The sequence below is a fragment of the Mya arenaria genome, chromosome 12 (genome assembly GCF_026914265.1).
Source record: "Mya arenaria isolate MELC-2E11 chromosome 12, ASM2691426v1".
NCBI lineage: Eukaryota > Metazoa > Mollusca > Bivalvia > Myida > Myidae > Mya > Mya arenaria.
The window spans coordinates 9958425-10020885 of NC_069133.1; the positions used below are offsets into that span (position 1 = coordinate 9958425).

The following is a 62461-nucleotide window of genomic DNA, read 5'->3' on the forward strand; positions in this document are numbered from 1 at the left end:
AATGAAACTTAGCGCAGTATACGCCGCTTACGGAGACCCGCCTTCGGTATTTTACCAGAGTTCGATTGAGAGTTTTGTTTCTCAAAACACTTCTACAAACCTTTTCACAATACGGCCGTCTGACGAAGCTGTCAAAACATTATTTTGGAAACAGGTTTGTCAAAGTGTTTGATGAAACTCATCACCTAATCAAATTTCAGTAATAAAACGAAGGCGGGGTTCTATAAGCGGCATAGACTGCCCTTTGTGTTATTTAAAATGGTGTGGTAAAAGAAAAGTTATCTTTTATTTAAGTCTTCATTTTAAGCAAAATGTTGCCTTCCGACGTAGCATTTATGGCGTCATTTATCACGTGGTATACACACACTGGAAATGTAACCTTGAAAAGATGATCGTATGGGTTTATCGCTGATTAGATAGTACATATGTGTGTTTTAGACAGCATCACTAGTACGATATAACCACCACGCAATAACATTTAACTTGGGTTAAAAGGAGAGAAAAAATGTTGTTTATTCAAGGAATCATATTTTAGAATGAATTTTATTGCAGAAAAAATATATACTACCTTGCACTGTGTTCGATAGATCCAATGAAGCAGCACTTATTAAAAGGAGCGTTTTCCATACGCTGACGTTCATTTTCGTAGTGTTACAACTCACAAGTAAGCAGTTCCATGCTAAATACGTTAATAAAATCTAGATATTCGTCTGTTCATGTACTCAGTTAATTATGTCGGGAGAAGAAATAGTATAAACACAGATATGAAACATGATGTCATCGTATCGGTTGTCTTTATTTTACATTGTGATTTGAATATGAACTTGTTTTATCATTAAGATGACCTGATTATGTATAAGAACAATTGAAGGAATACCATGTTGTTGATAAAGTAAATGAATACGACATTTACATCATACTGTTCTCTCATAGCATACAATATATAAGGTTATTTTAAATGCTTATATCATAGAAAATACAGGTTTAGGCCAAGCTGCTAATAATCTGTGATCCTGCATGTTAACATTGGTTGCCTGGTTAGCGCAGTGGTTAGCGCACTCGCTTCTAACCTAGGCGGCCCGGGTTCGATTCCCGGTCTGGGCGTATTTGAGTTTGGTTGGTGGTAACCAAGCCGCACACGTGGGTTGCCTCCAGGTACTCAGAGAAGGTAAAAAGTTGACGTTTTGGTAAACGATTTACGAAATTAGACTGCACGGTGCTTTATTATAATGTTATTAATTAGGTGATTTCATATTGGCCTAGTTATTTGTCCGAGGTTAGCTGTATTTGCCTGAACCCGAAAGGACGAAGGCAAATACAGCTGGCCGAGGACAAATAATCACCTAATTGATAAGTATTTTATTAATTAACTATTACATATGGTTCGACATTTTGGTCAAAGAACATTCTAATAACTTACCTCAAGTGTATATTTGAAGCCTGTTTATCGCCGATTCTTTCATTGTGTCTGCTATTCTAGACATGACTTTGCTGATTTTGACATGCATCCTTTAGTGACATTGCACATACTTATGAATAAAGCGCTGTACAGTCTAAGGAAGCATGTATTTTCGTCTTTATTTCGTAAATCATATGCCAATACGTCAACATCCTCAAATGTTTCACCTTCGTCGTCCATTTTTTCGGTTTACACAAACATTATAGTCGTAAAAACAACCAACAGGTTAAATACGACTGTTATATCAAACCGTACAAAGTGGTTGAAGAATTTAATAGGCTAGTATTTCCAAAAAGGTTTAAACAAAGCACTTTTTTTCAAAACAGTCGGAAAACGAAAACAAAATGGCTTCCTTTATAAATAATTTCCAGCATATTTCTCATATTAGGCGAGTTTCGACAGCCAATGAAAATGGTCATTTTCTCAAATCCTATATTTGGCGAGTTTTGTAGCAAATCAAAACGGAGGAACTGAAATTGGCCGAGTTTTGTAGATATTGGCCGAGTTTGGTCGATATTGGCCGAGTTTTAGAATATATTGTCTGCAATTGTCCGGTATTGGTACCGCAATTGTCTCTGTATCTGCTCAAATATGTAATAGTTGTTTAAAAATCATAAGTATATGCTAAGTTATATCTAAATTAAAATAAAATTTAATAAAGTAACATCTGAGAAATTGTTGTAAAGGACGGACATTGTGCCTACTTTATTCCTCCACGGTTCAGGATCATAAAATGTTTATTTCAGTGTAAGATTGTGTTTCGTTTCACTCATTTTCTATGACCGCGCGTGTAATGGAATTTTACATTGAAATCAACAAATATTCTTTGGTTCTTTACATATTCACCGATAACATTCTATTACGGAGAATAGAAAACAAAACCTGCCAATCATAAACTATCACGTGTCTACCTAAAGCTATTTATCATTTCAGAAACTTAGTGTACTACCGCCAGTCTTTAAATCTGCTTGTACTGTTAAATATTGTTTTCTCCATTTTTACATGATTGATGAAACTTCTAACACAGTGTGTAAATACCACGTGGTAAATAGCGTCATAAATGCTACGTCAGAAGGCAACATTTTGCTTAAAATGAAGACTTTAATCAAAGATAACTTTTCTGTTACCACAACATTTTAAATGAAACAAAGGGCAGTTTATGCCACTTAAAGAGCGACGACTTCGTTTTATTTCCGGAGTTTGATAAGATGATTAGATTCATCAAACACTCCGACAAACCTGTTTCCAAAATTAAGTTTTGACATTGCTCCGTCAGACCACAGGCAGCAGTTACGTTGACAATTCCCAATATTTGCTATTTTTATAATATTATAGTAAAGGTTGACATGTGAAGGCCCTCGTACGTAGGGTGGTGTTTTTGAAAAGCACGTAACTAACTTACAACCAATTGTCTCCAAATAACTTAAGTGTTTAAAGAAACTTAACTTTCAATCAAACTCTGGTAAAAGACCGAAGGCGGGGCTCCGTAGGCGACGTAGACTGCGGTATGTTTCATTTAAAATGATGAAGAAAAAGGAAAATTATCTTTGTTTAAAGTCATCATTCGAAGCAAAATATTGCCTTCCGACGTAGCATTTATGATGCAATTTATCACGTGGTATACACACACTGCAACAGTAGAAGCCAATAAAGATAAATAAAGCGCGATGTCATTTTAAAGGGGTTCGCTCATGTTTAGCATCAAAATTGTTTATCCCGGTTATGTATCTGAAAAAACCTTACCGTATTATATTAACATCGTTTAACTCGTTTATACCAAAAATGCAGAAAAAAATACAAATAAGGTATAAAATACTCCACCTGGTTGTAGTTGGAAGCAAACTCACGCCGGTACACTCAAAATAGAATTAGAATATTTATAGGAAAAACTACAGAAACAAGCTCATGAGCCAAAATTTTAAACATAAACCTCGTTTAATGGCACAGGGTAAAACGCCAAAGACATAGAACACAAAAAAACAAAAACAAAACACAAACAAGAAACATGGAACAACAACACAAAACTCTACAAACAACACAGTGCATATTATAAAAACTAGGTGTGTTTTTCAAAGATTGTTAGGTACCGCCTTAGAACGGTCAGTAAAATGTAAATTTACTGGTTGTTTTAACCAGTGTGCGTGCACAACCTCACTCTTATCCCAACACTCCTGAATAAATTGAAAACTTCAAAAGTAAATATTATCAAAGTATGCATTGACTTTTAACAGATAACAGATAAGTTATCCACAGGCCCACAGGGGTTCATACCAAGACAAATTACTCGCAGTAGTAGTTTGTATACTATACCAAACGTTTTTCATCAAAATGAACACTAGGCTATTAAAAGTAAGTGAACAAAGCCATTTTAGATATGCGCTATTTTTGCGTTTCGAGATAAAAGTCTACACAATTAAAGATACTATTGCAATTTAGAAAACAGATAACTTATCCACTCGCACACAGGGGATCATGTTAAGGCAAATTACTCGTAGTAGTGGTTTGTAAACCATGCAAAACGTGTTTATCAAAATAACACTCGGCTATGAAAAGTAAGTGAACTGAGCCATTTTAGATATGACTATGGGTGTGCAGTGTGGATTATCTATAAAAAAAAATGCGTTTCGAGACAAAAGACTATAAATTTAAGATACTAATACTATTGTGATTTGTACGAACATTGTATGTGTAACATTTAAATGAAACGTATCCATATAATGATAATGTGAACCAAAAATATACGTTACACCTGACAGTTTAGCAAATATGTGTGTGTGTACCGTAGCCATTCAAAAAAATATATATGTGTCGAAATGTTTGCAAGATTGCTAAGAATATGTTGAAAATGCATACACTGGAGAAACAGAATGTATACTTAATGGTACACTGAAAGTAAAAAAGGGTTAAGAACATACTGATTATATTCAGCTACATAAAGGATAGTTGTTTATTTATGTGTACGATTGTAATATTATGTAATACGTGATCACCAAATGAGGTAAAATGTGTTACGATCTTACACTGAAATTAACAATTCATCTTTTACATTTTGCATACAAAAGTTGTTTGTTTGTTTTTTTTTCAGAAAAGCGCGGCGAGGAAATGACGACATTGATATTGTTCCCCAGCCATTCGTGCGTTGACCTTTGATCTTGAACTGAAACTTGGCTAAAAGTTCAAATTGATGTGTTTTAAATGGTGATACATACATTTCTTTTTCACTGACACATCTGTTTAAACCGCCGGAAAGTATATAATAATAGTGGGTCTTACTTAAATTACACAAAAACAATCCGTATAGACATCAAATTTTGTTGGCATGTGAATAAAAATAGTCCCTAAATAGGCTCTTGGCAGAGAGATGGTTAAGTGATTTCATCTATTAAGTAGTTCGTGCAAAAAGTAAGTTTTTTGCCATTCCATTTCAGCGTGAACTTTAGGCTTAAACATTTTGTTAAAAGTACAGTCTATAACATCGTCGGTAACCACGGTACTTTTTCCGTTGCACTTCATACATCGTCGGCAACCACGGTACTTTCTTCCGTTACACTTCATATATCGTCGGCAACCAAGGTTCTCTCTTCCGTTACACTTCATACAACGTCGGCAACCATGGTACTTTCTTCCGTTACACTTCATACAACGTCGGCAACCATGGTACTTTCTTCCGTTACACTTCATACATCGTCGGCAACCACGGTACCATCTTCCGTTACACTTCATACAACGTCGGCAACCACAGTACCAGCTTCCGTTACACTTCATACAACGTCGGCAACCACAGTACCATCTTCCGTTACTCTTCATACAACGTCGGCAACCATGGTACCAGCTTCCGTTACACTTCATACATCGTCGGCAACCACAGTACCAGCTTCCGTTACACTTCATACAACGTCGGCAACCATGGTACTTTCTTCCGTTACACTTCATACATCGTCGGCAACCACGGTACCAGCTTCCGTTACACTTCATACAATGTCGGCAACCACGGTACCATCTTCTGTTACTCTTCATACAACGTCGGCAATTATGGTACCATCTTCCGTTACTCTTCATACAAAGTCGGCAACCATGGTACCATCTTCCGTTACTCTTCATTCAACGTCGGCAACCACGGTACCATCTTCTGTTACACTTCAAACATCGTCGGCAACCATGGTACCATCTTCCGTTACACTTCATACATCGTCGGCAACCATGGTACCATCTTCCGTTAAACTTCATACATCGTCGGCAACCACGGTACCATCTTCCGTTACACTTCATACATCGTCGGCAACCAAGGTTCTTTCTTCCGTTACACTTCATACATCGTCGGCAACCATGGTACTTTCTTCCGTTACACTTCATACATCGTCGGCAACCACGGTACCATCTTCCGTTACTCTTCATACAACGTCGGCAACCACGGTACCATCTTCCGTTACTCTTCATACAACGTCGGCAACCACAGTTCCAGCTTCCGTTACACTTCATACATCGTCGGCAACCACAGTACCAGCTTACGTTACACTTCATACAACGTCGGCAACCATGGTACTTTCTTCCGTTACACTTCATACATCGTCGGCAACCAAGGTTCTTTCTTCCGTTACACTTCATACATCGTCGGCAACCATGGTACTTTCTTCCGTTACACTTCATACATCGTCGGCAACCACGGTACCATCTTCCGTTACTCTTCATACAACGTCGGCAACCACAGTTCCAGCTTACGTTACACTTCATACAACGTCGGCAACCATGGTACTTTCTTCAGTTACACTTCATACATCGTCGGCAGCCACGGTACCAGCTTCCGTTACACTTCATACAACGTCGGCAACCACGGTACCATCTTCCGTTACTCTTCATACAACGTCGGCAACCATGGTACCAGCTTCCGTTACACTTCATACATCGTCGGCAACCACAGTACCAGCTTCCGTTACACTTCATACAACGTCGGCAACCATGGTACTTTCTTCCGTTACACTTCATACATCGTCGGCAACCACGGTACCAGCTTCCGTTACACTTCATACAATGTCGGCAACCACGGTACCATCTTCTGTTACTCTTCATACAACGTCGGCAATTATGGTACCATCTTCCGTTACTCTTCATACAAAGTCGGCAACCATGGTACCATCTTCCGTTACTCTTCATTCAACGTCGGCAACCACGGTACCATCTTCTGTTACACTTCAAACATCGTCGGCAACCATGGTACCATCTTCCGTTACACTTCATACATCGTCGGCAACCATGGTACCATCTTCCGTTAAACTTCATACATCGTCGGCAACCACGGTACCATCTTCCGTTACACTTCATACATCGTCGGCAACCAAGGTTCTTTCTTCCGTTACACTTCATACATCGTCGGCAACCATGGTACTTTCTTCCGTTACACTTCATACATCGTCGGCAACCACGGTACCATCTTCCGTTACTCTTCATACAACGTCGGCAACCACAGTTCCAGCTTCCGTTACACTTCATACATCGTCGGCAACCACAGTACCAGCTTACGTTACACTTCATACAACGTCGGCAACCATGGTACTTTCTTCAGTTACACTTCATACATCGTCGGCAGCCACGGTACCAGCTTCCGTTACACTTCATACAACGTCGGCAACCACGGTACCATCTTCCGTTACTCTTCATACAACGTCGGCAACCATGGTACCATCTTCCGTTACTCTTCATACAACGTCGGCAACCACGGTACCATCTTCTGTTACACTTTATTCAACGTCGAATATTGTTCAATAACTTGACAATGTCAGTTGCCTCCGTGACCATGTAGTCTTGACTACTGCCAAATAATATTATACTGAGAAGGCGGACCCGGTTCAACTCCGGCAATCGCCAGAATATTTTTCAACCGTAAAACATCTGGTACTTTGCGGAACCAATGAAACTGCTTCATTAGTTATTCATGATTGCGGAATTTTCCTAGCTAAATTGGCCACGGTACACAACTAAGCATAGCGTAGTGTGTATCGGCGGTATCAGACTATGAGTCTATAACAGAGGTAGAAGGGCCTTTAGATTTGATTAAATCTACATAATAAGAAATAATGTGAACTTCCTGGGGGAGGGGGTGGGGGCGCTAAAATACACAAAACGCTATTGTTTTGTACCGACTCAAAGCAGGGAACACTACAGTGATTATGTGCTTGATATTACGTGAAATGATACACGAGAAAAGTAATATAAGTAGAAGGGTTTTAATATTTATTTGAGCAACATCCATTTAACAGGGGTGGCATATGTTTTCGTGTCAAAAACAGAAGTTTTCTTCATGTTTTAAGCAATTGTCTCTACAATTCCACTATCAACACAGAAACGACATTTTAAATGTGAAACAACATGGAAATAACATTAACATTATCCCTCGAAGATATAAACATTATAGTGATTTGTTAAAATCAAACCCGCTGCCTAAATGTCTTTGCAATTGCGTTTTAAACATAGAAAATTCCTCATAAATGTGAAACAACATGGAAATAACATGAACCTTATCACTCGAACATATTATTATTATAATCATTTGTTAAAATCAAACTCGCTGCCTAAAAGTCTTACTAGCTCCTTGTTATATGGTGCATAGAAATCTTGTAACAGTTCTCGTGTTTTGTTCCACATATTTCCAATACGTCTGCTGCTAGAAAGCTCGTTCCTTTTTGTAGTGGTGGCCACTGTCTCCCACATAGCCTCTGGTAGCTTTCCTGAGAACACGAAATTATGATATCGTTAAAAATGTTCTGGTATAATTTTGTATAACTTCTCAATTGAGTCGAATTAAGTCAAATTATAGAGAATGAAGTCAGTATAAGTAAACTATATTGAGTTTTACATAACTTTCAGTAAAGGCACTTAAAAGAAACATTCTTTATTCTAAATACTTGTTAAAGTTGACTGTTGCTCCCAAAGGCCCAACAGAAGTGTTATAATCATACATCCGTAAAATTATTACTGCAAACACTAGCTATAAAAGTGACAATTGACACTTTTTGACGATGGAAAATACGTTCAAACTTAGACATTGGCTATATAGATATGGTGAAAGACTGCCAGTATGTACTTACAAAAAGGTTCGATGCGGCACAGTCATATAGCCATTTATTTATGTACGTGAAGTTAGCGGCCTAGCGGCCTAGCGGCGTGAAGTTAGCGGCCTAGCGGCCTAGCGGCGTGAAGTTAGCGGCCTAGCGGCCTAGCGGCGTGAAGTTAGCGGCCTAGCGGCCTAGCGGCCTAGCGGCGTGAAGTTAGCGGCCTGGCGGCCTAGCGGCCTAGCGGCTTGAAGTTGGCGGCCTAGCGGCCTAGCGGCCTGGCGGCCTAATTATTTTTTTCTATTTCCAAGCAATTGTTAATGCGTTTTTTTTTAAAACAATGATAAATCAAGGTTTTTTATTCATATAGTTACATAGCGGCCTTAAATTGTTATATATTCAGAATATTTTTCTTTACCCTTTATTCTAAAACAATTTTAAATTAACTGTTTTATGCACAAATTATCACTCTGAAGCGTTTTTCAAACTTTATTCAAAAAAGTCGATCAAGCACTTCAGCGACTTAGCGGCATAGAATCCTGAAATTAGCGGCCTAGCGGCCTAGCGGCCTAGCGGCCTAAATTGAATCCTATTTCAAAGCATGTATACATGCATTTTCTTCTAAAACAATAACATTTTAACTGTTTTTATGCACAAATTAGCACATTGAAGCGATTATCAACAGTTTTTTTCCAAAAACGTCGATAAAGCAGTCAGCTATTTCAAAGCATTAAACATGCCTGATCTTCTTAATCAATGATATATTTACTGTTTATATGCACAAATTATCACTCTGAAGCGTTTTTCAACTTTTTTTCAAAAAAGTCGATCGAGCACTTCAGCGGCCTAGCGGCCTAGCGGCCTAGCGGCCTAGTGGCGTGAAGTTAGCGGCCTGGCGGCCTAGCGGCCTAGCGGCCTAAAATGGTATCCTATTTCAAAGCATGTATACATGCATTTTCTTCTAAAACAATGACATATTAACTGTTTTTATGCACAAATTAACACTTTGAAGCAATTAGCGATTATCAACATTTTTTTTAAAAGCGTCGATAAAGCAGTCAGTTATTTCAAAGCATTAAACATGCCTGATCTTCTAAAACAATGATATATTTACTGTTTATATGCACAAATTATAACTCTGAAGCGTTTTTCAACTTTTTTTCAAAAAAGTCGATCGAGCACTTCAGCGGCCTAGCGGCCTAGCGGCCTAGCGGCGTGAAGTTAGCGGCCTGGCGGCCTAGCGGCCTAAAATGGTATCCTATTTCAAAGCATGTATACATGCATTTTCTTCTAAAACAATGACATATTAACTGTTTTTATGCACAAATTAACACTTTGAAGCAATTAGCGATTATCAACATCTTTTTTTTAAAAAGCGTCGATAAAGCAGTCAGCTATTTCAAAGCATTAAACATGCCTGATCTTTTAAAACAATGATATATTTACTGTTTATATGCACAAATTATCACTCTGAAGCGTTTTTCAACTTTTTTTAAAAAAAGTCGATCGAGCACTTCAGCGGCCTAGCGGCCTAACGGCGTGAAGTTAGCGGCCTGGCGGCCTAGCGGCCTAGCGGCCTAAAATGGTATCCTATTTCAAAGCATGTATACATGCATTTTCTTCTAAAACAATGACATATTAACTGTTTTTATGCACAAATTAACACTTTGAAGCAATTAGCGATTATCAACATTTTTTTAAAAGCGTCGATAAAGCAGTCAGCTATTTCAAAGCATTAAACATGCCTGATCTTCTAAAACAATGATATATTTACTGTTTTATGCACAAATTATCAATCGTAAGTGTTTTTTTTTTATTTATTTTTCAATAAAGTTGATCGAGCACTTCAGCGGCCTAGCGGCCTAGCGGCGTGAAGTTGGCGGCCTGGCGGCCTAGCGGCCTAAAATGGTTGCCTATTTCAAAGCATGTATACATGCATTTTCTTCTTAAACAATGACATATTAACTGTTTGAATGCACAAATTAACACTTTGAAGCTATTAGCGATTATCAACAGGTTTGTTTTTTTCAAAAGCGTCGATAAAGCAGTCATCTATTTCAAAGCATTAAACATGCATGTTCTTCTAAAACAATGATATATTTATTGTTTTTATGCACAACTTATCACTCTGAAGCGTTTTTCAACTTTTTAAAAAAAAAGTCGATCAAGCACTTCAGCGGCCTAGCGGCCTAGCGGCGTGAAGTTAGCGGCCTAGCGGCCTAGCGGCCTGGCGGCCTAAAATGCTATCTTATTTCAAAGCATGACTACATGCAATTTCTTCTAAAAAAATGATATGTTAACTGTTTTTATGCACAGACTATCACTCTGAGGCGATTATCAACATATTTTTGAGAAGGATAGGCATGTATGCTGACTGCTTAATCGACTTTTTTGAGAAAAAAAAATATGTTGATTATCGCTAATAGCTTCAAAGTGTTAATTTGTGCATTCAAACAGTTAATATGTCATTGTTTTAGAAGAAAATGCATGTATACATGCTTTGAAATAGGAAACCATTTTAGGCCGCTAGGCCGCCAGGCCGCTAACTTCACGCCGCTAGGCCGCTGAAGTGCTCGATCAACTTGTTTGAAAAAAAATAAAAAAAAGCTTTAGAGTGATAATTTGTGCATAAAACAGTAAATATATCATTGTTTTAGAAGATCAGGCATGTTTAATGCTTTGAAATAGCTGACTGCTTTATCGACGCTTTTAAAAAAAATATTGATAATCGCTAATAGCTTCAAAGTGTTAATTTGTGCATAAAAACAGTTAATATGTCATTGTTTTAGAAGAAAATGCATGTATACATGCTTTGAAATAGGATACCATTTTAGGCCGCCAGGCCGCTAGGCCGCTAGGCCGCTAGGCCGCCAGGCCGCTAACTTCACGCCGCTAGGCCGCTAGGCCGCTGAAGTGCTCGATCGACTTTTTTGAAAAAAAGTTGAAAAACGCTTCAGAGTGATAATTTGTGCATATAAACAGTTAATATATCATTGATTAAGAAGAACAGGCATGTTTAATGCTTTGAAATAGCTGACTGCTTTATCGACGTTTTTGGAGAAAAACTGTTGATAATCGCTTCAATGTGTTAATTTGTGCATAAAAACAGTTAAAATGTTATTGTTTTAGAAGAAAATGCATGTATACATGCTTTGAAATAGGATTCAATTTAGGCCGCTAGGCCGCTAATTTCAGGCTTCTAGGTCGCTGAAGTGCTTGATCGACTTTTTTGAAAAAAGTTTGAAAAACGCTTCAGAGTGATAATTTGTGCATAAAACAGTTAATTTAAAATTGTTTTAGAATAAAAGGTAAAGAAAAATATTCTGAATATATAACAATTTAAGGCCGCTATGTAACTATATGAATAAAAAACCTTGATTTATCATTGTTTTAAAATAAACGCATTAACAATTGCTTGGAAATAGAAAAAATAATTAGGCCGCCAGGCCGCTAGGCCGCTAGGCCACCAACTTCACGCCGCTAGGCCGCTAGGCCGCCAGGCCGCTAACTTCACGCCGCTAGGCCGCTAGGCCGCTAACTTCACGCTGCTAGGCCGCTAGGCCGCTAGGCCGCTAACTTCACGTACATCATTTATTTTGCCTTGTACATACTGACAATCTTAAACAAAATGTTGGTCTACATTATATTTTGTGAACAACTCACCAACTGGGCCGGCCACTGATAATATCTACCGATTCACCTGTTTTAAATCAATAACAACTGACTACTGATCTACTGATATACACCTCTTGGGAAACTTGAGAAATTCTGCCTTTTAATTGGACAAAATATAATGTCGACCACTAATTTTCATTTCCGGTTTGGAGATGCATCAGTATTTAGTATACGTACCGAGTTCTAAGAAAGCATACACCTTTTCCATGGCTGCTCTGATATCTTTCGAATAACTTTCTATATTAAGAACGAGTATCTGCTTTCTTGGAAATACCCGGAAATATTCTTGCAAGTGTACGTGATATATGTTAGGCCATACATTCTGAAACGATATTAACAAATGAAAACTAAATCAGTGCAGTCGAACCCCATTGGCTCGAACTCGATTGGCTCGAACTGATGTAAAGGACAGTTTTTTATTATACTGTAGGAAAGCATTACCGCTTGGCTCGAATTATCCGAGGATCAATGTATTTTCACCGGTCTTTTGGAGTTTGAGCCAATGGGGTTTGACTTTATGTGACTATCCTTCCAGAGGTGAAAGGATAAATAAATTGGCAACAACAGAATAATGGGAAATTAAGCGTTAAGCCAGAAGGCGAACACTGAAAGTTCTGTGCTCGAGTTTAACGGCACAATCGCATAAGACCAAGGTAGAACACTCGATAAAACAAAATACATAACGTCGAGTCAACAAATACATCAAATGATACGAACATATATGTATCATTAACCAAGGGTTCAACTGATATTGTGCAATTATAAAAGAATACTGAGTTGAGTTGAGTTGTGTTAAGTTTAGTGCAAGATCGTACTTGTAGGGCATGGGCGGGTAGGCAGTTTTTACCGACCTTAAATTCCCGCGGGTACCCGGTTATCGGAACTCAATTTTCCGTGAGTACCCGGTCACCTGATTTTTAATCTCCCGCGGGTACCCGGTTACCCAATCTTAAATTCCCGCGGTTACCCGGTTACCCGATCTTAAATTCCCGCGGGTACCCAGTTACCCAAGTTTCAATTTCCTGCTGGTACCCGGTTACCCGATCTTAAATTCCCACGGTTACCATGTTACCCGATCTTAAATTCCCGCAGGTACCCTGTTACCCGAAGTTCAATTTCTGGTTTCTAATTTAACAATAGAGAAGGGTCGTTTTTATGGTGTTGTAAGAGAAAATATATTATTAATTGATAGATCTATTAACTGAAACCCGTTTGTATCTAAATGAGTTGTTACAAGTACTTCATTCAATGCAAATACACTAAAGAGTGAGTTCAAGATACTGCGAAGACACTGAAAAGTGAGTTCTAGATATTGCAAAGACACTGGAAAGTGAGTTCAAGATACTACAAAAACACTGAAAATGACTTCAAGATACTGCAAAGACACTGGAAAGTGAGTTCAAGATGATACAAAGACACTGAAAATGATCTCACGATACTGCAAAGACACTGGAAAGTGAGTTCTAGATACTGCAAAGACACTGAAAAGATAATTATAGTTACTGCAAAGACACTGAAAAGTGATTTCAAGATACTGTTAAGACACTGGAAAGTGAGTTCTAGATACTGCAAAGACACAGAAAAGTGAATTATACTAGTAGTTACTGCAAAGACACTGAAAAGTGAATAATAGTTACTGCAAAAACACTGAAAAGTGAATTATAGTTACTACAAAGACAGTGGAAACAGAGTTTTAGATACTGGTAAGACACTGTGACGTTAGTTATAGATACTGCAAATACACTGAAAAGAGAGTTCTAGATACGGCAAAGACACTGGAAAGAGAGTTCTAGATATGTACTGCACAGACACTGGAAAGTGAGTTCTAGATACTGCTTTTGTGCTAAAATATCTAGAACAATACGACCTTTTCCGTTAGCGGATATTTTAACGCATTCCGATACCATTTGAGATCTAGTCGTATACGTGTACGTGTTTTTATTTTTGAATATATCAAAGTTGTAAAAACCAAAACTAGAATTTAATACATTTGCCTAAAAATAACTATATACGTGTGTTGAACCGTAATCTTCAAACTGACGAATATGTCACGTACCTCTTGTTTAATCACCTCCTAGTACCAACGAAATTTTCACATTCTGTTTATCGCTCGTTTTATAAATTTAAGCTACCAGCCGCCGTATTTAGAGTGAATATTTGTTCGCAAGTATATCCTACATTAAAAACAACAAAACATCTATATCTAATTTAGAGGTGCCCCTTTATATTTATATGTGCAGTTCACAGATTTGCACCTGAATTTTCAGCTATAAAATAGGGGTGTGCCTCTGCATTTAGATGTACGTCTATACTTTGAACATGTTTTTTGATTACCTCAAATAAGGAGATGCACCTGAATATTTGAACCGGCACCTTTAAATATAGAGGTGCACCTATACTTTGGGGAGTGGGGTTAGGGGTACATTTCGCTATATAAATGCTCTCTAGCAATATCATATATTAGATGACATGCATCTGTTTTGTTTATTAATTAACAAAACTAATTGATAGGTACAACTTCATAGCTCCTTTTTAAAAGCGAATAAAACGCAGCAGTTTGTATTTTAAACAGTTTAATATATTATATAAGTACTAACATCTAGCTCAATCATCGTAATGTATATGTTGTTCAACACAGACTAATGCAAATGTATTCAAATTGTCCATTTTGGGCCTATGCTATGATTGTAAACGAGATATAAATACACTCGCTCAAGTTCAAGAGCTCACGGTTTCTTGAATGTAACTCCACGAAATCATTTTTTTTCAACATCAAAATTTCATGATTTCGTGAAGTTGAAATAGTATCGAACTTGAAATGACACGACCGGTCTTTCGTAGAATTAGCATGCAATACCCCTTCCGGCGAATATGGTCATATGAAAAAATACTATCTGTGTTCAGATGTCAATGTCGGGTACAATGGTTTTATATTTTAACCATAGAACATGGGTTTTGAATGTTGTCGCAAAGAGGTTAAACTTTGATCCGAGTTTCATGAAAATTCTTCTAGTGGTGGGACACATGGAATGCTGAAACCAAGTTAAATAACATTGACTTTGGCTGTACGTTGTGACAACGTAAAATAACGTTGCATTGACGTTGCATTTGAAAGTGTTTACGGTCAAATCTCAATGTCGGGGTACTCCCATAATATAATAGATATTTTATTTCCAAAGCGAGTCTAGTCCAACTAGAGTTCAAACAAAAAAAAATTATAATATTTCTCCATATGTTATCGTTTGATCAAATTGCACAGTAAAATAACATTTACGTTAATAGTGATAATTGAAAAATCAATTTGTTTGACTTTGGCAATACTAAACAATTAATCAGTCTTAATTACAATTGGCTGTTATCCTGAATGGTAACCTTGACCTTGAACTAATGCACCAGGAACATAAGTTCTGTGTTTCGTCTTGATTCGTTTAGTATTTGACCAAGTTTTGAGGAAAATTCTTCCAAGGATTAAAGACTTCCCGTTTGGGGCAGACACACAGTCGTGTTACCCTGAACGGTGAGCATGACCTTCAGTCGGCGAGGCTGAAAAATGATCTGCGTGTTGCCCGGATGTGGTAAACATTTACCCAGTAGGGAACTTAAATCCAGTAATCATCTTCGAAGTTATGAGTCAACACAAACTGAACCATCACTACACGTTACATAAAGGGAAATGCCCATAAGTACATTCGTAACCCAGCCATTGAGCCATGGTCCTGGGTCTTGCACGCAACATATTGTCTTGACGTGGTTAACTCTTGTGGAAATTTATTGTGTTTTTTTTAATCGCTCCATACGTATGACGTATTGACCTGATATGAACTGCGACTGACTGACGAACGGAATCGAGCAATCCAATTGTCACAAAAGCAAAAATGATTGTATATTCACTGAGAACAATCATGATTTGCGTCAGATATCAATATGTTTAATGTTAACGGATTTCATGTTTATGACCCCATGTGACCTTGAACTCGGACAAAATGACCTCTCAAAGCAACATTGAACTTTTACTGTACCGTCTCCGTGGCCTTGTGGTTAAGGCGTCCGCCTACGGAGTGGGAGGTCGTGGGTTCGATCCCGGGCTGCGTCATACCGAAAGACGTTAAAAGTTAGTACAAGTAGCTTCCCTGCCTGGCGCTGGGCATTTAAAGGGTAGTGCTTGGAAACGTGGTGTACTCAGTACTGGTCAACCCTGGAAAATTGTATCCCGTGTATCGGTTTTTTACACCGAGCACGTTAAAGAACCAAGAGGTCTCTTCGCAAAGAGCTAGGGTATCGCACCCTGATCTCTTGTATCTCACTCTGTTTCTTCAAGTCTTCCAGTGTCTGGATTTGACTGCACCTTGCTGTCACTTCTATCTCATGTCACTTATGGCATTTAAACACAATTTAAGTCGTGATGGCGTCACGGCGGGGTCAAGCCATAATGCAGCCAATGGGCGCGGGCAGACCTTGATAAACTCAAATAAACAAACCAACGAACTTCTACAATACATATGAAGTATCAGTGTCGAAAGGTTATTAAAATATAAAGTGCTAAAGAATCTGACATTTGACCCCCTCCCCGTGACATTGACCTTTGGTCCAATGACCTAATATTTTACCTGGGTCATTTACTCGATATGTTCTAGCATCTGGTAAAATAAGTGCTATATCGGACATATCAAAAACGATATGACCCCTGATGTGATCCCTGATATAATTAAATGGCATATACTGTTTTTTGGAATGTGTGACGTACTCGTATAAACAATCTTTTTACAGATGTTGTTTTTTCTCCTTTTTTGATATGTGACGTATACGTTTTCGCTTTGATGTGTGAAGAAATAAAAAAAAAATTTACAAATGTGTGACATTTTTGTACGTATTTGTCAAACACGTGTCAGGAATTTTGTACGAATATGTAACACGTGTGACATATTTATACTTGTGAAAATTACGGTTCAACATACCGGTATACCCTTGTATCTGTCCCTTACGTTATGGCTATGGTAGACACAATGGCGGAGCTCGTTTTGAGAGAGACATTGCTGGAAATCGGATATCGATCTCACTGTTAGTCTGTGAAAGTCTTCCTGGCTTTTCTGACTAGTTAGACCAAAATACTGATACGCAGACCATGACCTGAAAAATCAATCAGAGTAAGTGTTGGATTTACTTAAATTGTCACAGGTGCATGATGACCATTCACCAGAGGCTTGCCGGATCATGATAATCTATGCGGTACGCTTATATAGCATCATCACTCTGGTGAACGAGAATGATAATTCACATATTCACATGGACACTGCACTGGTTACATTTACCCATCTTCGAACCATCCTCGGTTACTCCCGATACACACTACGCTATGCTTCGCTGTGTATGAAGTGTACCGGAAGAAAGTACCGTGGTTGCCGACGATGCCGTATGCTAATCGAGATGAAATATATCGATGGTAGAATAAGATTTTCGTTTTATCATTTCGTTTGGCTGTAATGTTAAATGTTAATGCCTGATGACCCCATTTAATTATTGCCCCATTTTCTCGAAGATTCTTAATTCCTTTGTAATAGGGCTAAACTATGCTCAATATTTTTGTTTTTCAATAATTTACTTCTTTAAGAGTTTATATACTTTAGATAGACTATTTTTTATGTTAATAAAAATTCACCTTTTCCATTCATCAAAATTCATTATAAGTATGTATTTTGGCTAATTGAAATAAGCTACCAAAAACACGCTTAAGAAGTTTTGAGAAATTTGGGCAAGGTATCAAAATGGGGTACGTAAAAATATGAAAAAAGTAGTGTTTGTTGGATTGAAACTGTCCATTGACAGCCATGTTAATCAGCTGCTTCAGCGGTATTCTTCTTTCAATAATCAACATGACTAGCAATGTTTTCATCAATTGTTCAACTCATAAGTTGAACAAGTACAAAAGTTGCTGCATAGTGCAGCTAATAGATGTTGCACGGCAGAAACAGGACTGTTATTTACAGATCAAAATGCATACTACTGATCGACTTCTTATACAAAATGTTACATGTTATATTTTTATTATTATTTCGCTCGCTCGCCCCATCATTTTTGGATAAAATCCATTTGGTGAGGCCTAAGTCATATGTAATACATGTACTTTGTCGGTCGTTGAAAATCTGATGGCGCTTTTACACAATAGTTATGATACCAGCACAAACATCTATCCCTTTGCAACGTGTTTTCAAGACAAGATATCATATTGCATAGTTTCAATGTCTGTGGGAAAGGGCTTTCATAAGTTGTTTATATATTACAAAGGCTTGTCTTCAATATTGCTTTTTATATGATCGAAGAATGATGTAGCTAATCGGATTAATTGTTATTAATAACTGACCAATAGACTGTATGAAGTGAATGATGTAAGACTATAAGATTGTTTTAGTCGCATATTGAATACCACCACTAGCCTACTTTGTATGTTTCTTTCTATTAATAAAACATATGTTTAAACCAATGTCTGAAGTTTGAATTATTTACTCCTTCCGTGGCGGTCGTATTTTTGTTCACTATTAATTATTTCAAAAAACTTATACATACGTAGGTGCTTGTTTTATAACTGTGTTTGTGTGATCCATTAATGTGTATTAAATAAATTTGACACAAAAAAAACTCATTCTTTTTTTCAATAATAAGTTTGCTGTTTTCACGACGGTAATATATAACAAGATCGTTCAATCCCGGATGTAAACAATGGACATAAATCGGACTCAAATGTGTTGGGTTGGTGATAGTTTTTTTGTAATTCGGATCCATCGAATGTTCGATGTATCGACTTTTTTGCCTAGGTCCCGACGAACTCGACATAATATGACTCGTTAAACGAGTTTCGACTGTATAGCACAAAGCCAACAAGCAAACATTAAACATACTCCAAAAACATAAGAATAACAATCTTATTTTCCAATTTATCGAATCTGTCACTTTACTGTTTTCATACAATTTATGTTCCATTATTCAATAGAATGAAATATGAAATTTCGGCATAGTGTTTTAAACTGTGAAATGTAACAAAGTTAATGGTATCAATGTTGTTTGTTTGTTTAAGTACACTTGGCAGTTTGGTTTAAAACGATAAAGTTTTTTCCCATAAATTTGGAATATTGGTTGAAATTTTAATTCATCTGATATAAGACCTTTTCTCTAAAATCTTGGACAACCGAATAGATAAATGTTATCCACATGTAAATTGAACACAACCAATGGTGTTTGTGGTTGTAGTGAATTTGGAAAGCAAGCGATATCATAAACAACAAATGCACATCTAAAACGACAAAATAGGAGCACAATTTCATATACAGCTCTATCACACCAGTGCACAGCTCAAACCTAACAAAATACTTGTATGTCCGGCGTTGATACGCCGTGCAATAATAACATAGGTCAAAAATCAGCACACCTCATCCATAATATAATGAAAACTAAAGGAAAAGGGATGGAATTTTATAATATTCAACTTATGTAAACCTTATGGTCATAAACCATTAACCTCATTCACTCTATTGGTCAGTTATAAATAACAAGTAATCCGATTAGCTATATCGTTCTGAGATCCATTTAAGATATATTGAATACCAGCGATGTAGGCCCAGTTGTCAGAATTTTAAATTTTAAATTCTGTTAAGAGGCACAAGGCACCAAAACAACATATAAATGTACTAATACTTCATACATTAAAGTTATAAATGCTGGTAGGCACAACTGTTTTATATTTAAAAATCTGATATTTTAATGTAATATTAGAAACACTGAGTAAATTGTTAAGCAAACTGTTTTCCATTGTAATAAACCTAAGAAAGAAAAACACTTTACAAACCTGTCGATGGGATTTCTTAGCATGAGTATAATCTTTGTTCCAGGATTAAGATGGTGGATTAAATCAGCGTTGGCGAAGACAGGTTCGCTCCGATTTAAAGCCTTCGCTTCCTCTGGGTGCTTTATTACTTCCCATTGTACGTTATTGACGAGTGTCCCCGGCGAACCATCTCCTGTAGAATGAATAATGACGTCAGTATATCCCATACGTATATGGCCGCTTTTTCAACTTTCCTAAGTCAAATAGTATACGCCTTGATTGGACCATACGGAACCCCTCGGTCATTATCAAACGGAAATAATACGTGTACAAATAGTCCATCATAGCGGGCGCATATTGAACACGTGCTGTAAGTGTGTTTTAAACGTCAAATAATGTTTTCAATGTTTTAGGGGCAAGATTTTGAAGCTGTGTTTTTTTTCTATATTAATTTTATTTCATTTTTCTCCAAAGCGTTATTCGGACACGAATTAAACCAGTCCACTTTTGCTCCAATATCTGTACCTCAGTGGTCACCACTAGTCCACTTTTAATCCAATATCTGTACCTTAGTGGACAACGCTAGTCCACTTTTACTCCAATATCTATACCTCAGTGGTCACCATTAGTCCACTTTTGCTCCAGTATCTGAACCTCAGTGGTCATCACTAGTCCACTTTTGCTCCAATATCTGTACCTCAGTGGTCACCACTAGCCCACTTTTGCTCCAATATCTGTACCTCAGTGGTCACCACTAGTCCACTTTTGCTCCAATATCTGTACCTCAGTGGTAACCACTAGACTACTTTTGCTCCAATATCTGTACCACAGTGGACACTGCTAGTCCACTTTTGCTCCAATATCTGTACCTCAGTGGTCACCACTAGTCCACTTTTGCTCCAATATCTGTACCTCAGTGGTCACCACTAGCCCACTTTTGCTCCAATATCTGTACCTCAGTGGTCACCACTAGTCCACTTTTGCTCCAATATCTGTACCTCAGTGGTAACCACTAGACTACTTTTGCTCCAATATCTGTACCACAGTGGACACTGCTAGTCCACTTTTGCTCCAATATCTGTTCCTCAGTAGTCACCACTAGTCCACTTTTGCTCCAATATCTGTACCTCAGTGGTCACCACTAGTCCACTTTTGCTCCAATATCTGTTCCTAAGTGGTCTCCAATAGTCCACTTTTGCTCCAATATCTGTTCCTCAGTGGTCATCACTAGTCCTCTTTTGCTCCAATATCTGTACCACAGTGGACACTGCTAGTCCACTTTTGCTCCAAAATCTGTACCTGAGTGGTCACCACTAGTCCACTTTTGCTCCAATATCTGTTCCTAAGTGGTCTCCAATAGTCCACTTTTGCTCCAATATCTGTTCCTCAGTGGTCACCACTAGTCCACTTTTGCTCCAATATCTGTAACTCAGTGGTCATCACTAGTCCTCTTTTGCTCCAATATCTGTACCTCAGTGGACAACACTAGTCCACTTTTGCTCCAATATCTGTACCTCAGTGGTCACCACTAGTCCACTTTTGCTCCAATATCTGTACCTCAGTGGTCATCACTTGTTCACTTTTGCTCCAATATCTGTACCTCAGTGGTCATCACTAGCCCACTTTTGCTCCAATATCTGTACCTCAGTGGTCACCACTAGTCCTCTTTTGCTCCAATATCTGTACCTAAGTGGTCTTCAATAGTCCTCTTTTGCTCCAATATCTTACCTCAGTGGTCACCACTAGCCCACTTTTGCTCCAATATCTGTTCCTCAGTGGTCTCCACTAGTCCACTTTTGCTCCAATATCTGTACCTCAGTGGTCATCACTTGTTCACTTTTGCTCCAATATCTGTACCTAAGTGGTCTCCAATAGTCCTCTTTTGCTCCAATATCTTTACCTCAGTGGTCACCACTAACCCACTTTTGCTCCAATATCTGTACCTCAGTGGTCAACACTAGTCCACTTTTGCTCCAATATCTGTACCTCAGTGGTCATCACTTGTTCACTTTTGCTCCAATATCTGTACCTCAGTGGTCATCACTAGCCCACTTTTGCTCCAATATCTGTACCTCAGTGGTCACCACTAGTCCTCTTTTGCTCCAATATCTGTACCTAAGTGGTCTCCAATAGTCCTCTTTTGCTCCAATATCTTTACCTCAGTGGTCACCACTAGCCCACTTTTGCTCCAATATCTTTACCTCGGTGGTCACCACTAGTCCTCTTTTGCTCCAATATCTTTTCCTCAGTGGTCACCACTAGTCCGCTTTTGCTCCAATATCTGTTCCTCAGTGGTAACCACTAGTCCACTTTTGCTCTAACATCTGTACCTCAGTGGTCACCACTAGTCCACTTTTGCTCCAATATCTGTACCTAAGTGGTCACCACTAGTCCACTTTTGCTCTAACATCTGTGCCTCAGTGGTCACCACTAGTCCACTTTTGCTCCAATATCTGTACCTAAGTGGTCTCCAATAGTCCTCTTTTGCTCCAATATCTTTACCTCAGTTGTCACCACTAGCCCACTTTTGCTCCAATATCTTTACCTCGGTGGTCACCACTAGTCCTCTTTTGCTCCAATATCTTTTCCTCAGTGGTCACCACTAGTCTGCTTTTGCTCCAATATCTGTTCCTCAGTGGTAACCACTAGTCCACTTTTGCTCTAACATCTGTACCTCAGTGGTCACCACTAGTCCACTTTTGCTCCAATATCTGTACCTCAGTGGTCACCACTAGTCCACTTTTGCTCTAACATCTGTGCCTCAGTGGTCACCACTAGTCCACTTTTGCTCCAATATCTGTACCTCAGTGGTCACCACTAGCCCACTTTTGCTCCAATATCTGTACCTCAGTGGTCACCACTAGTCCACTTTTGCTCCAATATCTGTACCTCAGTGGTCACCACTAGCCCACTTTTGCTCCAATATCTATACCTCAGTGGTCACCACTAGCCCACTTTTGCTCCAATATCTGTACCTCAGTGGTCACCACTAGTCCTCTTTTGCTCCAATATCTTTACCTCAGTGGTCACCATTAGTCCACTTTTGCTCCAATATCTGTACCTCAGTGGTCACCACTAGTCCACTTTTGCTCCAATATCTGTACCTCAGTGGTCACCACTAGTCCACTTTTGCTCCAATATCTGTACCTCAGTGGTCACCACTAGTCCACTTTTGCTCTAATATCTATACCTCAGTGGTCTCCACTAGTCCACTTTTGCTCCAATATCTATACCTCAGTGGTCACCACTAGTCCACTTTTGCTCCAACATCTGTACCTCAGTAGTCACCACTAGTCCACTTTTGCTCCAACATCTGTACCTCAGTGGTCACCACTAGTCCACTTTTACTCCAATATCTGTACCTCAGTGGTCACCACTAGTCCACTTTTGCTCCAATATCTGTACCTCAGTGGTCACCACTAGTCCACTTTTGATCCAATATCTGTACCTCAGTGGTCACCACTAGTCCACTTTTGCTCTAATATCTGTACCTCAGTGGTCACCACTAGATCACTTTTGCTCCAATATCTGTACCTCAGTGGTCACCACTAGTCCACTTTTGCTCCAATATCTGTACCTGAGTGGTCTCAAATAGTCTGCTTTTGCTCCAATATCTGTACCTAAGTCACCGAGGTCTCCAATAGTCCACTTTTGGTCCAATATCTGTACCTAAGTGGTCTCTATTTTTCACTTTTGTTCCACTACACTTCAATAACTTTTTAAAACTTTATTACTGTCACAAGACATAAAAACCTAGCACAGAACAACAGCTGAGACTTATCATCAAGCTATTCAGTGCTATAATTTGGGAATCAATATTTGATTGTTTTTAAAGATAATGTTTCAAAATTTGTTATTGTTAATTTCTCCATGAAACACTAAATTGGTTGATATAGTAACACATTTTTCAGCAATATCAGTCATAAATGGTGCATCTACAGCGCAATATCATAATAACTGGTTTAGAATGTGACTCGTTACACATAGCAAAGGGAACCATATTGGGTGAGAGCAAAGTTTAAACCAAAATATTATGGTTTCCTGCGCGCTGTATATCCCATATCGCCTCAACTACTAACCTTTGAACATATATATCACATGGACAACCTGTTGACCTTGATCGACTTATGGGAAAATGTTGTATTTAATCATGGGAATCGAGAAATAGATGCCATTTTGGTACAATTTACTGACAAAATATGGTGACCAGTTCTGGAAGAATGGCTTTTCGTCATTCTGTTTGCTTTCTGTAGTTTTCACAAAGATTCAAGCTCAGTCTTAAACAAATTCTGATGACCCTCATAGTTTATCTAGCCGGTTGAACCTACCTGGGAGGTATGTAATGTCGCCAGTCCTGGTCGAGCTGATTCAGCCTGTATGCCAAACTCAACATCAGTCTGTTAATTTCCAGGCCGCCGGTCTACAAATATATTCACTTATAAACAAGGTTCCAAAAGAACTGTTTTTAAATACAGAAATATTCATCTCAAAACGGAACTTATTTAGAAATGTTGTCATGTATTTGTTCATGGACATATCCTCAGTGACTAGAGTCAATGTATTTTCATCCTCTCATTAAGAACAATCTAGGGGCGTTTTTGTTGGTAATACTAGTTTTGGTTTTATATTGGTTTCTAAAAAACTGTGTAGTTGTTGAAAGAGTCCCAAATAAAAAGAACAACAGTTTTATCGTTTTTTTCCAGAGAAAGTATAGTGAAAAAGGATTATTTTACATTGACTAGAAACCAAAACATAGTATTTCATTTTGGACATTTAACATTTAAATGGAGAGACAGACAGTTTATTTTGAACTTGTACTTCATATGTCATCATTTACACAAACAATATAACAATCTATCAAGGTGTATGTGTATATCATCATACAAAAAAAAGCGCAAAACACGAAACAAACCAAAAAGCACTCACATAAAACATTACAGGATATTACAGTAAGAATTATTATCAATGGAATACAGAACTAGCTCTGTCGAACTACGTCCCAATATTAATCAAATTAGCACTTTCATTAAGACATTCCTTAAACAATCATAACCAACCTGAGTCTTGGTTGTGTGTTTCACCAACTCGACAACGTCCGCTATCAGCAGATGGTAAAATTCCTGGGCAGCCTCAACTGTGATATCAAAATACCTGGTGGGAGATATTATAGAACTTTAAAATCATGTACCTGTGCTGGTATTTTGTCTTTGATACCATAATTTTTATCTAGATCTATTTTTCATAGGTAATAGTTATGGCACCCTCAACACAAATTATTAAAATCATACATAACCTTTTAATCATACAAGTTGTGGGTGACTTAACTGTTTATGTACCATGTTGTCAAGTGAAAAGTTCAGTAACTATTTAGGGTTATGAGTGAATTGTGTTGCAATTTATTCACTTGCTTGTATTGAATTTTTAAGCCCTGCCTACTTGTTACTCGCTGCTTATTGCACAGTTAAGCTCCACCTAGTATGCTCTGTTCTCATATAGGACTCAAAGTACAGATAAAAAATAAATGAAACTAGACGGTTGTTTTGCAATAAAAACTGATGTCTTCCCCTCTCTGCACATTGTCTCGATATTGTGAAAATTTGTGGCAGGTAATTTCAAATCCTTCATGAGATTCAAGAGATTAAAAGCAGACAGGAAATGTAGTCAATTGACCTTTAACCTCTAAGTTTAACCTTGACCTTGAGCTGAGCTAGTTGAAACATTCTCTCTTCAAATTGTCTGATAGCGTAAAATTGGTGTACAATGGACAAAAGATATAGTCATATTATTGTCATATGGCCTTTCACCTCTGTGTATGACCTTGACCTTGAACCAGGCTGGTTGTAACAAGAGCTCAGTACATCGTCTCAATATGGTGAACATTTGTGGCAAGTTATTTAAAAATCATTCATGTGATTCTAGAGATATATAGTGGATTAAAAATGTATTCATATGACCTTTGTCTGCTAAGAATGACCTTAACCTGGACCCAAGGATGTTGTAATATAAGCTCTAAACATCATCTTAATATGATTAACATTTGTGAATAGTTATTTCAAAATCTATGATGCGGTTCAAGAGATATGGAGCAGACACCAAATATTGTCATATTATAGTCGTATGACATTTGACCTCAAAGTTTGACCTTGACCTTAAACCAAGTTTGTTGTAATATGCTCTCTGCACAGAGTCACAATATGGTGAACATATTTTGCAAGTTATTTCAACATCCTTCAAGCTGTTCAAGAGACATGGAGCTGACATGATTTGAGACAGACAGACAGATGGACAGACAGAAAGATTGAAGGAGGTACAGACAACTCAAGCAAAAACAATATGTCTGCCCATTTATGGAGGAAACATAACACACTCTTGTATGATATGATAAGAACACAAAAATTGGATCCAAAATTTATCATTGAACACCCATCAGTTTTTTGCAAATTTATCAACTGGATTTTGTTTTTATGAAAAACAAGGTAATGAAAAGCAACAAGTAACAATGCTATACTTTTCAAAAGCCTGCTGGTAGTTGTTTTTGTAATCCTGGACCTCATCTCTTATATGGCCAATCAGCATGTTCAGCTGAAATATAAGACATAAACATACTGCAAGGTTATATGAAAAGATTTAAATAAAATGAACATTGCAGAGCGAACTCCTCCACCCGCCTGTTGTTCTAAAGGTGAATAAGAAGATTTATTAAAGCAGGAGTCATGGGCTTTACGACACAAGTGCATATTGTCACTAGTGATATGTTAAGTGTTTACAAGTTTCATTCAATTATCTTGAGCACTTATTAAGAAATGGCCAAGTTAAAAATTGTTGCTTGACTTTTTCCAAGTATAAATGGGCATAATTTGACAATTTTTACAAGAGTAATGGGCCTTGCTACACATGTAGAAATTGTCACAGAAATATAAGTACAAAGATAAATGTAAATATCCTGAAAAGATATCAAATTGTGGCTCAGGTTTAAATATTTGTACTATGACAAATACGAAGACGCCAATCCCAATGACATCAAGGCTTGGACAGTAACTTTTTCTTAGAAAAGTAGATCATCTCATAAGCTAATCTGACAGCCAATACTGAACTGACAACTTTGATGATTCACAATCTTTCATTGAAGTAACCGGAAATGATCGATAAGGATTCATGGTTAAACATAAGGGATGGCATTACTTGGGCAAGTCTCTCCCATCAATCCAAGTTCTAAACATTATGGACTTGGCTTGAGGAAAATATTTTTTAAAAATAAACATGTTAGTCTGGTATTGATGACCATGCGTTACCTATACACCACCTACCAATTTTGGACTTAGGTCAGTGTTCCACTTGTTGTGACGCAGCTCATCCTGCGACACCATCTTGTGCCTCTCATAGGTCGTCGGAAATATCGACTGAAATAAACAGTGGGTTGTTGCTGTTGTTTTTAGAACAGGACTAAACAGAACAGAGCAGTGATTTAGATACAAACACATTAAGCTTATGATCATTAAAAAAGCATGTACAAATGCATAAATAAATACATGATCATAAATAAATTATAACGTATTGTTTCATGAAAGCAAACTTTTTAACTTCTTTATAGAGTATATATGGGTTTGCCTGCACTGATTGACTGCATTATGACTTGACTCTGCTGTAGCACACAAGTTAAAGTGCATTTAAATGCCATAAAGGACATGAAATAAGAGTCAATTTTGAGTCATATCTTGATAAAAGTAAAGTTGAAAGAACAGCATGAGATACAAAAAGATCCAAGTGTGATACCCTTCCTTTTTATCCAAAAGAAACCCTGGTTCTTTAAAAGTGGCTGTTGTGAGGCAACGATACATGGGAGTCAACATTCCTGGGTTATAACCAGTACTCATAACTCGAAATTTCCTAGTTCTATCCCCCAATGCAATGTGCTGGACAAGGAAGCAAGTGGTATTGTCATATATAGTAGTGTTTGAAAATCGGACTCCTTTGCTATCGATAATCGAATCGAATCGGACCAAGCATTTCGATTTACTATCGGACAATAATCGAAAGTTCATAATATCAGTAAGCAATACATTTCTTTATACATATTTTCATCATGATCATTTAAATGGTTAAACCTGAGATCAGTACGTGTGATGCTATAGTCATGCTATTTGCAACAGTAAGTAAATTTCCATAACCTTTTTCTGTCTTTTATAACTCAACGAAAAAACATAACAACAAAACAAATACTAATAATTGCACATTAATTGCAAAATGATGCACGCTGCATCAAGTAAGTTATCTTAGCGTATTATCCATGTAAAAGCATATTCAATATTTGTGAACCAGCTTAACATTCAATAAACTGTTAAATTGAACATTTCATTAGAAAATCTTATTTTCATAAAACTTTCACAAAAAAAGTAAATCAATGAATTACAAACGATATTAAAAACGTTTTAAAACAGAATGTATCGAGCCGGGATCACCGGTAAGACCGGACCCACTACACCATAGGGACAGGTTATTGAAGAAGTTTTTATGAAATATATAAACAATTTGTAATTTTGGGAGAGTTTGTATGCAAAAATGTTTACATGCACCGCATTTGTGTATGAGAGTTACCTCCCATGTTAAAATGATTTCAACGAGAATTTACCGGAAACAAAGATTGACATTTACTCGACATTAACCACAACAAAAAATACGTAGTTACCGGAAGTATCATTAGCGACATCGATTTTGGACAACCACTATCCATTGTTGCCGACATATCATTGTCAGCGACGATAAATCGATTGTACTCGATTATCGTTTCATCACTAATATATAGATTGTTAGTATTACATGGTCAGGGACTGAACTGGGCTCCTTATGCACACGACTCTACCACCTAGGCTATTGGGGCAGTTCAAGCAGATGAGTGTTAAACATACAACAGTATGAGCCAGATTAAAAAACAGCCCAATGAAATAAATTTTGAGTTTCAAGCTATGATTCTCCATCAAAGTAATATATAATTATGCAAAACTCTCTTAACATGGGTCAGATGTAAAATAAAAATTTGGTAAGGTACTTGGACACTGTCTGAATGAAATAGGTTGGATCTGTTTGGGGAAATAATTTAAAATGTGAAACTTATTTGAAAAAATAAAAACACCAATGATACAGTGTTGAAAACAGCTATGTTGTTCCAATATAGCTGACATTTAGTATTGTATTGTTAATTTATAGCCAATTTAAAAAATAGCTAGAAATGCAGCAATGAGACAAAACCAGGTTTTCAATATGGGCAATAAAAAATTATAGCCAATTAATTTCTTGTATGATTTAGAAAAAAGTAGCAACCATAAAGTAACTGGGCTAAAACCATTTTTCTATCTTTAGTAACAGTGACCTTGATCTTGACCCCTCCCCCCCCCCCCAAGTAATCTCAAGCTAGCTCTTCACATAAGCTACCGGTACCTTCAGACTAACTTTCATCGCTATCCATCAATTCTAACTAAAACTGTTGGGGAGAAACCATATTTCTATTTTTAGTTACGGTGATCTTGAACTTGACCCAAACCCCCTCAAAAGCATTCCCAAGCTAGCTCTTCACATAAGCTACCTACACACCAACTTTCATCGTTATCTATAAATTCTAACTTCAATTAATGGTGAGGAAACCATTTTTCTATTTTTAGTTACAGTGATTTGGCAGAAACTGATAAGTTAATTTTTTTTTTTTTATAAATTTAAAGATGAAAAGATCAATTTAAAAGTGTCTTTTTTAAATAAGCTTTTGAAGACAATGTAAAAAAATGGGGCTGATCAACAATACATATTGTGCAATATCTCAAGAGATGTTGTTGATGCCATGACCTACATTGTATAACGTAATTGTATATACCCAAACTAATCTACAATTGCAACTCACATAGGCAATCTTGAAGAGTACAGGGCCCAGATTGGCAGCTGGGCTCGACAGCAGATATGACTTGGCCTGTAGAGTCAGGGACAGAAGCTCCACCAGGGGCTCTGAAACCATAGAATATAACAAGAGTGATGCAGAGCAAACCCTGACAGTCATCTGTTATACATGTTTAAAAAAGTTTTTTTCATAACAAAGTATATTACTGGCTGGGTCTATGTCTATGTGTATTGAAAATTATTTTTAAAAGTTTCCCTGAACATGATTTACTTAGGCTACTTTATTCTATGGCCAAGACACATCTCCACCAGGCTTTGGAAAACAAAAAAATATGGCTAAATTCAAAATAATAATATGTCGTATATTTGGCCAACCACATGGCATATTATAGTATAGAAGATATTTTGAACCCGCCACAAGGCTTATTTACCCCCTGACACAGTGTATTTTCAGAATTTCACCATTGACCATAGGATACAAATAAGAAAAGTGCATCTTTATTTTCTTAATGCCGGTACATATGCTGCAGCATATCATTAGCAACAAATATACTAACATATTTAACAGCTATGTTAATAGCCTTACATAGCAAGGAAGTGCTAATAGCATGGATAACTAATAAGGTTTTGTTTATAATACCTTTCTGTTGATAAAAGTACATTTACCAAACATAATAGCAACATAGGCATATTAATACCGTAAATGACTGGATATAAGACAATAGGGGGTATTAGACGCAGGGAAAAAAATCTGTGAGAAGTTCAAGAAAAAACTTTTAATCTATGTTTTTGGTTAAAAGACCGTAGAAAAGATGTCAAATCGTCTGGCATTTTCGGCCACCATGTTTGTTGACAGTGACAAAAAAAAATTTTTTTGTGAAAATGGCGACGGTTATCTTTAAAACCATACAATGATAAACTGTTGAGAATGAAAAGTTAAGTTATGCAAAAACCTTATATTGTACAGGTTTGTTCTCAAAATGTCAACACCTACAGAAAAAATAAAGTACCGTAATTCACCTAATAGTTCGGACACTCTAAATATTTGGACACCCATAATTATTTTCCAAAATAATTTATTTTGCGTACCTAATTTTCGGACACCCAAAGGACATTAATCACAACTTTTACAGTTACCAAGTTTCACAGACGAAGATTATTGATTTTTTGACATTGCACAAGTTTGATAGCCTGCCTGATTGCGACGTTCACTTTGGTGTTATTGGAGCATTGAATTTTAAAATTTGACAACCTCTAAATAAACTACATTTTATGTTTGAACTGACTTCCTCAAGTTCAATAGTGAAACATATCGCTCTACATGTAGGTACATCAGTTTTACTCATACTTTGTAATTGTTTAATCATTTCCCTCCCAAGAAGTGGGCTCATAACAAATGTAGATAGCCCCAAATTTGACTTTGCCAGGGCCCTAATAACCAACTCTTTTGTGAGTATTGAAGATCACATAGATTACTGTCTTTCCTTTCGTTGAATCCTATTGAACAGCCATTTGTTACCTTGATGACAGTAACCAACTATGCAAAAACAATCTCTTTATGGCTGTCTTATCAACGAGCGAACGGCCAAGTATCATAAGACGAAGATTTTTGGTTAAGGATAGCATTAAGTTCACTTATTGAATTAAAAGTGTCATTTGCCAAATAAAACCAGCTGTTTCTTATGTAACCAACAAAACGATTTGTTGAGAAATAAGTAATATTACTTCTTCAATTGACCAATTCGGAAATGTAATCGTAAATTATTTGTAACGATCATTTATAAGAGCAAGTATTAATCTCCATTAATACCTCTGGAAATGAATATAATTTTCTGTATGAAAGTGAATCACATAATTTCACTGACTGACCCACTGAGATGTTGAAGACAGCTGTTGGAAAACAGAGTTTTCATCTTCATGAGTGGTCAACATTATATTTTGTTCAATGAGAAGGCAGTATTTTTAAAGATTTCAATTACATTTATTTCAGTAAATCAGCAGCCAACTGTTATTGATTTTAATTAGGTGAAGCGGTAGATATTAAAAGTGGCTGGCCAAGTTAGTTGGTAGTTTACACAATAAAATGTAGATCTCTAAAAAACTTAAAGATTGTTAGTATGTAGTTAAAAAAAAAAATTGGTATGCAACTGTGTCGCTTCAAACTATTTATTGTTGTAAGTAAATACATACAATCTTTTACTATTACCGGGTACTTTAACTGATTTCCCGTATTTCCCCTACTCACCCACACCATCGAGAGGACGGGAACCAATATTGGAGAACAGGGTCTTCATCTTGGCAATGGCCGTTGAGGACTTCACTTCCAACAGGTTGAGGCTCTCCTTGAGCATTGTAAACTGAAATATATGTGACCAACAAATTGTAATATACAGTTTTGACTTATGATTAAACATAATTTTTTTGGCCTTAAAAGATTGAAAAAATAGGTCCTTATACATCCTATTTCAGTTAAAATAAAAAGCAAATATAACAACTGTAATAACTGAATTATAATGCACTTTCGGTCATTTATTTTACATATTAATAATCAGCAAGCTAATACCTTTCAAATGATACCAAATTTATAAGGGCCTTAGGGGTCAAAAGACATAAAAAAATTACAATAAGGTTAAGGCAATTATCAGAGAACTAGCTTATCAGTAAGTCAGATTCCTTGAATTATCTTTCAAAAGGCACCTGTTTTGTACATCTTGGAAACTTATAAAAATTATAAAAGTAAAACCTACTGAATGTTTGGTAAACCAAATTTTAAAATCTTAAATCAACTCACTTCTATTGTGTGAAACACTTTCCAGTATTTTTTTATAAAGAAATATACTATACACACATGGAATCCATGATATAATAATAGTACACACCTCTTCCTGTATGATGACCAGACACGACCTATCCCTGGGCATGGTTTCCATGACAACAGTGAGGGACTGGGATATGTGATGGATGAACCACACCGTTGGGTCAAAGTTCAAGGCCAGGTAGTGTAGATACACGATTTTACAGTACTGGTCACCCTGGGGGAGATACAAGCAAAAATAGAAAGGAAAGTGTTTATGAATACATTTCACTGCCTGCTGGGCTGTGTATACATGTAACACTGTCACTGTCACTGACCTCAAATGGTAACCTTGACAGCATAACTTTGACCTTCACTCTAGATTTTAGACACATTTTCCAAGGTTTTCACTTAAATTAATAGGTGTGATTATAAAGGCCAATTTCATGAAAGTATGAGTTCAGGGCCATGATTACGAACGATCTAAAGTCTGAGTTCAGACTCAAGTGGCAAAATTGCAAAGCTTTCAGTCTAGTTGAAAATTGATAATGAATTTTACTGAAATATACTATTTGAAATTGTAAATTTATAAACATATAATTCTGAAAAACAAATGAAATAAAGATGATTTTTTGTAGTTTAATAAATCTGCTTTCCTGAGACTTAGTCTGAACTCGAACTTGAGACTATTTGTACTCATGGACCCTGGTTTCCTTGTTAATGCTCGGTATATTGCAATAGTCGAAGAATAATTACATTTCCTTTTTTTTTTCCAATGTACCATGTATCATAAAATGGTAAAGCATAACTGATAATAAACCAAGTGAAACAGGCTTATTTTCTAAATTTAATAAGTATCTGTACTCAGTAGGGTTATTTGTGCTTTAATCAATGCCTGGAACTCTCTCTTTTTTCTCAGGATCCATGCTTATGAAATTTGCCAATTAACGCAATTTAAATGCACAATATTTCAAAATAAATCAGTAAAAAAGCCCAGAAATACATTTAAAAAAATGCATTAAACAATAAATTCTAACATTGCATTTAAGATTTCCGAGTATACACATTGAGTACAGTGTTGAAACATATAAAGGGAAACAACTAACCAATATATCCCAAAATGAAAGCATTCTGTTATATTTCTTGTGTAGCAATCAATCCAAGCTTATAAGTAAAACAGTTCTACCTTAGTAGACATAGCCCATAGTGGTAAACTAAAAATATGAACAAAAAGCACCACCGCTAGCGTTCATTTGTTTATATCAGTCAAATAAAGGGGCATTACTCAACACTTATTAAAGCTAGAGTCATGGGCCTTGCTTTAAATGTGCAAATCTGACAACAAGTAGTGTCCAGGTTTATATAGCTTTATTTTTTCTTTAGTTATAGTCAATTGATGTTAAAGTGTTTGCACAATGATGACGACAACCTCGATAACACCAAGGCTTAATATAATCACAATATATCAACTTGTTTGCTTCAAAAATCAGGTGAGGTAAAAATATCATAACATAATCGTCAGTAACTTACCACCCCATATCTCAGTCCAAATTCCTTGAGAAGACGTACGGACGCGATTGACAGCGGAGAGGTAGGAGGCGGGGCAATGAGCTCGCTAACCTGGCGATACGGCGATTCGTAACTGATCAACTTCTCCATCAGCTTACAGTACTGGCCATGAAGAGACTGCATCTGGGTTATGTTATACTGATATATTTAATCAGCACAATGAGAAAAGCAATTCAAAATATGAAATCATTTCAGACTTATTTATCATTATATTAATATATGTGTTATGTACTGTTCCAAAAACTTGTAATGTAAATATCTTAATCAAATACTGGAGTAATGTATACATAAATCCAATCATATTCATAATTTATATTACAACAGTGCCACAGAGCAAACCCCATGCTCACCTGAAGGTTTTATCATTCAAACAAGGAATATAACTTTACAATTATTAAATTAAATTTAAAATCTAGAATTATGAGCCATGTGTATTGCTTCCTAGTTTCAGTTGAATATCTTGAATTGTTTTTGAGTTAAGGCCAACGGAAACGTTTTTGCAAAATGACCTCCGTGATGACAATGCACCAAGGCTATCATAATTATATTTGATTAAATCATTTTCATTTATTTTACCATGAAGGTAGCTTTAAACATAGTTTTTAATGCCTAACTGAATGTTATTCCAATGTTTAACCTTGGCTGTTTTATCAGCGGGAGTTGGAAGCCCAAAGTGCCAGAACTTGCTGAGCAGGTCGGAGATGTGTTGTCTTTCTTTCTTCTGCCATTGATCATACCCAATACGGTTCTGGAAGTTAAGAAGGCTATGTGTTAGTATAAAATTTCAAATGAGTACTGCAGGGGGAAAAAAATAAAAAAGTCAAAGCACATCTGTTGTTATTTCAGTCAAAAAGGTGCATACCTAAAAAATTATTAGAGCCAGAGTTATGGGCCTTGCCTGATAATCAGTATAATAGTATAAAACACTAACCTAAAGCTGCTAAAGAAGCACAGAAATTGTACACCATCCACTCCATTCAGTCCTTTTGCCAGTTATTTTTACAGTCCAATCAAAACACATGGATTCTAATCTTAAAATTAATACAACCCCAGGAAAGTTTCAGGGCTGTAAAATAATTTTTTGTTCTATATTCTTACTTAATCTGTGACACTCATTTATGACCTTACTAAATGCCTCTCATCCCCACATACAAAGTGCATCACATACCAGGAAGGTTTTCGGGCTGTAGAAGGGGTTTTGGTTGTTCTCCAGTGCTATCAGTTGCTGCACCAGCTCCTCCGCTAGAACCTGATATACAATAAAGCACTTATCAATGTTTTGTCAACAGGGTTGGAGCAAATGGGCTCTGGAACTTCATAATCTTTTTCTTTGTTTTAGTATGCCATATTAACAACCTTACATACAATGTAGTACAACGCAATTTATATCCTGCAGTACATACAAAATGGAAATATATATCATTTTAACCATTGTTATGTATCATAAAATACTTATGTATATATAAAAAAGTTTTGAGTGATATCCCATGTTAAAAATGTATAGCAAACATGTTTTTATAGCACTTCATAATCTGTTTGATTCCAGACAGGCAGGCTGTGACAGAATCAGTAAGGTCATCAACAACAGTACAGACATGGTCTAATTTAAAAAAAAAAGTAAATGTCTTTAACAAACCTGGCCCCTTTTTTATCAAATACAAGGAATTTTGACCAATGATCCTTGAGTGTGACCTTAACCTTTCACCTATAATACCGGGGTCTTGCACTCAGCACGCATATTCTTGTGTTGAACACTTGTAAGTTATTTTAAAAACCCCTAATGCATGGCCAAGTTACAGCCAGAAAAAGTGAACACTGGATTACCAAACACACTCATGCACACATGCACTGACGCACATACACAGAATTTGTCAGACAAATAGCTTATTCATGGGTCAAGCACCTTATTTATACATACCTTCTGAGGAGACTTTTTGTCAATGTGGGCTATCACAATTTTCTCATAGTGGTTGAATTTCTCCTGAGTAAGTCTGAAGGCCCGCCGCAGAAGTTCACAGAGCGTTTCTGTGGGAACAAGGGCGGAGTCTTCCTGTTCCTGATCCTCCACCCCGCTGTCATGCATGGATAACGGTGACAGACTGGTTACATGTTGCAGCGATAGACTGGTTTCCTTCCTGAGAAAGATAGAGAATCCCAGCTTTTGAGTATAAAAGTTGAAGCAAAATATTTAATAAGAAATAATAAAAATAAAAAATGTTCATTATTTGATAATAAACATAGTATGAAAGAACATGTATATTATAAACACATGTATTAAAAGATAAAGGACCAAAAAATGTTGTTTTTGAAGCACCACTTTCGATAACTAATGTCCCCCCTTACACAAGAGCTTAGGTGATGAAAGGTAATATTGAAGGTGTTAATATAATTAACATAATTAAGTGTTTTAAGGTAGTGTCTGGACAAATGCATAATAAAATAATGAACAAGGGGAATAAAATGCCCCAGAGTTATAAGTCTTGTAGGGTGCACAACTTCACATTGCCATTTATCTATGTAATTTTTTAAGGAGGTGAATGGGGCCAAAATTCAGCACAAAATCAATAGAAGGACAGCCCTGGCTTGGAACTGTGATGCAATCATTTATGTCTGATTGCTAAACTCCAATTGAATAAATGCTACATCATTTGACCAATAGTAAACAAAGTTCAGAGTATAGGCTGTTCCTTTTCCTAATGTGAATCAGGGTTTTGCAAATTTATGCCCGAGTCTTCATACTGCATCAACAAATGGAAAAATAAACTAACATGTCAACTAACTAACATGTCAAAACCTTTCATTGACAAATGATATTGACCAATATAAGCTGAAGCAAAGACATTTTATTTCAAATGGTTTTCAAGTTATGATCAATACAAAATTACTTTTTCAAACATTCAAACAACTTCAAAAAGGGTTTCAGAGATAAGGAAAAAAAATCATTTTAAACACAACACCAACAAGTACAAATAATAACAACACCAAAGCTGGTACAATACCTCAATTTCTTCTTTTAAAACAAATACAAGCTTGTTAGGTAAATAAATAGATGTACCTTTTTGCCATGATGCCTTTAAGCCCACCTATGTGGGTGTGGCTGGGGGCAGGGATGGGTGTGACCCCTGATGGGGGTTCAGGTGCCCCCAGGACAGGAAACGCTGCACACTTCAAGGCATTCTTAAACACCTGCAGATTAAGACAACACACCAATGTCCTTAAACAATGCATATAAATAAAAACAACACATAGATCTCATGTAAACACATACTATAGAGCAGACAACAAAGGAAAACTTTTATTAATATATTTGAAATTGAAAGACAAATGATAATTAAAGTACTGGCAACAAAAAAGTGGTAAAAAATCATATTATGAAATTTTTATTTTAAGGTTTATATTACATGTAAAGCCTTACTGGTACATGTGTATGTCAAAAGTATAAATGAACAGTAAAAAAACATGTTTGAACTAGTCCATCAAGACCTACTTTCTGTCAGTGGTGCACCTTGTTTCTGTTAGCGGTGCACCTTATTTCTGTCAGCAGTGCCCCTACTTTCAATCAGCAGTGCACCTACTTTCTGTCACCAGTGCACCTACTTTCTGTCACCAGTGCACCTTCTTTCTGTCACCAGTGCACCTACTTTCTGTCACCAGTGCACCTTCTTTCTGTCACCAGTGCACCTATTTTCTGTCACAAGTGCAACTACAATCTGTCACCAGTGCACCTCACCAGTGCACCTACTTTCTGTCACCAGTGCACCTACTTTCTGTCATCAGTGCACCTACTTTCTGTCATCAATGCACCTACTTTCTGTCAGCTATGCACCTACTTTCTGTCATCAGTGCACCTACTTTCTGTCACCAGTGCACCTTCTTTCTGTCACCAGTGCACCTATTTTCTGTCACAAGTGCAACTACAATCTGTCACCAGTGCACCTACTTTCTGTCATCAGTGCACCTACTTTCTGTCATCAATGCACCTACTTTCTGTCAGCTATGCACCTACTTTCTGTCATAAGTGCACCTACTTTCTGTCACCAGTGCACCTACTTTCTGTCACCAGTGCACCTACTTTCTGTCACAAGTGCAACTACAATCTGTCACCAGTGCACCTACTTTCTGTCATCAGTGCACCTACTTTCTGTCATCAGTGCACCTACTTTCTGTCAGCTATGCACCTACTTTCTGTCATAAGTGCACCTACTTTCTGTCACCAGTGTACCTACTTTGGGTCAACAGTGCACCTTCTTTCTGTGACCAGTGCACCTAGTTTCTGTCACCAGTGCACCTACTTTCTGTCACCAGTGCACCTACTTTCTGTCACCAGTGCACCTACTTTCTGTCACCAGTGCACCTACTTTCTGTCACCAGTGCACCTACTTTCTGTCACCAGTGCACCTACTTTCTGTCACCAGTGCACCTACTTTCTGTCACCAGTGCACCTACTTTCTGTCACCAGTGCACCTACTTTCTGTCACCAGTGCACCTTCTTTGTGTTACCAGTGCACCTACTTTCTGTCACCATTGCACCTTCTTTGTGTTATCAGTGCACCTACTTTCTGTCATCAGTGCACCTACTTTCTGTAAGCAGTGCACCTTCTTTCTGTCACCAGTGCACCTATTTTCTGTCACAAGTGCAACTACAATCTGTCACCAGTGCACCTACTTTCTGTCATCAGTGCACCTACTTTCTGTCATCAGTGCACCTACTTTCTGTCAGCTATGCATCTACTTTCTGTCATAAGTGCACCTAATTTCTGTCACCAGTGCACCTTCTTTCTGTCATCAGTGCACCTACTTTCTGCCAACAGTGCACCTACTTTCTGCCAACAGTGCACCTTCATTCCAGCATCAGGGTATCACTCACCTGGAACTCTACTGCATCCAAGCCGATGACAGATTCATTCTGAGCCAGGTCAGCCTTCCCCATCGCCCCCTCCTCAATACCACTGTCACGGCCATCATTGCGAACCTGGAAATGCACTCATACACATAACATACATAGTGTAGAGAAACAGCAAATAGAAAATAAACATACATATATTTGTCTCTAACTGAAAGAGCAAAAGAACAGGCCTATCCAAAAAACTAAAACAATTATAACATGAATTTAAGTCAATAATTAATCACTCCATGTATCTCTTATGCAGTGAACTATCACAAGTTTTAGATCTGCTTGAATGTATTCACAGGAAAAAAACAATTGAGTGTCCCAGATTTAAGCACACAGTACTTCCCTGTTGAGGGCTGATGCACGTCTTTAAGAACAAGAGCACCTAGTAGCAAACACCACACACTCGTCTGTTGTTGTTTTTTGTCAAAATAGGGGCACAACTGGGTAATTATTAATATCAGAGTTATGGGCTATCAGGCAACATTCATATCAGGTTTTATTTGAAATATCTTGTTTGTTTTTTATCCACGGCCAAAGTGCAAGATTTTGCATTTTTCTTTTGTCAAAAATGGGAATAATTCAACAAGTATTTTAGTCAGAAATAGGGGCCTTGTTACACAAACCAGTATTGTCACTGGCAACATGTGTTCCAAGTTCTTCCTGTCTTTAAGTTATGGGCACAGTTAAGGATTTTGCACAATGCTGACGATGATGATGATGATGACAACGACAAACTAGTTTGAAAAATGATCAGCTAATAAAGCGTCCTCAGAAAAAAAGCATACATGTGATAATTTCTTGGGTCGATTCCGGGACACCCATCGTAATGTCAACGCACACTAGGGGGGTCCGGGGGCATGCCCCCCGGAAATTTTTTTAAATGGGGAACGTCTGTGGTGCATTCTATAGCATATCTGGGGCTATTTTAGTCGTTTTTAACGTCGGGAAAATGTACCTATTTTGACTGCCAAGACGTATTTTTTACTTGACATGGTTGTTTTTTTTTCTGCATTTTCTTGAAAAAAATAAAACCACCAGATATTTTCCCAGGCTTTAAATGAAGTGCTAACCAGGAGGATATGCAGTCTACTTTCGGTTTCATCAAAACAGGAAATAAACAACTATACGGGCACCTGTTTTCCCGCGCTTTTGAGAACATGCGTTACAAAATATTTATTTTTTCATCACATTTAAAACGTTTGCAATTTATGACACACAATATTTTTCAGACGATAAAGAAGATTTTCCAGTCGATGAGCTTTTTTCCGTTTGGAGATGCATATAATTTTGATAGAGACGTGTCAACAATCGGCTATATAAAGCGATCACGTGACTTACCATGGTCACGTGATTAAAGCACTCTATATAACCACCTGTAAACCCCATATCGTCAGTTTTATTTCGGCGTAAAAATACACACGATAGTTCGGAAAAAAGGTCAAAACACTAAAATTCCTTATGGACGCATATGTTGTTAAAAGTATAACGACGTATCGACTTTGAAATTTGAAAGGAATATGGGATGTTTTCCGTGTTTTAATTTTGTTTTTTTACTCATTTTGTCACTTTCTTTGAACTTACCTTCATGCTCGTTTGTTGGTAAAATGTGTGAAAAATATCAATTCATCAATTAAAAGCTATCATTCATAAGACCAAACAAATCCATATGAAAACAATGAATTTGTATACAAGAACCCTTCCCCACTCGTTAAGCACAACAATAGGCCGATAGATCAATTATCGGGTGATTGACGATGACCTCGACGACACACGTACCAATTAACGGATTAGTGTCAACATGTCCTGTGTTTTACGACCAGTGTCCCGGACAGGCAAAATAGCTGACTTACATTGGTAAAATTAAGATAATCGATTCCGATTCCGAGATTTATTTTTTTTTTTGGTTTTTTTTTTATGACTCCGGGACAAACATGCACCCTCCGTGACTCCGTGACAGAGATACGATTTCCGGGACAATCCCGGACGTCCGGGACGTTATCACATGTATGAAAAAAGTAAGTATGAAGAGCAAAATTAATAACTGGAGCCTTCTCTGAGTTCATCAAGAATCGTCTGTAATCTTTTAAGCCATATGGGTCTTGTAATATTTGATTTTTCACAAGTAACAAGTGTACTAAGATTCATAAGCATAGCTTAAACATTCAGTTTTGTCATGGCCAAGGTAAATGATTTTTCATGCTGCCTTAACCTTAACGGTTTTCTTTGATAAACTGACAAGCCAGAAATATATATAAATGCAAAATCTTTACCAGTCTGACATTGGCAAACCGCTGCTTGCAGGCAGCCAGGAGCAGACAACATTTTCTCTGCCTGAAACAATATAATATTTACATTAAATATGTATTGATAAAATGCATGTATAAAATAAGGTCGTAATTAGGCAATATATATGAGTTTGTCTCCTGATTTAAGATTTTCTCTGAGTCACAGTTTGCTGGAACAAAACAACAGAAGCATAGGATTCAAAACCTTTAATATATAAGTATAATGTCGAAACCCCCTTCCCTCCTTGCATACGGTAACATCCTTCATTTTCTACCCAAATCAGGCGTATACAAATAATACTTAACTATTTTGAGAGTTTACAGACTGATTAATGCAAAATTTTGTGTTTCTCTGTACCATATACCACCCCTTTGAGTCTGGAGTACTCCTTAAAAAGCCTGAATACTGCATAGCAAATAGAGGAGTTTCAGACTGGAGTATCAAAGTACAAATTATTCATGTTTGAGTTTCCAACAGATGGGTGAAACTTTAGTACTTACTCAAATCTCATGAAATATTCATGAATCTGTTTTCTAGAATTTCCATGCCTGTAATGATAGAAAAAAACAGGAATTTTATTTTTTATTTTTTATACCCAAAACTTGTTCGATGAATGTATAACAAATAAAAGTTTTAAACATGAATTACTCATCTTTTTTAATCTTTTATATATGTGAACCTAACATCATCAAACTTCGCTTTTTGTATTTAATTTATTTTATTTTCCCATAACTTCATACTTAAAAGGTCATGGGACTGTGCAGGCGTACATGTACATTTAGCACTGCATACTACTCAAGACATGAAATACAAATGTCTATAACAATACCATAGATCTTATAGTTTTGAATATAGAACTTGTTTTTGATCAGCAGGACTGATATATGATACTGACTGTAGAATGTTAAAGCCAACATCTGATTGGTTAAACTGAAAGCTCTCTTCTCTCTCATTGGTTGCCCCAGCCTGGACCCAGACCTGTGCCTCAGTTTCTGTAGCTGCCTGCAGGATGGCCTCAGGGGACAGGTTTACCCCCTCTGACATTGTGTCTGTAAGTAACAAGATCTTTTATACAGAGATGTTAGGTATCAGGGAGGTCTTTTGAAGTTTGATAAACCCAAGCCCTGTTGAATACTGTACAGTTAGTATACATGTACATCATAACATGTATTCCATTATCTTTAATGACATGTACACATGCATCACCAAGGCACGGCTGTACTACTTGCACTTTATGTGCAATTGTCAGGTTATGGCAAGTGTCCCAAGGCCGGTACAATAATGGGAAACAACAATATTACATGCTCTTTATACTTATAAAGAGATCCTTTTCTTAATACTGCATCAGAATAAACATCTACATTGTTTTCAACTTAGTACTCATGCTTGACTATTGTGCAACATTCGATGTGTGAGACCAACAAAAGGCAAAAGAAGTAAAGATTTTATGAACTTTTTTGTAACTTGTCTGACAGAGTCATTAAATACAGTTAATTTCATCAAGCTTGAGAAGCCATGGTGTAGAACCACTGCATCAGTTTCCTTCCCATGTTTTTAATATGTGGAATCCTTGCCACAGGATGTTGTTAAGGCTTAATATGAAAATGTTGAAAACTGAAAGATCCTGTTAGATCTTCTTTGATCAGCATACTCAGAAAAGACAATATGATTTATAACAATTAAATAAGTGGTGTTAATGCACTGGTCAGTCAATTGTAACCACGCCCCCCCCCCCCAGGTCCGGGGTATACGGGGGATGTGGGCAGTGTTTTTACCTTCCAGGTGGCCCTGCAGTGCCAGGTGAATGCGGTGGTTTTGTCTTGGCGCCAAAAATAGCGGGGAATGGGCCTTACCTAGGGTCCCTGGGGTGCTGGGGCATTTGGCGGTGATTTTACCTGCAGTTCGTCCTTGCAGGAAGGGGATTTTGACCGGGCTTGGTCAAAGTCCCCACTATTTCCCATACCTGGTGGGGGGGGGGGGGCCGTGGTTACAATTGACTGGTGCATAAGAGACAGCATGACCAAACAAACACATGTATGATTTCACCAAACTTAAACATCAAATGCAAAAAAAAAATGTTCTCTACATATCCTCCGGGAAACTTAAGACTTAGGTGTTCTTACTACAGAACCCCAAAGATTCTACAGATATACTCCTACAGACATTACTTATAATAACATAATACAAGTGATTAGTCTGTTGCCTGTTGGTTATATATTGAAATTTTGAAACACATATTAAAATAGAAAGTATAAGATGTTAAACAGATGCTATGTGATCTTTATATATTTCTTTTACAAAATATAATACAAAATTTGGATGACAAGAAACATACACTATAAATACAACGTTTAATCCCCAGGAACAATCTGATTCCGGGTTGTGCTGGCGTCCGCCATTTTGATCGTTATCACATGACCATGGACTTTGGTACATAAAAATCGGAACGGAAAAAAACTATGGGGATTGATCAAAATGAAATACGACGAAATACGACTTACTATCAAAAGTATCAAAAATATCATTTGCGTGTTTCATTTACTTTCAAAGCAGACAAAGCGACATTTTATAAACATGAGAATTACACTTATTGCCAATATATGTGTTTAATAATTTTATTATGACGTGCGGGGTGCTGCCCAGCGACATGCTACATGTATTCGTCGTTTATATCAGGGACCAATGACAATAATCCTACTCCCAATTTATATTGAGCCCGTGTAAATTGTTTCAATATACATGCATGTTTACATACTTTTCCAAATACACCTTAAAATAATCAAGTGCGACACGATGAATACTGCGACGATTTATGACGATGAATAAAATGACGATTTTTGTCAGACATGACCCGTCGGAGTACAACTTGAAGAGTTTTTGAGGTATTGACTTCAATCTTCATATATAGATAGCTCTCATTGATGAGAAGTGCAGTGCACAGGAACCATAACGAAGGCTGTTGTATTTTTTTAGCTATTGATCTTTATAATCTACATACTTATTTTTTGCCTGTAGCTTAACTTGAAAAGTATTTGAGGTATTTACTTCAAATTTTATAGTGACAGATATATCTCACTAAGGAAAAGTTCAGTGCACGTGCACCAAATATCTGGGTGCAGTATGATTTTAATTATTGTCCATTGTTTTATTTTAATCTCTTTTTGTTGGGCAAAGTTTTACTGCTTTTAATTAGTCAGGGCATTTGCTCTTGTTGTATTATTTGTTATTTCCCGCCATAACCTTGATATATGTTTTTGTTTAGGTTGTCCGGTTAGCGCAGTGGTTAGCGCACTCGTTTCTCACCTAGGCGACCCGGGTTCGATTCCCGGCCTGGGCGCATGTGAGTTTGGTTTGTGGTCACCAAGCTGGACAAGTGGGTTTCGTCCGGGGGTCTGGTTTCCCCCACAACACAAGACCACACTCTCGCATAACATTGTGCCAACGAGAGTGAATAATATAATGTTGTTAAAACTTGTTTCACAATCGTTGTAAATGAATATGTTTAAACTATATATGTTTTTGAGGTATTGACTTCAATTGTACAAAAGAAACATTATTTTGTGTTTGGTCAACTCAACTAGAAACTTTGTTATGTTTTTAAAAGCTAAAAAGAAAACTGAATGCTTTATTTCCCTGATGTTATAGTCCTTATTTCTATCTAGTAGGTCCATTAACTTAATTGATGCCTTCTCATCGACCGTGATGGGGCATTCAATGATCAAAACATCACTCCCAGTGATACTTCTTATTACAGGAAGGTGGTGTAGTGGGGGTATTAACCACATCCAGTGATAGCTCTAGCTCTCAACGGCAGGTTTTTCAACCTTCCTTAACTGAGATCGGATAAAAAAAACACCTGAACAATTGGTCATAATAATCTGATAATATGATGCATTCTTTTCAATCTGTGGATCAATTCATTTTATCCGTAGCTTAGAAATTAAATTCTCTCCGAGGCGGCGGGATTAAAATCCATGGGATCGAAGGTGTCCGAGGCTTCAAAAATTCTTTGGAAAAGAATACGGCCAAGTTTATTTCCGGATGGCGATCTTACTGGGCTTGTGTTGTCCCATATATGCATCCACCGCACTCCCGCTTTGGGGAAAACGTGCAAGAAATAAACGTACTGGATATAAGCGGCTAGTGAATTGATAACATTGAGAGGGATTTTGAAATATTTTATTCCCCATTCAGATGGCAGCTGATAAAGAACTTAAATAGAAGATCATGATTTCCGTTTGTGAATGTAAGCAATTATGTACATGCACATGTATTATTCATATCATGCTCTTCAACAATGCATACCAAAATGTAAAACTATATATATCGTCAAGACATCACGACAGAAAATTGAGAGAAATGAATGTATTTAATGTATTAAAACAAAATAAATAAAAAGAACACATATGGTTGGACCAGCCAAAACAAAATAAATAATTGTGCAACAATGACTGTATGAGCTGGATAGGTAAGTTTGGCAAGCAAACTGCATTTACTACATTAAATGAAATAAATATAATAAATACAGGCGTACAGTCGAAACCCGTTGGCTCGAATTCGCTTTAACTCGATTTTCTCGTTGGCTCGAATATGCTTCGCTCGTATTCCTCGCTGACTTGAATAAGATGTAAAGAACCGATTTCTTTATACTGAAGGTCGAATTTTCCGAGGCTCGAGGTATTTTCGCCGGTCCCTGGCGGAGTTCGAGCGAACGGGGTTCGACTGTACATATTACAATACATTACAAAAAGCAACAAAGGTGCATTGATACGGCTTGAATTTCAAAATGACAAATGACAAAATGCCTAATGATCATTATTCTTACTACTTCGCTTGATTTTTTATCAATCCGGACTACGAGCGACACGTTGGCAATAGCATTGCTTATCTATTGAAGAGTCCTTCTTAACTCTGTTCTTTTCTTGAAGACTGATTCAAATGACGATGTCCGCTTCCGAGTCCCGAGTTGCAGATCCACGGACGTAATGCCTTGTATGGTGATGCTCGGTGATTCTAAGGCGTAGTTATGGCGTGGTGGACCCACTTGTTATGGCGAGTTGTGCTATTGTTCAGAATGTCTATCACAAATGTTGCAGAATTCACGTTACGAACTGCGTCACGCTACTCTTTTTCCGGTGAAGAAAACTGGTTCTGAAAAACACAAAACGTAAAAATGTTCATTTTTCTCAATATTTAAAGAACAAGTTAAAAGTATGCATATAGTCAGGGAATGTGAATTATTTTACTCATAACAATTTAAATCAAGAGTTGGGCACTGTTGACTTGACTTTAAAAAAATTGACCACAGCATATCGTATTTTATTGGAAAACTTCTTTTCTTCACTTTGATACATTTATATCATATTTTACGTATTCATATTATATTTGGCAACGTTTTAAAAGCCCAGTCAATCAATCAAACAAGTTAGGTAAAAGCAATTAAGTTTTTCCTGGCGTCCATGGATTGTTATCCTATGAAGTCATTATCATTTATTCAGTCCTACGGCCGTCAATCTCAAGAATGCCATTGTGAATTATGGGGGAGACTTACGTTAATTCTAAAATAAATATTCATAAATAGTACCAACGCTTTATTTCAATGCTCTGATAAGTGGACTTTATTATCACAAATCTTTAAACCCCGACACCCACGCGAAATAGCGATACATCAAGCTTCTTTGATAAATTGTTTATAATGTGAATCAACAGACAAATATGGGCGTTGATGTTTGCTATTCAAATATTATTAGTGGACTGAAATAGATCCATCGCTATATTTCACCTAAATATTACTTTAAAGTCAAATTGCAATACACTTACTGAACTAAAAGTAAGACAATTGGTAAACTCGACGTCATACACCAATACATCATACTAGTAATTCTAACAGTTATGGTTAACCTATAAATCTAGCAATTTTAAACAGCACTCGTAATTGGTATTCATTTATGTATTTGATGCATGATGATGATGATTATGATGATAATGATGATGATGATGTTGGTGGTGGTGGTGGTAGTGGTGGTGGTGGTGGTGGTGGTGATGGTGATGAGGATGATGATGATGATGATGCAGCTGCTGCAGCTTCTGCTGTTGCTGCTGCTGATGATGATTGTGGTGGTAGTGGTGGTGATGATGTTGATGCTGCTGCTGCTGCTGCTGCTGCTGCTGCTGCTGCTGCTGCTGCTGCTGCTGCTGCTGATGATGATGATGATGATGATGATGATGTTAATACTGCTGCTGCTGATGTTGATGGTAATTTTGATGAAAAACAACATTTTTTTAATAACAGTTATAACAGAGTTAAGTTACTTGTTTAAATTTTGCGCTCTCCTTTGAGCACGCACAGGTTTTTGAACTCTCTCACGGGTATATAGCTTCTCTTTAAGGGACCCACTCAAAGCAATTTTCAGTGAAACTTCCATATAAGGTAACACATCATTCACTACCATAACCCGTCTTTCAAAGAACATTAAACATAAGAAAAATCTGCCGCGTTTACTCTCTTCTTTTCTTGTTTTTTATAACTTACTATTTGAATTCTCATTTGGTTCATGTTTTTGCACTCAGCACTTAAATAACATAAAAGTATATGAATTCACAAAACGAAAGTCGACGCATATAAATTTAAGTACTACAACTATATGTTGCATGCTATGATGATATCTATGTTTTGATTTAAACACATCAAGTTGATTGAGAGACATATTATTTTCTAGGATACAAATTTCACTTTAAAAAATCATCACAAAAAAAGTTTACTTAATATTTAGACGATCGAGGGAAAAAAGTTTATGTATCCAATTTAAAATTCTGGTTAATTTTTATTTCATGTAGAAATATGTTTCTTTTTAACATATATGGATTTAATTTATAATCACACATGGATAATTTACTTTTTCATTTCATTATTTGATGATAATGGTGGTGGCTGGCTTATGCCATTTCCTATAAGTCGAAAATGCATCACGTGTGTGGATAAGAGTGCGCCGCATTTTTGCCTAGCATTTTCGCATCGCTTCTTAGCACATTTTCGCCCCGGCAATTTTGCCTCTAAACTGGACGCATTTTTGCCCCCGCCCCACCCCCACCCAGCGCATTTTCACAATGCATCATTTACATTCTAACGCTGCGAAAATGCGTAAAAAAAACGAAATGGCAGAAATAAGCCACGGTCGTTTTACATCAAATTCACTATTTCATCTGTAATTGCTTGGAAGCACATTTAAATTAAAAAACAACAACTGCAGATTAAATCAAGTTTTACTAAAATGAAAAGTTGCAAGATATGAATCATCTCTGCCAATGCAAACCTAGAATTATTGGTGTGTGAAATAACGCATATAAACAATGATCATTTTAAAAGATATGTTTTACTATGTAGTAATTTCTTTAACCGTATTATATTATTCTAAAAAGGACACCAATGCATATTTCTTTTCATGGACACTTTTGTTTTTACTTTTGCATAAAAGAATGGGGAAAAATGTAAAAAAAAATCCACCAAAAACATTTCCAGGCAAGTCTCCCATCTAATTGCTGTACTATCGAGTACCGTTACGCGTTTTGGGTACTTGCATTTATACATATTTTTCACAAAAGAATTGTTTCAGTTTTGATTAAACTCATGCATGTGACGAGAAATTAAATAAATCAAATGACAACGTATTTTTTTAAATTTCTATCAGTGAAACCTGTTTTCAAAATGCACGTGTATGCAGAAGAATCACTTCCGGTGCCCTAAACCATAAACATTGTTAAAAAACGTATCGTCAAACATCACCTTAAAATAATGTTCAAGCAGTAAACATTTTTGGGCAATTCTTTCATTTCCGTGCATCGTTTCTTTTTGAGGTGAATATTTTAAATTTGATGCGTTTTTTTCTTCTTCTAAACATGAATGAAACCCGAACCATGATCATATTTACCAAGAGAGTAGCAATTTATGTGAAATGTTATTATTTCAAACTCATTTGCTTCATACGAAAACATGACATAATTTCAGGGCTGGCTACGTTGATATTTAATGAAAAAAAAATAAAAATAAAAAATAAACTCCGAAAAGCAACCCTTTTTTGATACTATTTTTTGCCATCTGCTTGTAAAAAGACCCGTTACGTTTGTTTTCATAAGTTGATCTTTTTGCTGGTCTTAAAGAAAGATTTGTAATTTCGACTGAAAATAAACTCCTTTTGATGCATTTAACATATTTGTCTTTTTTTCTTGTTAAAGAGAAATTAATAAAAAAAAATGTCGTTAAAACAGTGACTTATTTTTTATATGATTAATGGCTCAAAATATAGGTTTACACACAATAGATGCATTTTTAAAATTTATTTTAAAGTTAATAATTATTATGTTTAATACATTTGACTTTAATGATCAAAAACGCATATAGTTTGTGTACAGTTAAAAAGTAGCCTTTATAAATTGGATTTTTTCAATTAATAGCTACATGACATTAAATTTCCTAGTTAAAAGTGCGCCAAAATAGCGCTAATATTTCTTAAATTACAACTGATATGCCTTTTTATAAACATAAAAATGCATTACATAAAAAACAACAACGTTATTTCATCTATCAAGTCACTATCTTCAGTGTAACAGATATTGTGCATTTTAAACATTGTTGGGGTCCTAGATTTTACGTCGCAACAAATATGTAAATATTATTAATCAGTACTTTATCATTAAAATTCATTGAAATGACATTACCAAATAATAATTAAGTTTGATAAAGCAATCAGATTATTTGTTGCATGAAATCTGTTGCACCTTTCATGATGTTTTTTAAATGACTAGATTTACTGTTTAATTGTTGCCTTTATGACCGTCATAAATACATTACCCTATCATTGCAGAAATAGCGAGGCATTGAAATGAAAGAAATAATACAATTTTATTTTTCTAGGTTGGACAATTTCAAACACATGTATACTCAATTTAATACAGAAACTGTTTCAGCAACTTCACCTTCAACTACAATTTCTGATAAAAAAAAACAAAAACACAACGGAAACGACCAGATTATGCTTAAGTAAATAAACAAATGCTGTCTATAAATTGAAGTATTTCTGATATATCTGAAGAGGTCGCTAATAATTTGAAGAACAATCAATTTATTCTGGATTATTACGTAAATAAATAAACGCTTTAGAATACTTTGAACGTTTAAATAATTTAGCTTTAACAACATAGCAATTTAATATTCTTTGTTTTAGTCGAGGTCTGTAAATAAATTGCGATGTACACATATATAAAATGTTTATTTATTATCAAACAAGTATACATGCACGTACACGCACTTTCGAATAACATGCAACTGGAGACATCATTGCCATCAGTTTGTCCTTTATCGAGTTATGACTTATTTGCCGAAATATGTTAAGAAGCCAAGGTTATAACTCAGTACATTGCGAGTGCATCGGTGGTTACTCAATGACGTTCACTTAGTGTACTAGAAATGTAGGACAGTTTGCTTTTGGCTACTTTCATTCATGTAAGATATTCGCAAACAATGATTGTCATGATATAGAACGGCATTCATGAATATTTGAATACCTTTATCATAACCCTCAATGTCATTGCATCATTCGTGATCATTTAAGGTTATCAGGTTCATAGCTCGTGATAGGCATCACGACCACAGTAGTTATTATTTATTTAAGTTTATGCATAATATAATTCATCAAATATGTAAAAAAAAAATGTATCCCTTCCAGTATTACCTCCATGAACGCCTTTGTTCAAAGGGTTTTAATTTTTAACGTTTTTACAGCTATGCGATTGACATTCTACAGCCTATTGAGTAATTCCATTATATCCCTAGCCCACATTGCAACTGATGGTGGTGCCATACCAAATTTGTTTATGTTTAGTGTCAACCCTATGTACGAATACCTACCCTGAAAAATTGAACCCCCGAAAAAACCCGAATACTAAATGAATTCCATCCTATGCAGAATATACCATGCATCCTTAGTCCATTCTGTAACATTCTCATTTGTTAAAAAGATTTTCACTTCAAAAAGAGTACAAATAAAACTTTATCATGGAAAACACTCAGAATGCATGATGTTTTTATATTAAATTCTAAGAATTCTAGCACAAAGAACGAAGCATGTTGTTAACACTTCTGTAGTATGGATTCTAGTGAAACGAATTTTAAAATATTCGTTGATCATATAAAATAGTGTGCGTTTTTTCATTCCGCGGACGCTAAACATAGAAACAATATGCTATGGCCTGGATGACAAGTTGAACCGATATGCTATGGCCTGGATGACAAGTTGAACTCTGTTGCGACTAATTCATAATATAAAAAAAACTATCTTCTATATAAATTTCCTATATAAATTGTTTTGAGCATTTAAAATACCTCAATTTTCGCCATAACAAGTTGTCGTCTGCGGAAACGTTTAGATCGGAATGGTGTCTCGCCGTGGTGGTGCCGATGTCGATGCCTCCTCCCGTCCCCGTGAGGTCGCTGAGCGCCGTCCATGTCATCTGCTGTAAACGCCCTCATATTGTCGCGACCACCGTCGGCAAAACAGCCAACGTAACAAAAGATGTCTACAAAACAACAGGACGTATACGACGTACGATCGTCCATGAACGCCGCCACATTCCTGTGTCCGTTGTTATGACGTCGTGATGCCAGCGTCGCATTCAGCAGATGGAACGTGCAAATTATGGTCAAAAGCTTGTTCATTATTTTAACGGGACGGTTTGTACTGATCGCAAAGGTCGGCTTCAAATACTGATGTAATTTTACTACTAATACTAGTGTTTTATCGTCCAACAAATCACTTTGTGTTGAAAAAATCTCGATTCTTCTGTTTTATAGTAAGATAGAGTACGCCCGTTTATTTGTAGAATTATTTAACAAATAAAGAGGTTCCCAACTTAACCACAACTATTCATAAACTGTCCGCAAACCGATCTTGAACTATACTACAGATGCCAATCCAATGTTGGATGAAGGAACCAATTAAATAGTGTAACAAGATAAGTCACTGCGAAAATGACGCGATTTCTAAATATAAAGTTTGTCCAATGTGCGAAATTCAACGATCTAAATGTTCTATTAACTATTAAATCTAAAACGAAGATAAACAAATTATAAATAAACGATGTCATGAGATGTTACAATGTAATGACTAAACTCCAAAATTAATTCCGAATTTTGAACCTAACTAGGGATGCCCACTTCAAGCGTGGAACTTTTATACCAACCGGTGATGAAAGCTCTCTTTGGTCAATTTGCTACCTCAAAGTTTGCGTGGGAGAAAAGTAAACATATAAAAATAGCAGCTGGTTCGACCGACCTTAAAAATCGCGGCTTTAATCCCCAATGCAATATACAATGCCGTTTTTGTAAAATTATCGAAGATTTAATGGAATAATTGCTATTTAAAATTTGCAGTAGACAATTTCCCGTGTTTTTTTTTTAATTTATTGATGACTTTGGGGTAGGACCGGGTTGGGCAGGCGGGGGACAATGCTCCACCAATATTTTGTCGTTCACAAACAATTGGCCCACCCATGAATATGCATTTGTAATGTTGATCTCGCGATGAATTATTTATGCAAACAAATATGTTTTTGTCACATAAAGCTCAGCGCTTGATGCCGTAATAGGTGTTATTTGACAATCACTCGGGTTTATTTCTGCTACCAATGTTTGTGTGGTTGCTACGCGCCAGGGTTGGGACACATTCCAAAATTGTAACCGCAAAAAGGTAATTATGTTGCAAAATGCTTATATATCCCATGACAGCACACGACAGGACGCTGATAGTGAACTGATTAGCATGGAACGCCAAATTTATTTGAAGAACTCCTCAAATAATTAGCGACCTCTTCAAATGATTTTTGAAGAGCTCTACAAATCAATTCAATAACTCTTTATTTGAAGAGGTCTCTATTAATTCGTTACTATCGCTTAATATACTAGTATAATATAGTGATTGCGGACAACCATTCAATTTTGCTCTCCTTATTTGAATTAGAGAGCTCTTCAAATGAGTTCTTTAAATCAATTTAATAACTCTTTAACTCTAATTATTTGTTGATATCGTTTATATATTTAATAATTGCTAAAAATAATTCATTTTTTGCTCTCCCTTTTTGAATTCGAGAGCTCCTCTAATCAATTGAAGATAGGTCTTATTCTATTAATGAGCTCTTTACTTCAGTTGTCGAGAGCATTATTTTTTCAGCTGAATTTGGAACAAAAAAAACTAATAATGATTTGAATATACAACTAATTGAAACAGAGATGTATATAAATCAATTGAAGATAGCTCTAATTGAATATATAATATGTATTGAAAATTTTTAATTGAATTGTAGAACTTATTCAATTGATGCTAACTTAAATTCGATTGGAGCTCTCTTCATTGAATTGAAGAGGTCTATAATTATTTGAAGAGCATTTTATTTTTATGATTTTATGTAGATTTGGTGTTCTAAAGAGTCTCTAGAATTTTCACAAGCATAACGTACTATCGTCACTTCATAAACACACGCACGCACGCTCGCACGCACGCACGCACGCTCTGGTGTATACAGATTTCAGCTTTAAAGCTGCACTCTCACAGATATACCGTTTTTACGACTTTTTTGTTTTTGTCCTGGAAAGAGCAAATTTTTGCGTAATATCTGCAAACTAATGATAAAAGATTGCTGACAAAAGATCAGATCGCAGATTTTCATATTTTCGTTCGATAATTAATGTTTTATGGCTTAAACCGTTACTAACGATTTAAGAAAATGCATAAAACAACAATTTTTTAACTTAGATATAAAAATCTGCGATCTATTTTTGTCAGCAGTCTTTTAAAACTGGTGTTCATGCATATTCGCAAAAATTTGCTCATTCCAAGACGAAAATAAAAAAAAGCTGTCAAAACGTTCAATCTGTGAGAGTGCAGCTTTAAAGGCAAAATAAGCTTGAACACATTACAATATGAAAATACATGTGATTCGGCAACGTCAGTGGCTTTACGCAGCGCTACATAGACCCAGATATGGCGGGAAAGCATCCGGCAAACTTGGAGCTCTGCTTTCTTTGGCAACAGAACAAAATCATAAAAAAAAACATTTGCACATATGCATTCGTTATACTTAACAAAACTTCGATCTAAACCCCTTACACATTAGGGTTTGAAATGCCTTATTTTAATAAATTTATTATATAGAAACATCGATGTATTCATCCCTACCCGCCACATCGCGTACTTTTGTCCCGCCGCTTAGCGTATGTTCGTCCCGTCACATGGTGTATTTTCGCCCCGCCCCGTTACTAAGCAAATATATTCGCTCTGGCTACTTTCGCCGGGCCTCATAAGATATTTTCACCCCACCATGCAAGTGGCGAAGTTTAGCCCCGCCATTTGGCGTATTTTCGCCCCGTTATGAAATGGCAGAAATTGGCTACATTTTTTGGTTTACTGATGGAAGCTTAAAGCTGCACTCTCACAGATTGAACGTTTTGTCAACTTTTTTTAAAAAAATTGTCTTGGAACGAGCGAAATTTTGCGAAAATCCATGGAAACCAGTTATATAAGACTGCTGACAAAAAAAATACATCGCAGATTTTTATTTTTTAGTTCAAAAATTAATATTTTATGCATTTTTCTTAAACCGTTAGTAACGGTTTAAGCCATAAAACATCAATTTTCGAACGGAAATATGCAAATCTGCGAACTGATCTTTTGTCAGCAATCTTTTATCATTGGTTTGCGAATATTTGCGCAAAAATTTGATCTTTGAGAAACATTTTTTTTTGGTAAAAATGGTATATCTGTGAGAGTGCAGCTTTAATCATTTGCGCACTCCTACCAGAGCACGCCGGGTCATTATTCCGTATCTTCGTCCGGCCACATGGCGTATTTTTATATATTTTCGCAAAAATACGAAATTGTAGAAATTCGCCACCATTCGAACTTGTGTTTTACGGTCATTGTTTACACAAAAACACGCGCATTCTACTAAAATGGGTGACATTAAATGCGGTAATCCAGCATTTATTGATTAGTATGTGGTTTATACGTTTTTATCTCTGACTCAGTGTCGCATGGGCCCTCACATTGTGTCACAAAACAGGGTTAATATTTGAATGCTTGACTAATGGGCTTATCCCTTTAATTTTCATTCTTTTAGTAATCATCGTTCGTATAAAGGCAGGGCCGTAGCTAGCCTTCTATTCATGTGAATTCATAATTGTGCTAGGGGGGTCCGGGGCATGCCCCCTCGGAAAATTTTGAAAACAATGGTATATTCAGAATAATATCATTTTCGTGCCGTAATTCATCTTTGTTAAAATCGATTTATTTTACACTTTTTATTTTCAAACACCAGCAACTGAAAAACATTTATCTTAAAGGTATTTTGTGTTTTTTTATAGCCTCAAATAATCAGTTTTCAAGAGCGTTATTAACCGTTTTAGCGAAATGGAGCAGTTTAAATTCTCAATATGCGTTAATAATAGAGCGCTTCTTTGAACTAAACACGAAATTATTTTATTCGATGTCCGCTCTTATAAACTGCGAACGAGTCGTTTTCAGCTCAAGGACAGGATATAATAAAATATTGCCGAATCATCACCAATCAGCGTTTGTTTTAACTGATAGTACATATATAGCCTTGTTTACCAACAATATTTTTTAAAGGTCAATGACGTCATAGCGATTTCAAAAATGCAATTTATTATATCCTTTATATGACCTTCATTTGATCTCGTACCGACACTGTCTGAGTAACGATATCCGTTTGAAATTTATAATTTAATAAAATAGCAATTTTAGGGTGATTTAAAACATTCACATTTTCCAGTTAAGCATTAAAGCGCTATTGTGGATTAGGTTGTTTGAGTTTTGCTATTAAATAACGGCTGCAGATTAACCGTATTTCTAATATATTTGACTGCAAGATTACCAGCCTCCCACGCAATAACAACCAAAAAATTTATGTGCCCATTTATGGACTTATTGCTAGCCAGATGCATGGTGGAATTTCCATGGATTTTAATCTAGAGTTCATAAAATGTGGCCCGATGTCGTTAACACTCTTTGATCATGCGCCGCTGGTGCATTATATCAGAGTTATCATGATAAATGTCACCTTTTGCCGTTTTCTTAAATCTTCTAATTCAAAACATGCAATTGATTCATATTCTTCTCAATGAGTTTAGAGGATTGTTCCGATATTGCTCATGTCATCATGATTTGAAGCGTTTCCACACCTATACCACTTTCTCATAAGAGCAGGGCAGTGTGACGGCTGTTTTAGCGAACGTTAAATTTTCCTCTAAATCAATTATATCTTATGGTTGAAATCGTTTTTGTTTACTGACAAGGCACGGCTATTTAAATCCAACTCAGTAAGACCTCCAAATTAATAATAAGCTACATTACAAGGGCAAGTCCAGGTTGGCGTCAGAGGGGGCGCACTTTGGGAGAGAAACTAAGCAAATACGCCATCTCCCCAAAGTATATGAATTAAATTATTATTAAAACTGCACTCTCACAGAGTGAACGTTTGACAACTTTTTTTTTATTTTTGTCTTGGAACGAGTCATTTTTTTGCGAAAATCCATGGAAACCAGTCATATAAGACTTCTGACAAAAATTCAGATCGCAGATTTTTATATACAAGTTCAAAACTTGATGTTTTATGCATTTTTCTTTAACCGTTAGTAACGGTTTAAGCCATAAAACATTAATTTTCGAACGGAAATGTGAAACTCTACGATCTGATTTTTTTCAGCAAGCTTAAATCATTGGTTTGCAGATATTCACGCAAAAAATTGCCCATTCCAAAACCAAACATAAAAATGTTGTAAAAATGGTAAATCTGTGAGAGTGCAGCTTTAAGGGGCTTTGAGTTTCCCCCTTGGAAGATTAATTTACTTTAGAGTGAAAGAGTACTTAAACTGCATGTTTTTCATATTGTTTCGCGGATAAAACAGTATTATATTTAGAACGGACGTGCGTAAGGTCGGGCCCCGTCTTTACACTTTAATGGCCTTTAAGTATTGAATGAGCAAGCACTTATTTCAGAAAGACAAAAATATGCCATATACCACCCGAAGCGTCCCAGCTTTCCAATGAATGGTGTTCGCAGTGTCTTAAACAACCACAAAAGTACCACTCCTGGGATTTTATAAAAAAGAAAGAAAAAAGAAGAAGCTATCCCAATATTTAGGGAAGAGCAGACCCGTTCCCTTGCGGCCACAAATAGTGTGTAATAGTATTAATAAAAGTGACGTATACCGCAAACATGTGCAATATTATTGGTGCTTAGTTCATATTATTATGAAATGATTTATTGCAATACAAATAAAATGAAATATTTTATTAAAGACAATTTACAAGTCATGTCAGGGTGAACAACGCACGTTTGTGGACAATCAGAAAAGGACCGAGCCTACAAGTCGAAAGTGTTTCAAAATCGCTACAAAAGTTTCGCACGAATCGTTCGGAACTCCTCGGCCATTTTTATCGAAAACAACCTCGGATGTATATGCATATGGACGGTTTACAATGTCAGAAATCGGAACACTTTAACTACGCTGCAAGTAGATCGCGTAGTATATCAATTTAGCAGTTAAACTTAATGACTTAACTGTTGGGAATCTTCATGATGTTTGCAATAAAACACTTCACTGGCAGTCAATTTAAACTTAGATCTACAAATACAAGCTAAAACGCTACATTTAATTAATAATAATTATTCAAAATTTTACGAACTGCTTACAACAACTGATGTACTGGCATGCATCCAAATTTGTTTTAGATTGAAATGGCCGAGGAGTTCCGAATGCACACGAATATTACACGTCGGTGCTTTCCGCAAAGTTTTAAACTGAGATCAGTTTATCACTTTTGGGAGGGCCCTCGAGGTTGTTAAGTTTGGTCGAAAGCTGTCACGACTGGACCTCCTCTCAACAAAATCTGATTTATGCTCAAATGTTGTCTAATAACGCTTTTTAGCATAAAGTTTAACTGTTAAATTATCCTAAAGTGGTGTATGAGTCCTTATTGGCGTGGGGTTTTAATGACAGTTTTCTATTTTTTTCATTGACTTTACCGGCGTGGGTTCACTTCCTACTCAAATCAGAATATTGTTTTATAAAATTTTTTCTGCAATATCGGTATCAAAGAGCAAAATAGTTGTTTAAGTGTAGTATAGTGTATTATTTAAGTGTTTTCAGTTGCATTACCGGGAAAAATACTGGTGCCAAAACATGAGCGAGTCCCTTTCGTCAAGACTGGTTGACAGACGGGCGACGAAAATACAGCTATTTCAATTTCAATAGCTTACCCGATCGCATAGCTCTAAGGTAGGCCAAATGTTCTTATATTTAACATGATTGATGTAATTTTGTTGTTGTTTTTTTAAATCGCGGCATGCATGTGAGACTGCTTGTAAAGTAATAGTAATATTGGAAGCGACCAGTTTAATATTGTTGTTTTGATAGAAGTGTTTTCAATCCCTCGGCTCTGATACTAGTATAAACTCCTAAGAAATGTGGTAGACTGCAAAATCTACATAAATTTGGATGTGACTTCGTTAGTTCCACAGAAATTTTGTAGTGACTACTTTACGTTGACAACAATTTGGTAGTGACTACTTTACGTTGACAACAATTTGGTAGTGACTTCGCAAAGTCGACTGGAATTTGGTAGTGACTTAGAAATTCAGCGACACATCTCGTAGCAAGGGCACAAAACCATTGTCGAACGCGACAGTACTTACGGCTGAACGCTTTATATAATAAACCATTTAGAGTTTACATACTATGTTCTAATGGACTTAGATAATAACGTGTTTTCAGCATGCATGTAGCCAAATTATGACGTCAGAACTGATTCTTAAGGTTTTAGCGTGGTCATTTTTGAACCGATGAGTAATTTTATTGACTAGAATTCTAGGTATAAGTCACAATATTCCTTCAATACAATTTTACAGAGAAAAAGAATTCATGCTGCAAATTACGTCAAATTACCTTGTTTGCGAGATCATAATTTCAAATTCATGTTCTAATAAAACCGTTACATTTTCTTTTTACAAATGACTGGTTCTTTTTTATTATTTGCAAACTGCAAGTCCTCTTCAGTGTAAGGTGACAAAGTGACCTAGTTTATAATATGATCTATGGGCAAATTCAAATTACGTAGTACAATACAGATGACACAAATATTGACTGTTAATGAGCATTTTATTCGATCCTATAAAAATATATGTTGTTTTATTTGGATTAGATTTAGTGACATGGTTTACCATGTCTCAAAATTAAATTTAAACTCTTCCAGCAATGGATAATACTTAAACAAATATATTAATTATGAATAGGGCTGATGTTATGCACCAGTCAAGTGTAACCACGCCCCGCCCCCAAGTCCTGGGGGAAAGCCGGGGAAATGGGCCGTGTTTTTACCTTTCAGGTGGCCCCGCAGTGCCGGGTGAATGCGGTGGTTTTGTCTTCGCTTTAAATATAGAGGGGAATGGGCCTTACCTATGGTCCCTGGGGTGCGGGGGCATTTGGCGAGGATTTTACCATCTGTTCGTCCCCGCAGGGCGGGAATTTTAGCCGGGCCTGGGGGGGGGCGTGGTTACAATTGACTGGTGCAGTATCTGCCGCCACCCTCTAGCATCGTTCACGTTTGGCCTCGCTGCCGTCATCCTACAATCACGTTCAGTTTAAAGCCAGCACGCAATGGCTTTATGGCCAAACCAAATCATTACTGGATTGACTGCCGAGCGAGATACATCTACATTTTACCATGCATGAAAGAAAATAGCTACCTATAGGTCAATGGCCCTGTTTAAATGAAGATTGTGAGGCTTAGGACCGATTATTTTCAGCGTAGCCTCGTTTTGGGCGTAAAATGCTCTTTAGTAAAAATATGAAAATAATATTTATCGCAGAGATTATGTCCGTATATTTACGGGTGCACTCTCAGATTATGTCCGTATATTTACGGGTGCACTCTCAGATTATGTCCGTATATTTACGGGTGCACTCTCAGATTATGTCCGTATATTTACGGGTGCACTCTCAGATTATGTCCGTATATTTACGGGTGCACTCTCAGCGTAGGATTGACGACTGAGATATCTTAATGAAACTGGAAAGAGAATGGCTCTACCACAGGAGGAAGGTTGACATCCCCCACCAGAGGTAGAGGCCGTGAAGGGAGGGACAGCCATGACCCCTAGTGAAGACGACTATTTTAGGGAGGGTCCATGATAACCGAAAGCACAAGCTAGAGAGATATCTGACCCCATGATGCTGTCGAAGGACCAGAAAGAGGACGCCGTGTAGTGGATATAGGCAAACTTATGACACTATGTCTGGGTCATAACTAGAGCAATACATTGAACACACTTTTCGCGACTGAACTTGAACTTGAAGTTGGTTCAAATATATAATGTTATATGTGTAGATATGGTCAGATTTGAAAAATACAGGCACATAACTCCAATATGAAAGTTGCGAGGTAGGGCCCCGATCTGGTTGTTGATCGAACTCAATTGAGAGTTTATGCTAATAAACACCGTAACCAGGTTGATATGATATTGAATAATGAATGCTTTAGTTCGAGAGTGGACATTGAGGCGTGATGTTTCCAAGAGATGCGGACGGACAGGTAAACCGACCACATGATCCCTATATAGTTGCCATGCTTCGCATGAAAATAAAAAGAGGTGGAATCCAGAGTATTTACCAGTGAAAATATTAAAACAAGAAGGAATACTCAAATAATCTGTAAAGATAAAATAACGTATTTGTTTGTGCACAGGCGATCTGAACTAAACATTTATAATAATAATAACATGTGTGTCTCATTGAAGGCCGAAAGAGTGAAGTGAGTGCACAAGTCTAGGTAGCATGGGAAATAATATCATGCACTTTTCTTTACCTCGGACCATAGACATGTACATACCACTTTATCCTGATAATTCATGAACATGTCAAACATGAATGTATTAAAATTATGACCTCCACAAAATCGGTACTTTAAAAACATTATAAAAGTAATGTTCCACACATCTTAAGAATGATTATTTTTGGACCGTGGTTAACGGCATGAATAACCTATGATATCTGAACATATAATCGCCTTTCATTAAGTACAATATGCATGACCATCCATGGGACAACAACAGCCCCAACTGTCACACAATTCGCCCGTCCTAGTTTTAGGACACCAACTATGATGATAAGTGGTAGTATTTTAAGCCAAACTTAGTGGACACTGTAAAGACAGTTTATATTCCGTCAACAGACATTTTGTGATTTTTGGAAAAATGCTTAAGTAATTGTTCGAACAAGATCGATTTTAAATAGGTAATTTCCATATTCAAACGGCGATTCTCTCGAATGACTAAAGCAATGTGACTGATTATCGAGCTTTTCCGAGATATTATTTCCAGGCATATTTCTGACAGAATTTGGTGATGATTGGTCAAATATTTTTAAAGTTATTGATCGGACAAGGCCAATGTTGGTTAATTTCTATATTTAAAGGGTGATAACTCTTGAATGACTTAAGCAATATGGCTGGTAATCTATTTTGTTTGAGATAATATGCCCATTCACATTCTGATCAAATTTAGTGATGATTGATCATTATGACCTTGAGCTTTTGATCTAATAACCCCAAAATCAATAGGAGCTATTTTTTGGTCACGCCCAATTTCTATGCCAAGTTTAAGGACCGTCGGTGCAGGCATTGTCACAAGTTACCACTCGGACAAGATTTTCGCGTCCAAGGTCATGTTGACCTTGACCTTTGGACCAAATCACCACAAATTCAAAAGGGATCACATACACCATCCATGTCAAGTTTGAGGATCATAGGCCTATGTGTTGTCTAGTTATTACTCGGACAAGTATCTGCATTGAAGGCCACTGTGACTCAGACCCGATGACCACAAATTAATAGATTCATCTAATGGTCACACCCAGAATCTTCATGTCAAGTTAGAGGGTCATTTGTAAAAGCATTGTCAAATTATAATTATTGGG

At 36.7% G+C, this 62461-nt stretch overlaps 2 protein-coding genes across 3 annotated transcripts; both read right to left on the reverse strand.

The window, feature by feature from the left end:
* Positions 1 to 7703: 7703 nt before the first annotated feature.
* On the reverse strand, positions 7704 to 20171 carry LOC128210416 (carbohydrate sulfotransferase 15-like). Of its 2 annotated transcripts, none has more exons than XM_052914765.1 (4): positions 20018 to 20171; positions 17163 to 17307; positions 12358 to 12502; positions 7704 to 8181 (listed from the first exon to the last, which is right to left on the reverse strand). In XM_052914765.1, the coding sequence occupies exons 1-4, from the start codon at positions 20038 to 20040 to the stop codon at positions 8000 to 8002; spliced, it is 495 nt and encodes a 164-aa protein (XP_052770725.1). In that variant the 5' UTR covers positions 20041 to 20171; the 3' UTR covers positions 7704 to 7999. The 2 variants fall into 2 exon arrangements, with proteins under 2 accessions (XP_052770725.1, XP_052770724.1); XM_052914764.1 differs by having other exon boundaries at positions 7707 to 8181; positions 17136 to 17307.
* A 4149-nt stretch (positions 20172 to 24320) lies between these two features.
* Positions 24321 to 43850, reverse strand: LOC128210431 (uncharacterized). The gene is made up of 17 exons (XM_052914781.1): positions 43757 to 43850; positions 42317 to 42470; positions 41922 to 41969; positions 41406 to 41466; positions 39109 to 39213; positions 37297 to 37427; positions 36160 to 36376; positions 35410 to 35490; positions 34879 to 34989; positions 34203 to 34364; positions 32758 to 32910; positions 32124 to 32235; positions 29886 to 29986; positions 27304 to 27396; positions 26505 to 26578; positions 25054 to 25147; positions 24321 to 24416 (listed from the first exon to the last, which is right to left on the reverse strand). The coding sequence occupies exons 2-17, from the start codon at positions 42463 to 42465 to the stop codon at positions 24321 to 24323; spliced, it is 1788 nt and encodes a 595-aa protein (XP_052770741.1). The 5' UTR covers positions 42466 to 42470; positions 43757 to 43850.
* Positions 43851 to 62461: the final 18611 nt, after the last annotated feature.

Bases quoted from the DNA above. Each gene is read 5' to 3' on its own strand.
- LOC128210416 (XM_052914764.1), bottom strand. From the start codon at position 20,040: ATGCTAAGAAATCCCATCGACAG. The intron at 17,308-20,017 runs GTTTGTAAAGTG...TTGATTTTTCAG, and splicing joins CTAAGAAATCCCATCGACAG to GTCATGGTCTGCGTATCAGT. The intron at 8,182-12,357 runs GTACGTATACTA...TCGTGTTCTCAG, and splicing joins GTATGCTTTCTTAGAACTCG to GAAAGCTACCAGAGGCTATG.
- LOC128210431 (XM_052914781.1), bottom strand. From the start codon at position 42,465: ATGTCAGAGGGGGTAAACCTGTCCCCTGAGGCCATCCTGCAGGCAGCT. The intron at 34,990-35,409 runs GTATGTGATGCA...CTTAACTTCCAG, and splicing joins ACAGCCCGAAAACCTTCCTG to AACCGTATTGGGTATGATCA. The intron at 26,579-27,303 runs GTAGGTGGTGTA...CTTATATTTCAG, and splicing joins CTGACCTAAGTCCAAAATTG to CTGAACATGCTGATTGGCCA.